This window comes from Equus przewalskii, chromosome 11, assembly GCF_037783145.1.
Source record: "Equus przewalskii isolate Varuska chromosome 11, EquPr2, whole genome shotgun sequence".
NCBI lineage: Eukaryota > Metazoa > Chordata > Mammalia > Perissodactyla > Equidae > Equus > Equus przewalskii.
This window is the reverse complement of record NC_091841.1, coordinates 34108548-34178773: the sequence shown is the minus strand read 5'-3', so window position 1 is coordinate 34178773 and position 70226 is coordinate 34108548. Positions and strand designations below refer to the sequence as shown.

The 70226-nt window shown below is 48.4% G+C and overlaps 4 protein-coding genes across 6 annotated transcripts in view; 1 reads left to right on the top strand and 3 right to left on the bottom strand.

The window, feature by feature from the left end:
* Window positions 1-8321: 8321 nt before the first annotated feature.
* Window positions 8322-9790, bottom strand: LOC139074422 (interferon-induced transmembrane protein 3-like). The gene is made up of 2 exons (XM_070564580.1): window positions 9219-9790; window positions 8322-8661 (listed from the first exon to the last, which is right to left on the bottom strand). The coding sequence occupies exons 1-2, from the start codon at window positions 9465-9467 to the stop codon at window positions 8506-8508; spliced, it is 405 nt and encodes a 134-aa protein (XP_070420681.1). The 5' UTR covers window positions 9468-9790; the 3' UTR covers window positions 8322-8505.
* An 11764-nt stretch (window positions 9791-21554) lies between these two features.
* LOC139074421 (interferon-induced transmembrane protein 1-like) lies at window positions 21555-22743 on the bottom strand. Its single transcript, XM_070564579.1, has 2 exons — window positions 22469-22743; window positions 21555-21890 (listed from the first exon to the last, which is right to left on the bottom strand). The coding sequence occupies exons 1-2, from the start codon at window positions 22652-22654 to the stop codon at window positions 21705-21707; spliced, it is 372 nt and encodes a 123-aa protein (XP_070420680.1). The 5' UTR covers window positions 22655-22743; the 3' UTR covers window positions 21555-21704.
* An 11317-nt stretch (window positions 22744-34060) lies between these two features.
* On the bottom strand, window positions 34061-49959 carry LOC139074420 (interferon-induced transmembrane protein 1-like). Its single transcript, XM_070564578.1, has 3 exons — window positions 49817-49959; window positions 34973-35388; window positions 34061-34396 (listed from the first exon to the last, which is right to left on the bottom strand). Exons 2-3 carry the CDS (start codon window positions 35156-35158, stop codon window positions 34211-34213), a joined length of 372 nt encoding a protein of 123 aa, XP_070420679.1. The 5' UTR covers window positions 35159-35388; window positions 49817-49959; the 3' UTR covers window positions 34061-34210.
* Window positions 49960-68720: 18761 nt separating this feature from the next.
* Window positions 68721-70226, top strand: part of B4GALNT4 (beta-1,4-N-acetyl-galactosaminyltransferase 4) — a 12635-nt gene continuing 11129 nt past the window's right edge. The window contains exon 1 of one of the 3 annotated variants that reach the window (XM_070564552.1): window positions 68721-68997. In XM_070564552.1, the coding sequence (XP_070420653.1) occupies window positions 68847-68997 (151 nt within the window). In that variant the 5' untranslated portion in view covers window positions 68721-68846. The remainder of the gene's footprint in view (window positions 68998-70226) is intronic. The other 2 variants (XM_070564553.1, XM_070564554.1) reach the window with 2 other exon arrangements.

Below are 70226 nucleotides of genomic sequence, written 5' to 3'. Positions count from 1 at the left end.
ATTGTTGGTGTACAACTGTTGATAGTATTCTTATAATTCTCTTATTTCTGAAAATAGGTTGTAATGTAACGTTGACCTAAAACAAATAAAATAGCCAGTTATTTTACCAGCTGAATGGGTTTATTCGGGAACAGCAAAGAATTGCAATTCAGGACGTACAATCTATGAACCACAGGCAGGTCCAGGGAAACAAAGCAGAGGATCTTCTCCTACAGAGAAGGGGAGTGGGAGGCGCTGTCGTACAGGAAGAGTCGCTGGAGGAAGATGGGCGTCGGAAGTGTACTGGCCTTTCATTGGCTGAGTTGTGACAGTCTCTCATTGGCTGAGCTGCGGGGCTTCTCATTGGCTGAGCTGTAGTGTTTCTCATTGGCTGAGCTGGAGGGCTTCTCATTGGCTGAGCTGTGGGGCTTCTCATTGGCTGAGCTGTAGTGTTTCTCATTGGCTGAGCTGGAGGGCTTCTCATTGGCTGAGCTGTGGGGCTTCTCATTGGCTGAGATGTAGTATTTCTCATTGGCTGAGCTGTGGGGCTTCTCATTGGCTGAGATGTAGTATTTCTCATTGGCTGAGCTATATTATTTCTCATTGGCTGAGCTGGAGGGCTTCTCATTGGCTGAGCTGTTGCCTGGTGAGAGGGAAATCTTCCCTCCTCCTACTGGAGTTAGCAAAGTAGTGTCACTTCCGCTTGAGGTGCGAGTTCTCTCTTCCTGTTGGGTCTGGATTGATGGAGTGGTACCTGCCCTCGAGCTCCCCCTTCTGGCTTTCTCGCTCCATTTTAAATGAGGTTTCTGTTTATTAATTTTCAAAGTCCTCACTTTCATTTCTGATTTTAGAAATTAGAATCTTTTCTGTTTTTTCTTAGTCATTATAGCTAAAGTTTTGTCAATTTTATTGATCTTTTCAAAGATCCAATTTTGGTTTCGTTGATTCCCCCTCTTGTTTTTCCATTCTTGTTTCTTTATATCTTCTCTAACCTTTATTATTTCTTTCTTTCTACTAGCTTTAGTTTCAGTTTGCTCTTTTTTCTAGTTTCTTAAGGTGAAAACTTATGTATTGCTTTGACGTCTTTCTTCTTTTTTAGATAGAAGTTTACAACTATGAATTTCCCTCTGAGAACCACTTTCCCTGCATCCTATATGTTATGTTTTCATTTTCATTCATCACAAAGTGTTTTCTAATTTCTCTTGTGATTTCTTATCTGATCTGTTGATTACTCAGGAGTATCTTGTACAATTTAAACATATTGTGAATTTATTTTCCCTCTGTTGCTGAATTCTAATTTTATTTCATTGTGGTTGGATAATGTATTTTGTATGATTTCAATCCTTTTACCTTTATCAAGAATTGTTTTACTGCCTAACATATATCCTACCTGGAGAATATTTTAAGTGCCTTTAAGAATAATGTGTATTTTCATGTTGTCTAGTTGGCTTATGGTTGTTGTATGATCACCCCACAGTATCACTCCCCACCAAGTTTTTTGATTCAGATATTGAATGTGATGATGCCACAAACTCACCAAAAGGATATGAAAAGGCATATTGCTCACATAATGAGGCATTGTGGGGAGAGCAGGGTGGTGCCTGGCAGGTCCAAAATGGCTTAGGAGAGCCGGGCAGGGAGACTGGTTTGAGGTTTTTGTGGTAGGTAGGGATTCGGCCTGGGATGTGACTTTTCAGGTGTAGTTTGAACTTTCTGCAAGCACCTTCTTATCAGCTGGCCTTGATGTAGGGCAGAAAGAGAAGAGGAAGGAGTGAGGCTTAAAGCCATCATCAAATATCAAATGCTTGAATCAGATACTTCATCATAATTTACCCCTGATATTTGACTGGTGGCTGAAATAGGCCTTCCTCATTTAATTTAACTTGAACTTCCTTAAGTAAACCATATGGCTCTCTATGAGGCCTGCAGCTGAGGCTGGTAAAGGAGGTGGAAGTTCCACTGAATGGCTCACTCAAGAGCCCAGCATTGTGCATTCTGAGAAGTGAAATGAGGGCCTTGTTTCTCGTTGGAACTCTGAAGAGGATAAGGAGGATAAGGATTTGTGAGGACTTATATTGTGGCTTTAGCGTGTGTAGAGACACAGGTTACCTTAGTTTATATTGTGAGCATCTGTGAGGCAGAAGATTCCCATGGTTCAGTTTTTTACCCCTATGTCTGTCAAATGGGCAGGTGGGGCCAGTGGCTGGCCATAGTTTTGGGTACCGGGTTGACTGCCTGTTTGCTGTGGCTCCCATCCTTTCCAGGAACGTCCTGATTAAGGGACGACAAGCAGCTGCTCTCCACTGAGGCCATCATGTGTGGGCTGTAAAGTGTACTAACTCTAATTACTGTTCATGATTGTTGTATCTTGCTCATGGATTTATCCTTCTATAATTATAAGACATCCTCTGTTGTATCTAGTAATAATTGTCTTAATCTCTGTGTTGGCTGATATTCACATTACCAGTGCATGCCTCTCCTGGCAACTGTTTTCAGGGAATATATCTTCCCATACTTTTGCTTTCAACCTATTTGTGTAGTTGAATCTAACGGTTGTCTCTTGTAGACTCCATATATTTGGATACAGTTTTTCTTTTTCTAATCCCTTCCACCATTCTGGCATTTGATTATTTTACCCATTCACTTTTAGTATAATTATTGATAAGGTAAATGTATGTCTTCAGTTTGACATTTTTTCTATGTGTATTACATCTTATTTTCTATATTCCTCAATATTTCTATATTCCTTCTTTGTATGAAATAGATCATTTGCATTTTACTTTCCTTTTCATTTCTTTCACTCTATTTTTTGCAAATTGCTTTCTTACTGGTTGCCTTGGGGACTTATATTAACATTTTAACTTATAGTAAAATGGCTTGGATTAATCTCAACTTAATTTCAATAATATACAAATTTTTTATTCCTGTATAGCTCCATTCCCTCATCCATCTTTGGTGCCATTTTCATCACACACGTGACGTGTGTGATGTCACATGTGTGATGAATTATTCACTGTGTATACAGACATCTGGTGTAAATACCAGATCTATAATATTTCTCAATTCAGGAGTCTTAAATCAGATAGGAGAAAGAAAGTTACAAACAAAAATACACTTATACTGTATTTTATATTTCCAAATATACTTACCTCTCCTGGTGCCCTTATTTCTTTGTGTGAATTTGAGTTATTGTCTATATTCTTTCATTTCAGCCTAAATAATTCCTTTAAGTATTTTTGTAGGGCAGTTCTGCTAACCTAGACTTCTCTCCAGTTTTGTTTCTCTGGGAATGTCTGGATTCCCCTTTATTTTGCAAGGCTGGTTTTGCGGGATATAGAATCCTTGATTGACAGTCTTTTTCTTTCAGCACTTTGTACCTGTCATACCACTACCCTCCAGTCTCCTGGCTCTGAGGAGGAGTCAGTTCTGATCTTGTTGAGGACCGTTGTACATGATGAGCTGCTCCTCCCTCGATGCTTTCAAAATGCTTTCTTTGATTTTTCTTTCAACACTTTGGTTCTGTTGTGTACAGGTTGGATCTCTTTGCATTCATCCTTCTTGAAGTTGCTGAACTTCTTGGATGGGTGCTAATGTTTTTCACCACATGTGGGACATTTTCAGCCCTATTTCCTCAAATGTTGCTTCTGTCCCTTTTCTGTCAGTCCTCTCCTCCTGGGCCCCCCATTCTTCATGTGTTAATGAGCTTTATGGAGCCCTACAGGTCTCTGAGGCTGTTAATTTTTCTTTATTCTTTTTGTGTTTTCTTTCCTCAGACTGGATAATCTCAAATGACCTATCTTCAAGTTCACTGATTCTTTCTCTGCTATCTCAAATATGCTGCTGGGCTCCTCTATGAGATTTTTCTCTCTTTTTTTTTGTACTTATCCAGAATTTCTATTTGGCCCTTTTTTGATGATTTCTATCTCTCTGTTTATATTTTCTATTTGGTGAGATGTCATTCTCACACTTTTCTTTAGTTCATTTGACACCATTACCTTTAGTTTCTTTGGACATATTTCGGACAGCTGATTTAGAGTCTTTTTCTGGTAGTGGCCATGTCTGGGCTTCCTCAGAGACAATTTCTACTGACTACCTTTTTTCCTTTGTATGGGCCATAGTTTCTTGTTTATTTGCATTTCTCATAATTCTTAGTTGAAAACTGGGCTTTTAAGATAACATAACATAACAGCTTGGGAAACCAAATTCACCCCTTCCCGGTAGGGTGGGGCGACAGTTTCCCCCTTTTTGTTGTTGTTACTACTGTTTGTTCTGTTCTCTGAAGTAATCTAAGCCTGTTCACTTTGTCCTATGTGACCACACATGTCTCTGATGAAATTCGTGGTGACCTAATATTTGGACAGAGATTTCTTAAACTCCTAAAACCAGTAAGTCTTTTGTCTTTGCCAAAGGGCTCTGGGAAGATGGGGTGCAGACGATGTGCCTGCAATGTTGTCAGGCGGATGAGAAGCATGCTCTAACTTTCCTTTCCAGCCTGCACAGAGGTGGGCATACAGGACTCTGCCAGGTGTTTCCTGAGCATGAGCATAGCCCTATACATGTGCCTGGCTTCTAGAATCTCAAGAATATGTTGGAGCTTTTATTTTTTCTTTCTGTTTTTAAATTGAGGTGAAATTCACATAACATACAATTAACCATTCAAAAGTGTACAGTTCAGTGGCATTTAGTGTATTCACGGTGTTGTGCAAGCACCATCTCTCTCTAGTTTCAAAACTTTTTCATCACCCCAGAAAAACACCCTGTGCACATAAATTAATAACTCTCCACTCCACTGTCCTCCTCTCTCCTGATAACCACTAATCTCCTTTCTGTCCCTGTGGAATTGCTTGTTCCAGATACATCATATAAAAAGAGTCATATAATACGTGACATTTTGTGTCTGTCTTCTTTCACTCAGCACACAGTTTTTGAGTTTCATCTAAGTTGTAGTGTGTGTCAGGACCTTGTTCCTTTTTATGGTTGAATAGTATTCCACTGTGTATATATCATGACTTGTTTCTCTCTCTATTCATTGTTGGACATTTGGGTTGTCTCCACCACTTGGCCATCAGGAGTAATGCTCCCATAACCATTGTGTGTAAGTTTTTGTGTGGACATATGTCTTCACTTTTCTGATAGATACCTACAATGGAGTTTCTGGGTCACATGGTAACTCTATGTTCAGTGTTTAATGGCAGCTGCACCATTTTTCATCCCCACCAGCAGGGCATGAGGGTTGCTGTTTCTCTGCAACTTCTCCAACGCTTGTTGTTTTCAGGGTTTTGTTTGTTTGTTTGTTTGTTTTGGTAACAACCATCCTTATGGGTATGAAGTGGAATCTAACTGTGGTTTTGATTTGCATTTCTTAGTGACCAATGATGTTGAATATATTTTTGTGTGCTCATTGGCCATTTGTATATCTTCTTGAGAGAAATATCCATTCAAGTCCTTTGCCCATTTTAGAATATTATTCTAGCTTTTCAAAGCCCCCTATAGACACCTCATCCCCTAGCTTTTCCCCCTACACTTTCTGGTTAGCTTATTGTTTGTCCCAAATCCTCTCAACTGCCTCATGCAGCTCAGCCAATGAGAAATGACATGTGTCTCATGTCAGCCAATGAGAAACACTACAGCCCAGCCAATGGGAAGGGCTGCAGCTCAGCCAACAATACTACAATGGAAAATACTACAGCCCAGCGGATAAGAAATGCTGCAGCATAGCCAATGAGAAGCTGTTGCTGTGCTCAACTGTTACTTTTCCCGAATGGACTTTCCTTTAGAACAGCCCCTCCCTACTCCCCCTTTTTCCCTATAAAAGCAGCTTTCTCTTTTGTTGGATTTGCTTACAGCTTGCCATAGCATGCACATCTAGAATTACAATTCTTTTGGCTATTCCCAAATAAACTCATTTTGAGATGAAATAACAGGCAAATTTGCTTTTTACGTTGACACCTTCTAGATTCTTCTGGCTGGTCTAAAAATTCAATTGACATGAGACACATTAACTGGAGAAAATCAAATTTAACTTCATGTGTATTGGGGCCTCATAAGAAAAATGGTACTGAAAGATGTAACCAAAGCAGGCAGCTTTTATACCTTTTAGACAAAGAAACAATACATTTGCGAAGAACTAACAAGACAAAGGCTTGTACTGTAGGCTGTACAAAGGCTGTAACAAGACAAAGTACTAATTAATGAAGAAACTAAGCAGAGTTTGTTTTGTGAAAATTAATAAAGGGAAACCTCACTTAAAATACAGTCAGGAGGCCAGAAGGGGGAGGTCCCATGCAGTCCCATTCTTAGTCAATTACAGGAAGGGCAGTCAATTACATGCAGAAATGTCCATCGCATCCCAGACAGAAATCTATGACCCCAGCAACTCAGCCAATGAGAAACCATCACCACCCTGAACTCCTGCTTTTCCCCAATGGATTTTTATTTAAAGTAACTACTCCCAATTTCCTTCAATTTCCCTATAAAATAACGTTCCTCTCCTTTGATTGTTGGATTTGCCTATGGTCTTCGAAAGTGCACATATTCTGAATTCCAATTCTTTGGCTCTTTCTGAATAAACTCATTTTGCTGGTAAAGTAACTGGCTGTTTTATTGTTAAGGTTGACACTCCCACTGGTGGGAAGCCTGCAGGAGATCTGACTCAGGGAGCCCACAGTTCACCTTCGGCGAGAAAGCCCCAGTGGTCCCTGCTCTCCTGGAGGAGGAGAAATCCCTGCTCTGACCTGGAACTCAGCTCCCTTCCCTAGTTCTGTCATGGCCTCCAGACGTGTGAGGACTTGGGGGTGCTCCAGGGTAGACCCTGCCCGCAACCAGCTGGGCAGGTGCAGTGGGAGCTGGGGAGGCCACAGCCCTGCATCCGCCCTGTGCAACGGGACCCCAGCTGTGGATCCTCCACACCCCTCAGCCACACCCCTCAGCCACACCCTGTTATCTGCCCCCAAAAGCAGCACCCTAACTCCAGGAGGTGGCCAGTGGGTTGGGGTCTTCTGGGGGAACATAGGAGTGCACGGGGGACACCCCTTATCCCCAGTAGTCCCAAGCATAGAAGCACAAAGAGGGATGGGCCCAGGGAAGGTAGGTCCTGGGGGAAGGGATGCTGACGGACTCACCCCTCTGGGTCCAGGAAGGACTCACTCCGAGGGTAGCAGGGCCACAGCGCCCCCTGCCAACTGACAGGTGGACCCAGTTGGGATGACCCCGACCCCGGCCCTAGAGGACAGGTGGGGCCCACATTCTCCTGTCAGACAGCCATCAAGAAGGGCGCTCAGCCTCGGGCCTAACCCCATCTGAGCTTCGGTGACTTGGGATGAGGCTCCTGCTGGGGGGTGACCCTGTCGTGCACCCCGCGAACAGCCCCTGATCATGACCTTTGAGAAGCTGTGGGTGGGGCAGGAGGCGCCAGGCAGGTGCAACTGCAGGTCAGCTGGAAGGTCCTGGCCACTGACCGCTGGGCTCGCGAGGGCCCCGCAGCGAGCAGCCTTAGTCCTTGGAGCCACACGGCCAGCTCTGGTTCTGAAGGGGTCCTGTGTCACCTGGGGTTGGGCGGGGCTGAGGGTCGTGGCCATGCTGTGGGCGGGGCGGGGCAGGCCGTGTGGGTGGGGCCGGTGGGTGGGCTGGTCGGACAGGCTCAAGGCCGCAGAGATGAGCCATGTTCCCGGAAGGCTTTTCTAAACCGCACTCGGGAGAGTGTGTTTCTTCTCGCTTTGCCTGGAGTGAGCTTGGAGGAAGACGGCCTGCCGGCCTTCTGAAGATGCCCAGTCCGGGTCTGGTCCTGAGGGGCCGAGGGCAGTGAGGACAGATGCGCTCCTGGGTGGAGGATGGTCCAGCCACTGTGTCTATGGGGGCCAGGGTTGGGGTTACTTGACCTGGGTCTGGCTATCCTTAGGCAGGGGACACCGTGAGCCCCTCATCCCTCAGAGTGAGTCTTTCCCAAGCCCAGAGGGGCTGTCTGCCAGTGTTCCCTCCTCCAGGACCCACCTTCCCTGGTCCTGTCCCCCTTGGTGCCCCCGCACATGGGACCCTCAGGGAGAGGGGCACCCGGTGCACTCCCATGGCCCACCCTGGGGACTTTGCCCACCATCAGTCTACTGGCATTAGGACGCTGATTTTCGGGGCACATAACAGGGTGTGGGGGAGATAAGGAGGGGACCCTGGCAGACCCGCCCCTCTGGGCCCCGGAAGGACTCACTCAGAGCAGGAGAAGGGTCAGTAGTGTTCCCTCCCAGCAACCAGTGCAGAGTTGGGTCACGTGATCCCGACGAGGGCCCCTGTGACAAGTGGGGCCACCTCCCCAGAGGGCAGCCATCATGAATGGTGATAGCACAACACTGTCACAGGCAACTGCACTTTATTGAATCCAGGTGTAGACAGGTGTGTCTGCACAAACTGCTGTATAAAAGGGTATGGGCAGGGAGGCAGGGCCAAAGCCCCAGGATGCTGGGCCAGCAGGCTATGGTGGGGACGGGGCCGGGGCAATGGGCAGGTAGAAGTAGCCTCTGCCCTCCTGCAGGCCCTTTATTGTCCCATGAAAATTATCAGGCAGACAACCCCCACGATGAATCCGATGCTCAGAAAGAGGCCCAAGACCAGGGCCCAGATGTTCAGGCACTTGGCGGTGGACGCATAGCTCTGGGCCCCAGTCACGTCGCCCACCATCTTCCGGTCCCTAGACTGGGGGAGAAGACACAGTGAGAGGGACCTGGAGCGGGTGTGGGAGAGCCAGGTGAGGCGACTCAGGTCCTTCCCTGCCTGGTCCCTGCCCAGAGCAGCCTGCACCTGCCCTTCACCCAGATGGGGCCACCCCGTCCCATCCCCTGGAGCCTGAGCAGCACAGTGCCCCGTGGGCCCTCCCAGCTGGGCCTCCATCTCCTTCCTCACAGACTCAGCCTCTCCAGGAGGCCTCAGGCTCCTCCTCCCTCTGCTCTGGCCTCTTCACTGGCTGCTCGCCCCGCAATGGGGCAGCGTTCCCTGTGAGTCCCTTTGTTCCTTCCGAGAGATCCTTGGAGCCCCATCCTGAGTCTGAGGGATGTAATTTCTGGTTTGGTCAGTAGAGGAATTCCCTGGAGTCCTGGGGACAAAGTCAGACCCTGGCCATGGCCGTGCACCTCATGCAGCCCCATTGTGATCTACACACTCAGACACAAGGCCTCCCCACAACCCAGGTGCCATCTGGGTGGGGAACCTAGCAGGTTGACACACTTTCTGGAGATGCGCCATGCACCACCCACCTTCACAGAGTAGGCGAAAGCCACGAAGCCCAGGCAGCACCAGTTCATGAAGATGCTATTGAACAGGGACCAGACGATGTGGTCGGGCACGGAGGTGTCACTGCGGATGTTGATCACGGTGGTCGTCACGGGACCTGAGCTCCGGGGTGCCCCCAGCACGGACACCTCATGCTCCTCCTTGATCATCTCATAGGTTGGGGGGACACCAGTGTGGACGCCACTGACAGAGGTCTGGAAAGTGTGGTTCATGGTGCCGGGATGGAGCGAGCTGTGGTCTGGACAGCTGGATGGTGCTCAGTGGGTCTTCTCTTTCCCCAGTAGTTTCGGTTTCTCTGAAGTTTCCTTTTCCTGGCTTTGGGGTATTGAGAATTGGCTGGACACCAGGAGGGCGGAACAAATGACTGAGTGTCAAATTACACTATGGCAGGGTTGGAGGAAGGGCTGTGATCTAAGGGTGGCTTCCTGTCCCAGTCAGTCAGGTCAGGTCCTGTCTCTGCTGACCCACCTCCTCCTTTAGGGCTGTGGATTGGCCCTGGGGACGTTTCCCCAGCCTGACAGTCACCCATCCTCTCCCCCAGCCCAGCCCCAAGCCTGCTGCAGAACCTCACTGTCCCCAGGCAGGGCCCCCACCAGGCCCTCACTGGGACTCCACACTCCAGGCCCCGAGGGAGTCCCTCCACCCCCACCCCCAGAGCCCACACCTGGGCAGTCCCACGCCTCCTCTCTGAAGTCTCTTGTTCTTTCCTCCTTCTGCCTCCAGGCCGCAGGTGGGGTCTGGGTGTTGCTGTGACACGCTCTTACTTGATACCATCCCTGCTATCAGTTCCCCTACAGTGACCCCAGCAAGTATGAGGTTAAAACTAAAAGCACACATTCCCAGGTCCCTGGGTCTTTAGTTATACTCATGTGTAAACGTCTGTCTCTTTAACCTGTGACTCCCTGGGCTTTACCAACAAATAGAAGTTGCACATTGTTCAAGCCCCGGTGGGCTCGCCCTGGGCTCCCACTAAAGCTGCGGCTCATCACAGGCCCCGGAGCTTCTTTTACAGAGAAACTGACGTCCAGAGAACATCAGGAAACTGAAACCTCCCGGGCCCAACTCCTCAGCTTCCTGACGCCAGAGTGTACCCTCCACCACGGAGACAAACAGCCAGGGACACTCAGCTGAGAAATCCTTTGTCTCCTCTGCTGGGAGCAGCCCCAGACACAGGCCGATGGGAGATGCTGACCAAGAAGACCACCGCCGCCTCCCCTACCTAAAACCCCAAATAAAAACCCCCACCTGTTTCTTAACAGGGAGCTAGCAACTTTTGAGGCACTGGCCCTTGCTGTGCTCCCTCTGCCTGGCAAAGAAAGAAAAGCCTTTCCTTTTTCACTCAAGACCGTGTTCTCGTTATTTGGGTTGGCATTGGGTTAAGAGACTGAACTTTCAGTTACATTTCATGGTTGCAGATCAGGACCCAGCAGTCAGCGTTGCCTGCCCTGAAGGAGCCTTCCCTGCCCTCTCCCCAGGGTCCCCCAGGAACAGGAACACTGGGCGCTCCGTGATGTGAGGAGGCGGCTGTGGTGGGAGACAGGATGACTCCAGGGCATTTGGCAGCAGCTTTAGAGCACGGGGCCAGCATACTAGTGCAGCCCCACCCCCCCTCCTCCCTCTGGTCCCCATCATTTCATGTAGGTGTCATTGGGGTGGTTACAGGATGAAGCTCCAGTGTTGTCAGGATGGCTCCTCGGCTGGCGATCCTGTGCCCCCTTCCCAGGGAGAGGCTCAGGTCAGCTTAGCAGCCAGGACACGGCTCTTTTTAAGACTGAAGGATCCATGTGTTCTCATCGTCTGCAGTCCTTACCTGACAGGACGAGGGTGTGGGCAGCCGATGGCCAAGCCTGCACTGTCCTGTTAGGAGCTGTCGTCTTTGCCTGGAGGCCCAGTTGGGTCAAGGCTCCCAGACCAGCCTCCCTGCGCGCCCCGGGCTCCCACACCAACCAGAAGTCTAAGTCTGCTGCCCTGGGCCTGCTCCAGGTTTCCAGGGTCTGATCATTTCAGTCCCTTCCCTGGAGTCCCCTCAACTGTGTGTGTGGGATCAGAATTTACTACCCCAAAATGTGTCTCTTTGCCTTGATTTTTTTTAAGAACAAAAGATTCTGAAAGAAATGTTGACCTTCCCCCTAACTGCCTAAAAGAATTTAAGATAGAAAAGCTGGTTCCAGGAAGGAGCTAATGCCATGAGACAACTATGGTAAAATGTAAGATGGGTGTAGAAAGGCACCAGCAAGCCCATTTTAACAAAGTTCTGTCTCTCAGGTCACGTTGTCCATCGATGGCCCAGCAAACACGTGCTTAAGAAACATTTGCATTTCCATCTCCATGTAAATTGTCCTCCTCCCCTCTGCAGTTCCAAATTACTACCCCAAACATCCTCCTCGGTCTTTCTGCAGTAGGTACTCTGTACAGCACACACAATCCCCAACCCCACGGCACCTCCCAACTAGGTTTGAATCTGGCTGCAAGGGACCCAAAACTCAGCTAAAGCTGTTAATGTGCATACAAGATGAGGTTTTATCTTTTGTCCTGTTCTGTGTCTTGAGAGCTTGGCTCTGTGACTTTTCTGGTCTCTGCCATCTGGAGGATGCTAGCACCAGAGTGCAGCTTGGCAGGCAGTGCTATAGACTGAGGTTCTGAGATGCACTTTCTTTGTCCAGCTGTGTCAGCTCTCAGGGAGTTTCTCATAAGGGGTCCCAGTTGCCATCATTAGCGATCTTTGCCATCTCAACCTTCGTCTCTTGTTGATGCTGGCACTTACCGTCTGTGCAATGAAGGCCTTTGCTTTCTTAGACTATTTTTGGGAGTGAACTTTCTGGATCTTGTGAGGGCTGCTTTTGTAGTCTCTTTTGGGGGTGGCTTATGCATCCACGGTAAGCCATAAAAAAGCCTTATTGGTTTGAGTTGCTATTAAGATCCTACTTGTCACTGCAGCCAGACGATGGATCATTTAAAATGGAAAAAACTTCTACATAGGAAAAAAATTTGGAGAGCTCTTGTCGTAACTGTTCTATTTGTACCTCTGAAAAGACAAAATTAAAAAGGAACTACACAAAAATGACCAGCCTTAAGACCCTGACTCAAGCTACAATTAAATTGAGAAAATGTAAAACTATAAGTGTTGATAAGATTATAAAAGTTGCAATGTTTGAGCTAATTTCATATAAAGACGTTATATCAACTTGGCCTGAGCATGTTTGGAAAACGTCTGGCTGGAAGCTTCCCCTATCCGATATTATAAGGCCAAGACCTATTGATAAAGTCCTGACAAAAGCTATGATTAGGGTATAAGAGTCGATGGAATTAAGTGATTATATCTCCTGTATGTGGTTGTGTTATAGATGTTTTGTGGGGATCGACACTGTGTCTCACTGGGGACTGTTTCCCTTGTCTGATTGTAAGACAGTGTACAAACCTGCCCTTCAGACAAGGCTAATGAAACATACTAAAGGGAAGTCAATAGGGTTGCCTGAGCCCACACAGCATGAGATAAAAACTAAAGGCTAATAAAGATAGTAAAAGCCCATCCCCCACCAAGGTAAATTGGTCTAGGGTTGAACTGTACACTTGGAAAGAGGGTCTTTGTCAGATCCTTAGTGTAGACTTTTAAAGGTGTGATACACTGTGTTAAACATTTAAAACAATAGCTGCGGAGCCTTTGTGTACGTGTGTCTATATGCACATTATATACGTGTGATGTTTTACCTCTGGATGGTATGGCCAAAAGTAAGAGCTCTGTTTAATTGGCTTCAAGTAAGAGCTTACATCAATTACTTCTAAATATAATGGAAACTAACCCAAATGTCGTTCAAGTGAACGTGATATAACATAATCTTTGGTAAGTGAAAGCTTGCTTTAATTTGTTGGTTTGATTACAATAGACACGTCTTCAAACTTATCAACATTGGAGGTGATGCAGACGTGCAGCCTGGGTTTACTAGTCAAATAAGCTCATGTCCATGTTACAAATTTGCCGGCAAAATAATAACTTAAAGTGATAAGCTGATTTTGTCCAATGTCTCATGAAGGTTTTGTAGGGAATCTAAACATAATTATTGGACACAAGTAAACTAAATAGATGTAAGTAAGATAAAAGCTTTTGGGTGAACTTTTTAACAATAATTATGTATTATGGGGTATATACTTAACAACCTTGTGGTAACCTGAAACTTTGAAGTTTTGCTAGGTTTAATTGAATGATTGAAAATTTATTGAATATCTAGATCATTTCCAAATAAGATAAAATCTTAGACATTAATTACTAAATGTAGGTATGTCTACTTTTGGCTTCTTATTACAGAGAAACCAAAAGATATTTGGGTCTATTAGTAAACATGTCTTGTGCTTCATTAAAAAGATGGTACTATGAAGTAGGATGTCACTAGACATTAGAAAAGCTATCTATAAATTTTCCAGGTCAAGAATGCAAATGTAAAATACGCTTTATAATTGTTTCTTAGTTTTCACCAAAAATTAAAGTTTCTAAGGGTTAAAAATTCTAATTAATATATGTGATTAAAGCTACTAAAATTAATAGAGGAAATATCTTTGTATTCAAGGAAAGTAAGCTGTATGTTTTCAGTAAAGAAGTTATAAGAAATAAAGATATTTTGGTTTGTTCAAAAAGGTTATAGGAGGTTTATGGAAGAGAAACTCTGAGAAAGGAATTTTGTACGTGGTCAACTTGGCTAAGATTAAAATGAATCCGATTAAGTGAATGAATTTTAAGATCAAAAGCAAGCTGATGCAAAAATAGAATTTCTTTTTTCTCTCTCACTTAAAAGGATCATTTTCTTAAACGTTTAGTCTGCTCTTGATAAAGACATTATGAAGATTTTTCTTTGAGTAACCTACCAGGAGGGCACAGATTTTATGTTTTATAAAAATAAATTTCTAGTCTTTAATAAATAAATATAAATATAAATAAATGAATAATAAATATCAGGTCTTTAATCACAGGACAGCCATTTAATTTTCTGCCTGAAAATCTTTAATTTTCACCAAGGTAAATGGATAGCTAAGCATTGTTTCATAGGGACCTACCATATTGTGTGGGTAAATGTTATGGATATAAGTGGTTTAAACATTATATAACATTCCTAAAATTCTGATCTGCCCTGGTTGTCAGTCATAATTCTAGTCCTACTTTTGCAAATAGATTTCATCTTCAGAGAGATTCATATAAAGGACTCTGACACTCTGGAATACAAGTTTCTGATAAACTTTCAAATCACAAAACTGAATGAGGTAAGAAATTACAGAAATCTAACAGAAAAACTGATAACTTCATGAAATTGCTAACAGAAAATCAAGAGTTTATCAGATGGGACTAAATGAAGTGATGAAGATGATTATAATTCTTATAACATTTTGTTTGAAATATTGCTCATTTTTAATGTTTTGTTCTTTCAGATTTAAGGATACCTTTTTCTCTTTCCTCTTAAGCTAACTATAACTTATAACAATTTGGTAAATTATACTTTCATAAGCAGAATTTAAGCATTTATCTTTTTCTCCCTATCTGATCCTTCCAAAATTTGAAAACTCTTGGTGTGTAAATCTTCTTATTTTAATGTCAATATAGGTGTTGATATAAGTTCAATAAGAATCTGTTCTACTTATAACAACACTATTGAAAATATTGGTTATATTACCAAAGCTTTGACTGGAATGTCATATTTGAGAGACGTAGTCATGAACTCTGATATGACTGACCAATAAGAAACAAAGTTTGGGGGTTGGTCAGTAGCATAGTGGTTGGGTTCATGTGCTCTGCTTTGGCAGCCCGGGGTTCATGGGTTTGGATCCCAGGTGTGGACCTACACACTGCTCATCAAACCACATTGTGGTAGCATCCCACATACAGAAAATAGAGGAAGACCAGCACAAATGTAAGGAGAGCAACCATCTCCCTCAGGCAAAAAGGAAAGATTTGCAACAGATGTTAGCTCAGGGTCAATCTTCCTTGCCAAGAAAAGAAGAAAGAAAGAAGGAAGGAAGGGAGGGAGGGATGAATGCAGGAAGAAAAAGAAGGAAAGAAAGAAAGAGAGAAAGAAAGAAAGAAAGAAAGAAAGAAAGAAAGAAAGAAAGGAAGGAAGGAAGGAAGGAAGGAAGGAAGGAAGGAAGGAAGGAAGGAAGAAATAAAGAAGGGAAGAAGGAAGCAAGGAAGGAAGGAAGGACAAAGATTGGAATTTATGGAATAAAGCCACCTGGAAATCTTGGCCTGGCACCTTGCTTGCAGGGTTTGAGGCAAGCTTACCAGGTGAGTAAAGAAGGACACTTCTCTGGCAGGCACAAGGAACCTCAGGATATTTTGGGGAACCTCAACAGAAGAAAGGAATTCACTCAAATCTATAGGTATTGCAAGCAGAGTCTGATAACAAGTCCTTGGCTCGGTTTTCCTGGCCTTGAGAGGTCTATAAAGTTCTATCTGAGATTCCTGATACAACGTTGCAGCAAAAGAGGCTTAAAAGAGCCTCTATGATCAACTGGTTTGAGAAGATTAGGTATTAAATCTTCTTTGAATGTTTGGTAGAAGTCTGCTGAGAAGCCATCTGGTCCTGGGTGGTTGCGCTTTGGGAGGTTTTCTTTATTGCTGTATCCATCTCTTTATTTGCGATTGGTCTTTTCAAATTCTCTATTTCATCTTGGTTCAGTTTTGGGAGGTTGTAAGAGTTTAAGAATCTATCCATTTCTTCTAGATTGTCCAAATCACTGGCATATAGTTTTCCATAGTATTCTCTTATAATCCTTTGTATCTCTGTGGTATCCATTGTAATTTCTCCTCTTTCGTTTCTAATTTTATTTATTTGAGGCTTCTCTCTTTGTTTCTCAGTGAGTCTGGCTAAAGGTTTGTCAATTTTGTTTATCTTCTCAAAGAACTGGCTCTTAGTTTCATTGAGCCTTTCTACTATTTGTTTGGTTTCTATTTCATTTATCTCTGCTCTAATTTTTATTATTTCCTTCCTTATGCTGACTTTGGGCTCTGTTTGTTCTGCTTTTTCTAGTTCTGTTAGGTGTAGTTTAAGATTGCTTATGTGAGATTTTTCTTGTTGCTAAGGTGGGCCTGTATTGCTATGAATTTCCCTCTTAGGACCGCTTTTGCTGCCTCCCATATGAGTTGGCATGGTGTATTTTCACTTTCATTTGTCTCCAGATATTGTTTGATTTCCCCTTTAATTTCTTCAAGGATGCGTTGGCTGTTCAGTAGCATGTTGTTTAGTCTCCACATACTTGTCACTTTCCCAGCTTTGTTCTTGTAGTTGATTTCTAGTTTCACAGTATAATGGTCGTAAAAGATGCTTGATATGATTTCGATCTTCTTAAGTTTATTGAGGCTTGCCTTGTTTCCCACCATATGGTCTATCTTTGAGAACGTTCTACGTGCACTTGACAAGAATGTATAATCTGCTGTTTTGGGATGGAATGTTCCATATATATCTATGAAGTCCATCTGGTCTAGTTTTTTGCTTAATTCCGCTAGTTCCCTGTTGACTTTCTGTCCATGTGATCTATCCATTGATGTAAGTGGGATGTTAAGGTCCCCTTCTATTATTGTGCTGCTGTTAATATCTCCTTTTCGGCCTATTAATGGTTGCTTTATGTACTTTGGTGCTCCTGCGTTAGGTGTATATATATTTATGTGCTATGTCGTCTTGGTGGAATGTCCCTTTTATCACTATATACTGTGCCTCTTTGACTCTCATTGCCTTTTTCATCTTGAAGTCTACTTTCTCTGATATAAGTACAGTAACATCTCCTTTCTTGTTTTTGCCATTAGTATAGAGTATCATCTTCCTTCTCTTTACCCTGAGCCTGTGTTTGTCTGTAAAGCTGAGATGTGTTGCCTGGAGGCAGCATATTGTTGGGTCTTCTTTTTTAATCCATCTTGTCACTCTGAGCCTTTTGATTGGAGACTTCAATCCATCTACATTTAGAGTGATTATTGATATATGAGAGCTAATACTGCCATTTTATCACTTGTTTGCTGGTTGTTCTGTATTTCCCTTGTTTCTCAGCCCATGCATTTCAGACTGCCAATCCAGTTTGGAAGTTGTCTATGATGGTTTTCTCAGTATTTATCATTTGTGTGTCTGTTCTGATTTTTTGTTTAGTGGTTACTGTGAGGTTTTTATAAAAGATCTTATAGATGAGATAGTCCATTTTCTGATACCCTCTCATTCCCTTAGCCTAAGTAGTTTCCATCTCTTTCCTCTTCCCCATCTAGGTTATTATTGTCAAGACTTATTCTGTTTTCTGTGGTGACTTTGAAGTTATTATAGTTATTCTTGATGTTGTCCTTCCATTTATCTTTTATGTTTTAATTAAGTGTTTGCTAACCTGTTATCATAGACAGTCTACACCCAGTCTTGATTTGGTTGGCCCCTTTCAGGTATTGGTTCCCTTTTTTCAATCCAGATTGCAATTCCTATTTCTGTTACTCCTTAGAATTCTTGTATTATTTGTAATATTCAAACCAGTCACTGTTTTCTCTACTCAGTGTTGTGAAACCGGCATACAGGCTGGAGCAAAGAGTGCTCAGCAACTTGAGGGGGTCGATCGATCTTACCAGCCTGGATGAATTTCCTTTTCTGAGAAAGACCATGCCTAAGAACTCACTTTAAAAACGACTCTTTTCAAATATTGAATGCTCATCATTGTTATTGTACCCGTTCTATAATTTTAAACAATGTGAGAATGAAGATTCCTGTAAAAACACAGGTGCAATGTTTGTGTGACAATCTAAAATTACTTGAAAAATTATATTGCCTATGAAATGCTTCCTCCATTAATATGTATACCTCTATGCTTGCCCACGATATCCAACTATTTCCCCCCACCGTGGACAACTGGGCAAATCAACAATATAAAAGCCTACCACTGCCGGACATGACAGACCTGGGGCAGGCAGCACCCACCCTGGCACGAAAGACAATGTTTTGATCATCAATGCCTTCTTGGAACGATTAGAGATCAAAAGGGGTGAAATGATGAATGAATGACAAGCGAAAGGATATATTAGACTATATAAAGGAGCCATTTGGTTTAAAACTAATTTGGCCTGATGTGGCCTGTTGAGCAGACATTGTACATCTGCTTTAAACATTCACAGTGCCCCCAAAGACAGGAACAATGTCCTTAAAGGTAGGGCTATATCTTCGCCCCATATTGCCATTTCCTTGAGGATAAGCATCTCTTCTTGGGAACTAAGGATTAATTACTGACGTGTAGCACTTGCCTTGTGTTGACTGACCTGCTGTGCTAGCTCAGCAATCTCGTGACTGTTGTAAAACGGACCTTGCTATCATGTGATCGCTGCTCTTTGTTCCAAGATGGTGTATAACGGCCCTGTACACCCCATTTCTTTAGGTGTCCTTCCTTCCTTGGGGACAGAAGGTCTCATACTATAGTCCTCAGACCTGGCTCTTAACAACCTTATGCCAAATTTTGATTTATAGATTGATAATGGATTATTTGCATTGATGTGTGCAACGTCAGCTCAGGCAGGTGGGAGAGCCTTCTGGGTCAGTGTGGGTGCAGAAGGAACACAGAACCACACCAGGTATTTCCACAGGGAGGTTCGGACCTAGGAACACGTGACAGGGAGCCCTTATTTAGGGGCAGCCCAGGGGTGGTAACTGCAGGAAGCGGCTGACACCCTTGAGGGGAACCAAGGGAAGGGGCTGAAGTGATCAGAACCTGGAAACCTGGAGGAGGCCCCAGGGCAAGAGACCCAGACCTCTGGGTGGTGTGCGAGCCAGTTGGGGCACCGGGAGGCTGGTCTGGGACCCTCAACCCCAGTGGATCTCTCTCTCTCTCTACCCATGACCTTGTTGCATGGCCCTGGGTGTGCCTTGTAGACTCCAGGACTTGTAAGTAATAAACTGTTTTTTTCTTCCACATGTTTCCTGAGGCTTATTGCTGAAGGGCCTCTTGCAATCATAGTAAGAACCACAAGGGCAGGTCCAGCTGTAAGACTGGTTTAGAAAGGGGAGATTGACCCAATGTGAGGATGTGCCAACTACCATTTATTTCTACTCCAGTTCCCATTCAGGGAGTGGGGAATGCCTGCTGCGAGGGGGCAAGGCCCCCCCTGAGAGTTTGATTGTGCCTGGGGCCCCCGATTCCTTGGCCCCCATGTGCCCCACGTGAAAGAGGGGCCAGGATGATGCTTTGCCTGTCGAGATGATGACCTGGGCCCTGAGTCCAACACTCCTACCATGTCTTGATGCCCTTCTCCTCAGGGTCCATCACCAAGGACCAGCCATGTGCTCCTCTGAGGGCAGCCCGAGGGATGGGCCTTTGCACACAGCCGTGATGTGACAGCGTCCTTCCCCCTGAGGGCTCTACCCTCATTCAGTTGTGGGGTCAGGTCTGAAGACCAGTTCACCACAGAGGCCCAGGGTAACAAGTTGTATTGAGCTCTTGCATCAGTTTCCTGGTCTGCCATCCTTGCTTCCTCGGCTGGGGGAGGCTGAGGGGCATCCTGTTGTCTGTCCTTCTATTTCACCCCCAGGGACACAGTCTATGAATGTCTCTAGGACCCTCTGCTGGTCAGGTCCTGTGGCTGCCACTCTCACGTTCTGGGAGGAGATCACTGATCCCCTGGCCTCCAGGCTCCACTGGCACTGCCCTGCTTCCCTGTGGGCATCTCCCAGAATCAGTCCTGGGGCAGAGGAGGCCACCATTTCCTGCACGGAGTGATGGCCCTCACCCTCCACCTGGCGAGTGGGGTGTCCCCAGCCCTCCTGCCGGGCAGCATTACATGCTCTAGCCTGGAAGTCGGGATGGAAGCCCAGGCAGGACAGTGAGAGATGAGGCACTCGCCCTGAGGAGGCGCCAGGAAACGTGGGAAAGCGAGGCCCCACTAGGTGAGGAGGACACAGGAGATGTGCTGCCAGGTGGTGGAGGTGGGACCGAGAGGCTCAGGGTGTGGACGTGCTGACAGAGGGTTTGTCAGATGCGGGAAGGTCTGACTGGCCCTGTCTGCCGGGCCTGGGTCGGGGTCGCCTGAGTGGGGTCTTGGCTGTCCGTCGGCAGGAGACCCCCCCCAGGTCCCTCCCCACTCAGAGTAAGTCCCTCTCAGACCCAGAGGGGTGGGTCTGGCAGTGTTTCCTCCCCCAGGCCCTACCGTCCCTTGGCTGTCCCCCTTCCTGCTCCCACACAGAGGGCGATGGGGAAAGGGGGTGTGCCTCGTGCACACTCACGTCCCACCCCGAGGACCCCAACCTGCCAGCTACCTCCTGGAGCTGGGGTGCTGCTTTTTTTTTTTTTTTTTTTTTTTAAGATTTTATTTTTTCCTTTTTCTCCCCAAAGCCCCCCGGTACATAGTTGTATATTCTTTGTTGTGGGTCCTTCTAGTTGTGGCATGTGGGACGCTGCCTCAGCGTGGTTTGATGAGCAGTGTCATGTCCTCGCCCAGGATTCCAACCAACGAAACACTGGGCCGCCTGCAGCGGAGCACGCGAACCCAACCACTCGGCCACGGGGCCAACCCCAACTGGGGTACTGCTTTTGGAGTCAGATAACAGGATGTGGCTGAGGGGTGTGGAGGATCCACAGCTGGGGTCCCGGTGCACAAGGAGGATGAGGGGCTGTGGCCTCCCCAGCCCTCACTGCACCTGCCCAGCTGGTTGTGGGCAAGGTCTGCCCTGGGGCATCCCCAAGAGCCCACACATCCAGGGGCCATCGTGGAACCAGGTAAGGGAGCAGATCTCCTGGTCAGGGCACGGTTTTGTTCAGGTAGTTGGCCAGGACTAGAAAGGGCTTAACGCTGAGGATGGCTGCTCCTCACTTCTCCAGCTGGCCCCTGTCCCTCCTGAGGACACTGGTGACCCCACCCCTCACCTGCAGAGGAGCAAGGACACCAGGACAGAGCCTGGTGGGCTGGACGAGGCAACAGCAGGATGCAGCAGCTGCTGGATCGCCCAGGGTGGGCTGGGAGGGCTGCGGCTCCATCAGCCTCGCCCACAGATACAAAACCCATGACTTCCCACAGGGTCTGAGTGCCCGCATTGACACAGCACCGCTGCTCCCAGTCAGCTGAGAGGGCAGGTGGGAGTGGGGACTTGCATCAGTGTGCTCTTGCATCAGGGTGCAGACATTGGGGAAGGAGGGACCCCCGTCCTAGGAGCCTGATGTACCCGTGGCTCCCAGCAGGAGGCCAGAAACCCAGAAAACCTGAGGACATACCCCGCCCCCCAGAGAAGCACAGCAGGTGGGCAGGGAGGAGGTGGCTCCGTCTCAGGGGCAGCTGGGGACTCTCCACAGGCCCCCCCAGGGACATCACTGCACCATCACATGCCAGTGAACTTTATTGAATCCAGGTGTAGACAGGTATGTCTGTACATGGTGCTGTGGAAAGGCGTGGGGTGAGGGGTCAGGGCCAACAGCCCAGGATGCTGGGCCAGCAGTGTGAGGTGGGGAAGGGCTTGGGCCATGGATAGCTAGGAGTAGCCTCTCTGTTGACTCTTAATCTGGAAGAAAATGAAACCAATGGTACTGGCATAAACAGCGATGACAACGATGGTCAGAACCACGCCCAAGACCAGGGCAGCGATGTTCAGGCTCCTGGCAGTGGACGCGTAGCTCCGGGCCCCAGTCATGTCACCCACCATCTTCCGGTCCCTAGACTGGGGGAGAAGACACAGTGAGAGGGACCTGGAGGGGGTCTGGGAGAGCCAGGTGAGGTGACTCACGTCCTTCCCTGCCTGGTCCCTGCCCAGAGCAGCCTGCACCTGCTGTTCACCCAGATGGGGGCCACCCCGTCCCGTCCCCTGGAGCCTGAGCAGCACAGTGCCCCGTGGGCCCTCCCAGCTGGGCCTCCATCTCCTTCCTCACAGACTCAGCCTCTCCAGGAGGCCTCAGGCTCCTCCTCCCTCTGCTCTGGCCTCTTCACTGGCTGCTCGCCCCGCAATGGGGCAGCGTTCCCTGTGAGTCCCTTTGTTCCTTCTGAGAGATCCTCGGAGCCCCATCCTGAGTCTGAGGGATGTAATTTCTCGTTTGATCAGTAGGGGAATTCTCTGGAGTCCTGGGGACAAAGCCAGACCGTGGCCATGGCTGTGCACCTCATGCAGCCTCATTGTGATCTATGCGCGCACCCCCCCCCACACACACACACACAAGGCCTCCGATACCCCAGGTGCCATCTGGGTAGGGACCTAGCCGGCAGACACACACTTTCTGGGGAATCCCCCACGCACGCACCCACCTTCACGGAGAAGGCAAATGCCACGAAGCCCAGGCAGCACCAGTTCATGAAGAGCGTGTTGAACAGGGACCAGATGACATGGTCGCGCATGGGGGGCTCGCTGTGGATGTTGATCACGGTGGTTGTCATGGGAGCTGAGCCTTGGGGTGCCCCCATCATAACCACCCCTTTCTCGTCCCCGGACATGTCTTATGTTATGGGACACTGATCTGGAAGCCAGTGAAGAAGGGCTGGAAAGTGTGGTCACGATGTGGAGCTATGATCATTTGTGCAGTGAGGACCGGATGCAGGAGGATGGTCCTTGGTGTAGCTCAGCCCCCATCTCGGGGTCCCCTTTCCACATCTCAACTCAGTAGTTCTGCTTTCTCAGAAGCTTCTATTTCATGGTCTTTCGTAAATTGGTGAATTGGCTGGAACTAGGAAGGTGGAACAAATGACTGAGTCTCAAGTTACTCTCAGGCAGGGTTGGAGGAAGGGCTGTGGTCTAAGGGGGGCTTCCTGTCCCAGGCAGTCAGGTCAGGTCCTGTCTCTGCGGACCCACCTCTTCCTTTAGGGCTGTGGATTGGCCCTGGGGACGTTTCCCCAGCCTGACAGTCACCCATCCTCTCCCCCAGCCCAGCCCCAAGCCTGCTGCAGAACCTCACTGTCCCCAGGCAGGGCCCCCACCAGGCCCTCATTGGGACTCCACACTCCAGGCCCCGAGGGAGTCCCTCCGCCCCCACTCCCAGAGCCCAAACCTGGGCAGTCCCACGCCTCCTCTCTGAAGTCTCTTGTTCTTTCCTCCTTCTGCCTCCAGGCCGCAGGTGGGGTCAGGGTGTTGCTGTGACACGCTCTTACTTGATACCATCCCTGCTATCAGTTCCCCTACAGTGACCCCAGCATGCATGGGGTTAAAACTAAAAGCACACATTCCCAGGTCGCTGGGTCTTTAGTTATACTCATGTGTAAATGTCTGTCTCTTTAACCTGTGACTCCCTGGGCTTTACCAACAAATAGAAGTTGCACATTGTTCAAGCCCCGGTGGGCTCGCCCTGGGCTCCCACTAAAGCTGCGGCTCATCACAGGCCTTCGAGGTTCTTTTACAGAGAAACTGACGTCCAGAGAACATCAGGAAACTGAAACCTCCCGGGCCCAACTCCTCAGCTTCCTGATGCCTGAGTGTACCCTCCACCACGGAGACAAACAGCCAGGGACACTCAGCTGAGAAATCCCTTGTCTGCTCTGTTGGGAGCAGCCCCAGAAACAGGCTGCAGGTGGCCCAGGGTGTCGTTGGTTCGAATCCTGGGCGGGGACATGACACTGCTCGTTGAACCACGCTGAGTCGGCGTCCCACATACCACAACTAGAAGGACCCATAATGAAGAATATACAACTATGTACTGGGGGGCTTTGGGGAGAAAAAGGCCAAAATAAAATCTTTTAAAAAAAAAAAAGGAAAATGTACAAGGCAAATGAAAACAGGATTGAAACAAAAAAACAACCCACTAACTGGGAAAAAATATTTGCAAGTCATATATCTGACAAAGGCTTAATATCCTTAATATATAAAGAACTCTCACAACTCAATCACAAAACATCAAACAACCCAATCAAAAAATGGGCTGGAGACATGAACAGACATTTCTCCAAAGAAGATATACGGATGGCCAATAGGCACATGAAAAGATGCTCATCATCGCTGATCATCAGGGAAATGCAAATCAAAACTACACTAAGATATCACCTTACACCCGTTAGAATGACAAAAATATCTAAAACTAATAGCAACAAATGTTGGAGAGGTTGCGGAGAAAAAGGAACCCTCATACACTGCTGGTGGGAATGCAAACTGGTGCAGCCACTATGGAAAACAGTATGGAGATTCCTCAAAAAACTAAAAATAGAACTACCATACAATCCAGCCATCCCACTACTGGGTATCTATCCAAAGAGCCTGAAGTCAGCAATCCCAAAAGTCCTGTGCACCCCAATGTTTATTGCAGCACTGTTTACAATAGCCAAGACGTGGAAGCAACCTACGTGCCCATCAACAGACGAATGGATAAAGAAGATGTGGTACATATATACAATGGAATACTACTCAGCTGCAAAACAGAACAAAATTATTCCATTTGCAATAACATGGATGGACCTTGAGAGAATTATGTTAAGTGAAATAAGCCAGCAAGAGAAAGATAATCTGTGTATGACTCCACTCATATGAGGAATTTAAATCTATGGACCAAGAACAGTTTAGTGGATACCAGGGGAAAGGTGGGGTGGGGGGTGGGCACAAAGGGTGAAGTGGTGCACCTACAACATGACTGACAAACATTAATGTACAATTGAAATTTCACAAGATTGTAACCTATCAATAACTCAATAAAAAAAAAAGGAAAATGTAAAACTATAAGGGTTGATATGATTATAAAAGTTGCAATGTTTGAGCTAATTTCATATAAAGACGTTATATCAACTTGGCCTGAGCATGTTTGGAAAACGTCTGGCTGGAAGCTTCCCCTATCCGATATTATAAGGCCAAGACCTATTGATAAAGTCCTGACAAAAGCTATGATTAGGGTATAAGAGTCGATGGAATTAAGTGATTATATCTCCTGTATGTGGTTGTGTTATAGATGTTTTGTGGGGATCGACACTGTGTCTCACTGGGGACTGTTTCCCTTGTCTGATTGTAAGACAGTGTACAAACCTGCCCTTCAGACAAGGCTAATGAAACATACTAAAGGGAAGTCAATAGGGTTGCCTGAGCCCACACAGCATGAGATAAAAACTAAAGGCTAATAAAGATAGTAAAAGCCCATCCCCCACCAAGGTAAATTGGTCTAGGGTTGAACTGTACACTTGGAAAGAGGGTCTTTGTCAGATCCTTAGTGTAGACTTTTAAAGGTGTGATACACTGTGTTAAACATTTAAAACAATAGCTGCGGAGCCTTTGTGTACGTGTGTCTATATGCACATTATATACGTGTGATGTTTTACCTCTGGATGGTATGGCCAAAAGTAAGAGCTCTGTTTAATTGGCTTCAAGTAAGAGCTTACATCAATTACTTCTAAATATAATGGAAACTAACCCAAATGTCGTTCAAGTGAACGTGATATAACATAATCTTTGGTAAGTGAAAGCTTGCTTTAATTTGTTGGTTTGATTACAATAGACACGTCTTCAAACTTATCAACATTGGAGGTGATGCAGACGTGCAGCCTGGGTTTACTAGTCAAATAAGCTCATGTCCATGTTACAAATTTGCCGGCAAAATAATAACTTAAAGTGATAAGCTGATTTTGTCCAATGTCTCATGAAGGTTTTGTAGGGAATCTAAACATAATTATTGGACACAAGTAAACTAAATAGATGTAAGTAAGATAAAAGCTTTTGGGTGAACTTTTTAACAATAATTATGTATTATGGGGTATATACTTAACAACCTTGTGGTAACCTGAAACTTTGAAGTTTTGCTAGGTTTAATTGAATGATTGAAAATTTATTGAATATCTAGATCATTTCCAAATAAGATAAAATCTTAGACATTAATTACTAAATGTAGGTATGTCTACTTTTGGCTTCTTATTACAGAGAAACCAAAAGATATTTGGGTCTATTAGTAAACATGTCTTGTGCTTCATTAAAAAGATGGTACTATGAAGTAGGATGTCACTAGACATTAGAAAAGCTATCTATAAATTTTCCAGGTCAAGAATGCAAATGTAAAATACGCTTTATAATTGTTTCTTAGTTTTCACCAAAAATTAAAGTTTCTAAGGGTTAAAAATTCTAATTAATATATGTGATTAAAGCTACTAAAATTAATAGAGGAAATATCTTTGTATTCAAGGAAAGTAAGCTGTATGTTTTCAGTAAAGAAGTTATAAGAAATAAAGATATTTTGGTTTGTTCAAAAAGGTTATAGGAGGTTTATGGAAGAGAAACTCTGAGAAAGGAATTTTGTACGTGGTCAACTTGGCTAAGATTAAAATGAATCCGATTAAGTGAATGAATTTTAAGATCAAAAGCAAGCTGATGCAAAAATAGAATTTCTTTTTTCTCTCTCACTTAAAAGGATCATTTTCTTAAACGTTTAGTCTGCTCTTGATAAAGACATTATGAAGATTTTTCTTTGAGTAACCTACCAGGAGGGCACAGATTTTATGTTTTATAAAAATAAATTTCTAGTCTTTAATAAATAAATATAAATATAAATAAATGAATAATAAATATCAGGTCTTTAATCACAGGACAGCCATTTAATTTTCTGCCTGAAAATCTTTAATTTTCACCAAGGTAAATGGATAGCTAAGCATTGTTTCATAGGGACCTACCATATTGTGTGGGTAAATGTTATGGATATAAGTGGTTTAAACATTATATAACATTCCTAAAATTCTGATCTGCCCTGGTTGTCAGTCATAATTCTAGTCCTACTTTTGCAAATAGATTTCATCTTCAGAGAGATTCATATAAAGGACTCTGACACTCTGGAATACAAGTTTCTGATAAACTTTCAAATCACAAAACTGAATGAGGTAAGAAATTACAGAAATCTAACAGAAAAACTGATAACTTCATGAAATTGCTAACAGAAAATCAAGAGTTTATCAGATGGGACTAAATGAAGTGATGAAGATGATTATAATTCTTATAACATTTTGTTTGAAATATTGCTCATTTTTAATGTTTTGTTCTTTCAGATTTAAGGATACCTTTTTCTCTTTCCTCTTAAGCTAACTATAACTTATAACAATTTGGTAAATTATACTTTCATAAGCAGAATTTAAGCATTTATCTTTTTCTCCCTATCTGATCCTTCCAAAATTTGAAAACTCTTGGTGTGTAAATCTTCTTATTTTAATGTCAATATAGGTGTTGATATAAGTTCAATAAGAATCTGTTCTACTTATAACAACACTATTGAAAATATTGGTTATATTACCAAAGCTTTGACTGGAATGTCATATTTGAGAGACGTAGTCATGAACTCTGATATGACTGACCAATAAGAAACAAAGTTTGGGGGTTGGTCAGTAGCATAGTGGTTGGGTTCATGTGCTCTGCTTTGGCAGCCCGGGGTTCATGGGTTTGGATCCCAGGTGTGGACCTACACACTGCTCATCAAACCACATTGTGGTAGCATCCCACATACAGAAAATAGAGGAAGACCAGCACAAATGTAAGGAGAGCAACCATCTCCCTCAGGCAAAAAGGAAAGATTTGCAACAGATGTTAGCTCAGGGTCAATCTTCCTTGCCAAGAAAAGAAGAAAGAAAGAAGGAAGGAAGGGAGGGAGGGATGAATGCAGGAAGAAAAAGAAGGAAAGAAAGAGAGAGAGAAAGAAAGAAAGAAAGAAAGAAAGAAAGAAAGAAAGAAAGAAAGAAAGAAAGGAAGGAAGGAAGGAAGGAAGGAAGGAAGGAAGGAAGGAAGGAAGGAAGGAAGGAAGGAAGAAATAAAGAAGGGAAGAAGGAAGCAAGGAAGGAAGGAAGGACAAAGATTGGAATTTATGGAATAAAGCCACCTGGAAATCTTGGCCTGGCACCTTGCTTGCAGGGTTTGAGGCAAGCTTACCAGGTGAGTAAAGAAGGACACTTCTCTGGCAGGCACAAGGAACCTCAGGATATTTTGGGGAACCTCAACAGAAGAAAGGAATTCACTCAAATCTATAGGTATTGCAAGCAGAGTCTGATAACAAGTCCTTGGCTCGGTTTTCCTGGCCTTGAGAGGTCTATAAAGTTCTATCTGAGATTCCTGATACAACGTTGCAGCAAAAGAGGCTTAAAAGAGCCTCTATGATCAACTGGTTTGAGAAGATTAGGTATTAAATCTTCTTTGAATGTTTGGTAGAAGTCTGCTGAGAAGCCATCTGGTCCTGGGTGGTTGCGCTTTGGGAGGTTTTCTTTATTGCTGTATCCATCTCTTTATTTGCGATTGGTCTTTTCAAATTCTCTATTTCATCTTGGTTCAGTTTTGGGAGGTTGTAAGAGTTTAAGAATCTATCCATTTCTTCTAGATTGTCCAAATCACTGGCATATAGTTTTCCATAGTATTCTCTTATAATCCTTTGTATCTCTGTGGTATCCATTGTAATTTCTCCTCTTTCGTTTCTAATTTTATTTATTTGAGGCTTCTCTCTTTGTTTCTCAGTGAGTCTGGCTAAAGGTTTGTCAATTTTGTTTATCTTCTCAAAGAACTGGCTCTTAGTTTCATTGAGCCTTTCTACTATTTGTTTGGTTTCTATTTCATTTATCTCTGCTCTAATTTTTATTATTTCCTTCCTTATGCTGACTTTGGGCTCTGTTTGTTCTGCTTTTTCTAGTTCTGTTAGGTGTAGTTTAAGATTGCTTATGTGAGATTTTTCTTGTTGCTAAGGTGGGCCTGTATTGCTATGAATTTCCCTCTTAGGACCGCTTTTGCTGCCTCCCATATGAGTTGGCATGGTGTATTTTCACTTTCATTTGTCTCCAGATATTGTTTGATTTCCCCTTTAATTTCTTCAAGGATGCGTTGGCTGTTCAGTAGCATGTTGTTTAGTCTCCACATACTTGTCACTTTCCCAGCTTTGTTCTTGTAGTTGATTTCTAGTTTCACAGTATAATGGTCGTAAAAGATGCTTGATATGATTTCGATCTTCTTAAGTTTATTGAGGCTTGCCTTGTTTCCCACCATATGGTCTATCTTTGAGAACGTTCTACGTGCACTTGACAAGAATGTATAATCTGCTGTTTTGGGATGGAATGTTCCATATATATCTATGAAGTCCATCTGGTCTAGTTTTTTGCTTAATTCCGCTAGTTCCCTGTTGACTTTCTGTCCATGTGATCTATCCATTGATGTAAGTGGGATGTTAAGGTCCCCTTCTATTATTGTGCTGCTGTTAATATCTCCTTTTCGGCCTATTAATGGTTGCTTTATGTACTTTGGTGCTCCTGCGTTAGGTGTATATATATTTATGTGCTATGTCATCTTGGTGGAATGTCCCTTTTATCACTATATACTGTGCCTCTTTGACTCTCATTGCCTTTTTCATCTTGAAGTCTACTTTCTCTGATATAAGTACAGTAACATCTCCTTTCTTGTTTTTGCCATTAGTATAGAGTATCATCTTCCTTCTCTTTACCCTGAGCCTGTGTTTGTCTGTAAAGCTGAGATGTGTTGCCTGGAGGCAGCATATTGTTGGGTCTTCTTTTTTAATCCATCTTGTCACTCTGAGCCTTTTGATTGGAGACTTCAATCCATCTACATTTAGAGTGATTATTGATATATGAGAGCTAATACTGCCATTTTATCACTTGTTTGCTGGTTGTTCTGTATTTCCCTTGTTTCTCAGCCCATGCATTTCAGACTGCCAATCCAGTTTGGAAGTTGTCTATGATGGTTTTCTCAGTATTTATCATTTGTGTGTCTGTTCTGATTTTTTGTTTAGTGGTTACTGTGAGGTTTTTATAAAAGATCTTATAGATGAGATAGTCCATTTTCTGATACCCTCTCATTCCCTTAGCCTAAGTAGTTTCCATCTCTTTCCTCTTCCCCATCTAGGTTATTATTGTCAAGACTTATTCTGTTTTCTGTGGTGACTTTGAAGTTATTATAGTTATTCTTGATGTTGTCCTTCCATTTATCTTTTATGTTTTAATTAAGTGTTTGCTAACCTGTTATCATAGACAGTCTACACCCAGTCTTGATTTGGTTGGCCCCTTTCAGGTATTGGTTCCCTTTTTTCAATCCAGATTGCAATTCCTATTTCTGTTACTCCTTAGAATTCTTGTATTATTTGTAATATTCAAACCAGTCACTGTTTTCTCTACTCAGTGTTGTGAAACCGGCATACAGGCTGGAGCAAAGAGTGCTCAGCAACTTGAGGGGGTCGATCGATCTTACCAGCCTGGATGAATTTCCTTTTCTGAGAAAGACTATGCCTAAGAACTCACTTTAAAAACGACTCTTTTCAAATATTGAATGCTCATCATTGTTATTGTACCCGTTCTATAATTTTAAACAATGTGAGAATGAAGATTCCTGTAAAAACACAGGTGCAATGTTTGTGTGACAATCTAAAATTACTTGAAAAATTATATTGCCTATGAAATGCTTCCTCCATTAATATGTATACCTCTATGCTTGCCCACGATATCCAACTATTTCCCCCCACCGTGGACAACTGGGCAAATCAACAATATAAAAGCCTACCACTGCCGGACATGACAGACCTGGGGCAGGCAGCACCCACCCTGGCACGAAAGACAATGTTTTGATCATCAATGCCTTCTTGGAACGATTAGAGATCAAAAGGGGTGAAATGATGAATGAATGACAAGCGAAAGGATATATTAGATTATATAAAGGAGCCACTTGGTTTAAAACTAATTGGGCCTGATGTGGCCTGTTGAGCAGACATTGTACATCTGCTTTAAACATTCACAGTGCCCCCAAAGACAGGAACAATGTCCTTAAAGGCAGGGCTATATCTTCACCCCATATTGCCATTTCCTTGAGGATAAGCATCTCTTCTTGGGAACTAAGGATTAATTACTGACGTGTAGCACTTGCCTTGTGTTGACTGACCTGCTGTGCTAGCTCAGCAATCTCGTGACTGTTGTAAAACGGACCTTGCTATCATGTGATCGCTGCTCTTTGTTCCAAGATGGTGTATAACGGCCCTGTACACCCCATTTCTTTAGGTGTCCTTCCTTCCTTGGGGACAGAAGGTCTCATACTATAGTCCTCAGACCTGGCTCTTAACAACCTTATGCCAAATTTTGATTTATAGATTGATAATGGATTATTTGCATTGATGTGTGCAACGTCAGCTCAGGCAGGTGGGAGAGCCTTCTGGGTCAGTGTGGGTGCAGAAGGAACACAGAACCACACCAGGTATTTCCACAGGGAGGTTCGGACCTAGGAACACGTGACAGGGAGCCCTTATTTAGGGGCAGCCCAGGGGTGGTAACTGCAGGAAGCGGCTGACACCCTTGAGGGGAACCAAGGGAAGGGGCTGAAGTCATCAGAACCTGGAAACCTGGAGGAGGCCCCAGGGCAAGAGACCCAGACCTCTGGGTGGTGTGCGAGCCAGTTGGGGCACCGGGAGGCTGGTCTGGGACCCTCAACCCCAGTGGATCTCTCTCTCTCTCTACCCATGACCTTGTTGCATGGCCCTGGGTGTGCCTTGTAGACTCCAGGACTTGTAAGTAATAAACTGTTTTTTTCTTCCACATGTTTCCTGAGGCTTATTGCTGAAGGGCCTCTTGCAATCATAGTAAGAACCACAAGGGCAGGTCCAGCTGTAAGACTGGTTTAGAAAGGGGAGATTGACCCAATGTGAGGATGTGCCAACTACCATTTATTTCTACTCCAGTTCCCATTCAGGGAGTGGGGAATGCCTGCTGCGAGGGGGCAAGGCCCCCCCTGAGAGTTTGATTGTGCCTGGGGCCCCCGATTCCTTGGCCCCCATGTGCCCCACGTGAAAGAGGGGCCAGGATGATGCTTTGCCTGTCGAGATGATGACCTGGGCCCTGAGTCCAACACTCCTACCATGTCTTGATGCCCTTCTCCTCAGGGTCCATCACCAAGGACCAGCCATGTGCTCCTCTGAGGGCAGCCCGAGGGATGGGCCTTTGCACACAGCCGTGATGTGACAGCGTCCTTCCCCCTGAGGGCTCTACCCTCATTCAGTTGTGGGGTCAGGTCTGAAGACCAGTTCACCACAGAGGCCCAGGGTAACAAGTTGTATTGAGCTCTTGCATCAGTTTCCTGGTCTGCCATCCTTGCTTCCTCGGCTGGGGGAGGCTGAGGGGCATCCTGTTGTCTGTCCTTCTATTTCACCCCCAGGGACACAGTCTATGAATGTCTCTAGGACCCTCTGCTGGTCAGGTCCTGTGGCTGCCACTCTCACGTGCTGGGAGGAGATCATTGATCCCCTGGCCTCCAGGCTCCACTGGCACTGCCCTGCTTCCCTGTGGGCGTCTCCCAGAATCAGTCCTGGGGCAGAGGAGGCCACCATTTCCTGCACGGAGTGATGGCCCTCACCCTCCACCTGGCGAGTGGGGTGTCCCCAGCCCTCCTGCCGGGCAGCATTACATGCTCTAGCCTGGAAGTCGGGATGGAAGCCCAGGCAGGACAGTGAGAGATGAGGCACTCGCCCTGAGGAGGCGCCAGGAAACGTGGGAAAGCGAGGCCCCACTAGGTGAGGAGGACACAGGAGATGTGCTGCCAGGTGGTGGAGGTGGGACCGAGAGGCTCAGGGTGTGGACGTGCTGACAGAGGGTTTGTCAGATGCGGGAAGGTCTGACTGGCCCTGTCTGCCGGGCCTGGGTCGGGGTCGCCTGAGTGGGGTCTTGGCTGTCCGTCGGCAGGAGACCCCCCCAGGTCCCTCCCCACTCAGAGTAAGTCCCTCTCAGACCCAGAGGGGTGGGTCTGGCAGTGTTTCCTCCCCCAGGCCCTACCGTCCCTTGGCTGTCCCCCTTCCTGCTCCCACACAGAGGGCGATGGGGAAAGGGGGTGTGCCTCGTGCACACTCACGTCCCACCCCGAGGACCCCAACCTGCCAGCTACCTCCTGGAGCTGGGGTGCTGCTTTTTTTTTTTTTTTTTTTTTTAAGATTTTATTTTTTCCTTTTTCTCCCCAAAGCCCCCCGGTACATAGTTGTATATTCTTTGTTGTGGGTCCTTCTACTTGTGGCATGTGGGACGCTGCCTCAGCGTGGTTTGATGAGCAGTGTCATGTCCGCGCCCAGGATTCCAACCAACGAAACACTGGGCCGCCTGCAGCGGAGCGCGCGAACCCAACCACTCGGCCACGGGGCCAACCCCAACTGGGGTACTGCTTTTGGAGTCAGATAACAGGATGTGGCTGAGGGGTGTGGAGGATCCACAGCTGGGGTCCCGGTGCACAGGGAGGATGAGGGGCTGTGGCCTCCCCAGCCCTCACTGCACCTGTCCAGCTGGTTGTGGGCAAGGTCTGCCCTGGGGCATCCCCAAGTACCCACACATCCAGGGGCCATCGTGGAACCAGGTAAGGGAGCAGATCTCCTGGTCAGGGCACGGTTTTGTTCAGGTAGTTGGCCAGGACGAGAAAGGGCTTAACGCTGAGGATGGCTGCTCCTCACTTCTCCAGCTGGCCCCTGTCCCTCCTGAGGACACTGGTGACCCCACCCCTCACCTGCAGAGGAGCAAGGACACCAGGACAGAGCCTGGTGGGCTGGACGAGGCAACAGCAGGATGCAGCAGCTGCTGGATCGCCCAGGGTGGGCTGGGAGGGCTGCGGCTCCATCAGCCTCGCCCACAGATACAAAACCCATGACTTCCCACAGGGTCTGAGTGCCCGCATTGACACAGCACCGCTGCTCCCAGTCAGCTGAGAGGGCAGGTGGGAGTGGGGACTTGCATCAGTGTGCTCTTGCATCAGGGTGCAGACATTGGGGAAGGAGGGACCCCCGTCCTAGGAGCCTGATGTACCCGTGGCTCCCAGCAGGAGGCCAGAAACCCAGAAAACCTGAGGACATACCCCGCCCCCCAGAGAAGCACAGCAGGTGGGCAGGGAGGAGGTGGCTCCGTCTCAGGGGCAGCTGGGGACTCTCCACAGGCCCCCCCAGGGACATCACTGCACCATCACATGCCAGTGAACTTTATTGAATCCAGGTGTAGACAGGTATGTCTGTACATGGTGCTGTGGAAAGGCGTGGGGTGAGGGGTCAGGGCCAACAGCCCAGGATGCTGGGCCAGCAGTGTGAGGTGGGGAAGGGCTTGGGCCATGGATAGCTAGGAGTAGCCTCTCTGTTGACTCTTAATCTGGAAGAAAATGAAACCAATGGTACTGGCATAAACAGCGATGACAACGATGGTCAGAACCACGCCCAAGACCAGGGCAGCGATGTTCAGGCTCCTGGCAGTGGACGCGTAGCTCCGGGCCCCAGTCATGTCACCCACCATCTTCCGGTCCCTAGACTGGGGGAGAAGACACAGTGAGAGGGACCTGGAGGGGGTCTGGGAGAGCCAGGTGAGGTGACTCACGTCCTTCCCTGCCTGGTCCCTGCCCAGAGCAGCCTGCACCTGCTGTTCACCCAGATGGGGGCCACCCCGTCCCGTCCCCTGGAGCCTGAGCAGCACAGTGCCCCGTGGGCCCTCCCAGCTGGGCCTCCATCTCCTTCCTCACAGACTCAGCCTCTCCAGGAGGCCTCAGGCTCCTCCTCCCTCTGCTCTGGCCTCTTCACTGGCTGCTCGCCCCGCAATGGGGCAGCGTTCCCTGTGAGTCCCTTTGTTCCTTCTGAGAGATCCTCGGAGCCCCATCCTGAGTCTGAGGGATGCAATTTCTCGTTTGTTCAGTAGGGGAATTCCCTGGAGTCCTGGGGACAAAGTCAGACCGTGGCCATGGCTGTGCACCTCATGCAGCCTCATTGTGATCTATGCGCGCATCCCCCCCCACACACACACACAAGGCCTCCGATACCCCAGGTGCCATCTGGGTAGGGACCTAGCCGGCAGACACACACTTTCTGGGGAATCCCCCACGCACGCACCCACCTTCACGGAGAAGGCAAATGCCATGAAGCCCAGGCAGCACCAGTTCATGAAGAGCGTGTTGAACAGGGACCAGATGACATGGTCGCGCATGGGGGGCTCGCTGTGGATGTTGATCACGGTGGTTGTCATGGGAGCTGAGCCTTGGGGTGCCCCCATCATAACCACCCCTTTCTCGTCCCCGGACATGTCTTATGTTATGGGACACTGATCTGGAAGCCAGTGAAGAAGGGCCAGAAAGTGTGGTCACGATGTGGAGCTATGACCATTTGTGCAGTGAGGACCGGATGCAGGAGGATGGTCCTTGGTGTAGCTCAGCCCCCATCTCGGGGTCCCCTTTCCACATCTCAACTCAGTAGTTCTGCTTTCTCAGAAGCTTCTATTTCATGGTCTTTCGTAAATTGGTGAATTGGCTGGAACTAGGAAGGTGGAACAAATGACTGAGTCTCAAGTTACTCTCAGGCAGGTTTGGAGGAAGGGCTGTGGTCTAAGGGGGGCTTCCTGTCCCAGGCAGTCAGGTCAGGTCCTGTCTCTGCTGACCCACCTCCTCCTTTAGGGCTGTGGATTGGCCCTGGGGACGTTTCCCCAGCCTGACAGTCACCCATCCTCTCCCCCAGCCCAGCCCCAAGCCTGCTGCAGAACCTCACTGTCCCCAGGCAGGGCCCCCACCAGGCCCTCACTGGGACTCCACACTCCAGGCCCCGAGGGAGTCCCTCCACCCCCACCCCCAGAGCCCACACCTGGGCAGTCCCACGCCTCCTCTCTGAAGTCTCTTGTTCTTTCCTCCTTCTGCCTCCAGGCCGCAGGTGGGGTCTGGGTGTTGCTGTGACACGCTCTTACTTGATACCATCCCTGCTATCAGTTCCCCTACAGTGACCCCAGCAAGTATGAGGTTAAAACTAAAAGCACACATTCCCAGGTCGCTGGGTCTTTAGTTATACTCATGTGTAAATGTCTGTCTCTTTAACCTGTGACTCCCTGGGCTTTACCAACAAATAGAAGTTGCACATTGTTCAAGCCCCGGTGGGCTCGCCCTGGGCTCCCACTAAAGCTGCGGCTCATCACAGGCCCCGGAGCTTCTTTTACAGAGAAACTGACGTCCAGAGAACATCAGGAAACTGAAACCTCCCGGGCCCAGCTCCTCAGCTTCCTGACGCCAGAGTGTACCCTCCACCACGGAGACAAACAGCCAGGGACACTCAGCTGAGAAATCCTTTGTCTCCTCTGCTGGGAGCAGCCCCAGACACAGGCCGATGGGAGATGCTGACCAAGAAGACCACCGCCCCCTCCCCTACCTAAAAGCCCAAATAAAAACCCCCACCCGTTTCTTAACAGGGAGCTAGCAACTTTTGAGGCACTGGCCCTTGCTGTGCTCCCTCTGCCTGGCAAAGAAAGAAAAGCCTTTCCTTTTTCACTCAAGACCGTGTTCTCCTTATTTGGGTTGGCATTGGGTTAAGAGACTGAACTTTCAGTTACATTTCATGGTTGCAGATCAGGACCCAGCAGTCTGCGTTGCCTGCCCCCAAGGAGCCTTCCAGGCCCTCTCCCCAGGGTCCCCCAGGAACAGGAACACTGGGCGCTCTGTGATGTGAGGAGGTGGCTGTGGTGGGAGACAGGAGGACTCCAGGGCATTTGGCAGCAGCTCTGGAGCACGGGGCCAGCATACTTGTGCAGCCCCACCCCCCCTCCATCCCCCATCATTTTATATAAGGGCCAAGGAGCTTGAGAGGAAGGATCCAGGGGTACCCAGAAAGCAGATCGCTCAGAGGAGCCTTGGGAGGAGGCAGTACCCCCCATTGGCCAGGGCCTTCCTGAAATTACATGCTTTCCTTCCTGCCTCCGTCCACCCCACGGAAAGATGAGGACATCAGAGCAGAGAGAGGTGGTACCTGTGGTCAGGTAGTTCCTGTGATTTAGCTGCAATGACCACTGCACTGTTCCCCTAACAGAACAGAGACATCGGGCGTCCTACGCCAGCCCCTGCACCACAGCCCCTCTGTAGCCCCTTCCACGTGGATCATCCCCTCTGGCTCCTTCTCGTCCCTCCCGCTCTGCTCTCTGAGAGCCCTCCCAGGTCAGGGTTCCCTCCTAGCTCTCTCCTGGAGCTTCTGAGGCCCCCAGTGCCCTCCTCCCTGTCTTGTCGTGGGAGTTAGCATTTCAAAGAAGAAGGAAGTCTCGACAGGGTCCCTTACTGGCCAAGATGGAGGAGGGTACAAACAGAATTTTGCTTTACATAGAAATAAGGGTGGAAAGTCTTCTTCTGTGAGTTTCAGGGGGAGGCTGGGTTCTCGTCCACACCCACTTATCCAATACGTGGAGCCTAGGGGTGCTGGAGGTACCCTCCTGGCTCCTGGCCGCCTCCTGCAGGTCGTCTCCCACTGTCCTCTGTAAACCCGCCAGTTCCCTGAACTCATCCACTTGACTCTGCAATAGTTATTTGTGCTGTTCACCAGGACACCTGCTCTCCTCTTCCTGCGCAAGTGCAAGGAAGGCACTTCCCCGCCACCTTGAAGTCAGACGTGATTGGGGGCTCGCTGCGACAAGAGACTTGCCACACTTCCTGTGGCAACCATGGAAGCCCATGTTAGGGGAGTCCGCCTGGGGCCCCTGGGCGAGGGCCTTACTTGGACCCACACTGAGCGCTCGCAGGAGCAGGAAATAAAGCTTGCCTTGAAGTCGCTGAGAGTCAGGCTCGTTTACCACCCCAGCACAGTCTGGCTCGCGCTGACCGACACAGCGAAGCACCACCACAAGTGCAGACGTGGAACACGTGGCCTTGGCCCAGAGCCAGCTGCCAGGCAGCGGGGGCTCTGCTCGAGGCCGGAGAGAGCGACCCGGGTAAGGAAAGTTACCGGGGCCGCAGGGCCCAGACTTTGGGCCAAACAGGACTCTGGGCACCTCTCCGAGAGTTTGCTGGATGAGATTAACGTGTGAGCCATGGACTGAGTGAGGCAGACCGTCCTCCCGGGTGCGGTGGCCCTCGTCCATTCCTTAGGAGGCCTGAATAGAATAGGAGTGAGGGAGAATGCGCTCTCTCCGCCCGACTGCCTGTGAGCTGGGACATCCGTCCTTTCCTGCCTTCAGACTCAGACCCGAGCCAGAGCTACGCCATGGACTCCATGGGCCTGCAGCTCGCTGACAGCAGATCATGGGCCCCATAACCACGCGAGCCAGTTCCTAGTAATAGCTCTCTTTCTGTATACCCCCTGGTTCTGTTCCTCTGGAGAGCCCAGCCTAATACAAGCAGTGAGGAAATTGGTGGTTAAATGGCTCCCTGTGATATTTGGGATTCAGTTTTTGATCTGCCCTAGAATAAGATGTTGGACAGCAAACCGTCATCATGCTGTTCGCTGTCGGCTGTGTATTTGGGCTTCGTGAGCTCAGGAGAGAATCGCCTGGTGGGTGAGCAAGAATGAAAGGATGTGGAGAAAATCCAGAGTGGAGCCTTGCAGCCTCAGAAGAGATGACAGCTTTCCAACTGCAGCCAGTAAAAGATAAAATTACAGGCTCCCGAGGTGTAAAACTCAGCAATGCTGAAGGAGGGGAATCGCGGGTGTGGCTCGCGCATCAAGCCCGACAAGTCCCAGCCCCTGCCTTCAAGTCCGGAGCTGGGCTGAGAACCGAGCGGTACCCTAGAACTGTGGGGGAAAAGGAGCTATGGGTGTAACGATGGGCACAGGAACCTGCCTGAAGTTAAATCAAATTTTTAAAAGCTGATTCAATATATGAAGGAGTTGTAGTGCCCACTCTCCCAAAACAGCCTAGACCCAAAGAGACTGTGACCCCAACTCTTCGTGGGTGAGACGGGACTGGGAAAGCTGCTCAGTTCTCCAGTGCCTGCCGGACGTCGCTGCCTGATCCAGGACGCTGCATCCACTTTGATCTTCACGAGACTGGAGGAGAGGGTGGGATGGCTGTGGGGGGAGGGGGTATTTTGCATACAGGAAGGAGAGTCCCCAAGTTCTTTGTGACCAGGCGTCTGAAGGTGGCCATCATTGGCACTCGTCACCAGATGCTTGGCTCTCTGGAGCAGCTGCTGGGCTTGCATCTCCCCCCACCTTCAAATCTGGGCAAATCCAGGGTGTGACCCACCGAGTGTCCTTCCTTCTGCTGCAGTGGGTGTGGAGGCGCAGGTCAAGGTGGAAGCTGGTCCCCGCACGACTGTGGGAAGCAGAGTCCCTACCTGACACTTACTGGGGGAGTAGCAAGAACAGGATGTGTATTTGGGGTTGTTTGTTACACAGCCTGGCCCAGCCCACCCTGACTGGTGCACTGTTCCTTGTGGCAGCCACCTCTAGGCTCAGCTTAGTCTCTCATCCATTGAGATTCTAGCCTTGGCTCCACGTGTTCTCCAAACCTTTTCCCGGCAGGATTTTGGTGACTTCAGAAACACAATTACCGAGGAGTCCGTTTTCCTAACATTTCCATCGGCCATTGCCTGATATATTCAAAGTCTGTGTTATTGGGTGAGAATAATTTAAACCTTTCCTTATTGTGAAATTTAGCAAACATACAGCCAAGGGCATAAAACATAAAGAGCACTGCCTAATGAATTGCTAAAATGCAAACACGTATGAAAATACCACCCAAGTCAAAGACCAATACATTGCCAATATCCTGGAGGGCAGCTGCCCAGCCTTTCCTGCACCGAGCCTCCCTTCCCATGAAGGTCACCCCTCTCTGGACTTCTGTGGTGAGCACACTCCTGCGTTTCATCCAAGTTTTAACCCCTAAGTGTGGGTTAAACCAAACCTGATTGTGTGTAAGAGAAACTTGAACACTATGGTTTAATGTTGCTTGTTTGGAACTGCTGTAAATGGAGCCATACTGTGTGTTTTCTTCGATGCCTCCATTCCTTCACTCAACATTGCATCTGTGAGCCTCACCCGGGTTGCTAAAGATCCTTTATCCTAATTTCTGTCTTGTTTTCCATTATATAAACATACCACAGCTCATCTGTTCCACTGTGGATGTTCTGCGTTGCTTGCAGCTTGTGGCTCCTGGGAACAATGCTGCTTCAGGCCCCTGTGTGCACGCGCCTCTCCTACGTTGAATTTGCGTTTCTGTCAAATGTGTAGTGGGTCGTGGGATATGTGTGTCTCCCATCAGGGGACCGGGCCAGATTGCTTTCCACAGTGGTTTTTGCAACGCACCCCCCACAACAGGCCCTGAGGGGCCCCCGTCTCGACGGGCAGCCACTCTGGGAGTTGTGTAGTGCCATCTCCTTTTGGTTTTAATTTTCATGTCCCCAGTGATGAATTAGGTTGCAGCAATTATCTGTTGCCACAATAAAGTTGCATAATAAACACCCACAAAACCTCAGTGGTACAAACCAATAAATGCTTGTTTTTGCTCAAGAGCATGAAATCTCTAGGAGTTTCAGCTGACCTGGTCCAGCTGACCGGGGATCTCTCATCCTCCAAGAAGTTACCCCAGGGTGTCCTTACAGCCATGGCAGGGTCCCCAGAGAGAGTAGAAGCACGCAGGGACTCCTGAGGTCCAGTCTTGGAACTGGCCCACGTCACACTCTCACCACAGTCACTAACTGGAGCAAGTGTGGATTACTGAAAACTGGCCGCAGTGACTCCCAGCCCCACATCCAGGCCCTTGTTGGGGGGAGTGGAGATGCAGGGCCGCTTTGGCAGTCAACCTACCCGAGAAGTCCGGCCCCTTCCTTACGTTTGATGACCATTGGCCGGCGACAGAAATCAACCAACGTTTGTAACAGGAGCTTTGCATGCAGCAACCTCGCAGACTGTCCTGCTGATACTGACAACATCTCCACATTGTCTGATGTTTGTTACTTGATGATTTCATCCAAGAGCTTGAATATTCCACTCTTTTCCTGTTATTTTAGTGCTTACCCTATAAATTACGACATAACTCTGGTTTCTCAGCATTGGAGACCCTAGGGTGCCTTTCCCTGCTCAATGACGGGGGGGCCTCGGAGCCCCTTGATGCCATGGCCCCCCTCCTGATCATGCCACTTAGCTGTGCTCTTCAATTTTCATGTCCTAATGCATCGAGATGTTGCCATCATCGCCGGGTGCAACTAATTCTTGTTTATACCGACCACGTACACACAGGTTTCTTTGCTCTTCGTCCCTCCCTCTGGCTCATTCTTGTCCAGACCGTTTTCCTTTGGTGTGATGAGCTCCCTTCAGCCTTCAGTGGGCTGAATGGCCGGAGTCCTCGGTCTTTGTTTCCCTGAAAATATCTGTATTTCACCTCCATTCTCGCAGTTTCACTTGGTGTAGAAGTGGAGGCTGGCGCTGAAGATACCATCCCACTGTCTTCTGCTTCAGCTGTTTCTGTGAGGTCAGCCACCGACGTCATCCTTGCCCTTATTAGGAAACCTGTGTTTTTATCAGGCTGTCTATGATTTTGTTTATAACTGTGTTTTTCTGCAATTTTACTACGATGTGTTGAGGTGTGCATTCATTTTTATTTATTCTGGGAGAGACTTCTCCGGTTTCTTAAATCTGCGTGTCAATGTCTGCCGAGGGTTTTGGAAAATTTTCATCATTATAGTTTCAGATATTGATTTTCCCCCTTCTCCATCCCCCCTCCTTCTGGAACTCCAACTAACCATACATTAAAAGTTGTCACTCCGTCTTCAGGATCTCTTACACTCTTGTCTGCTTCTCACACTGCCTCTGTGCTTCTGTCTGAACGCTGCCATCTCGTCCGTCTTCTTCTCAGAGGGAAGCCTTTGAGCTGGCAGCATCCCCCTCCCCTGGAAGCAGCCTGGGAACAAGATCCGGGGACCCAGGTGTATGTCCTCTCCAGCCGTGTTCCATGTGCTGCTGGCCCATCCACTGAGCCCTTAAGTTTGGTTACTCTATCTTGCAGTCCTAGAATTTCTATTTAGGTCCTTTTCAGATCTGCAGTGTCACTTTTTATGGTTTCCCATCCCATGCTAAAATGTTCAAGTTTACCTTTTACCTCCAAGATCATCGTCGACACAGCTGGGTTATTACCTGGAAATTCCAGTATCCAGAGTTTCTATTGTCTGTTTTTCCTGCTGATCCTCAACCATGTTATCTTGTCTGTTGACCTTTGGGTGCTGGGCGCAGAGCTGATTCCAGGTCTGGGATCATAACTCACCCAGGAGGCTCCTGATGATTCTGGAAGCGCCTGGAATCCCAAACCCAATTTCAGAGACTGAGATTTCTCCATGTTTCTGGATCTTTTCTTAAGTTGTATCTCTTGTTGGATGTCTGTCTTTTAATTCATATGTTGTAACAATAGGACTTATTTCTGTTGCATTTTTTATATTTACGATTTGCTCCCCTTTTTCTTTTGTCTTTCTTATTGCTTTTCACGGGACAGGTTACATTTTATTTTATAACTTTTATAAGAAATTACACTCATTCACTTATTCAACACATACTTATTGAGTGCCTACTTTGTGCCAAGACATGTTGTGGGTGGTGGACACAGCATGGTCTGGGTGTGTTTTGTGATGGTTGTTCTCAGGACCTGCTCTGAGCACAAGACCCCCGGCCACGGGCTCCTCGGCATTTCCTCTTGCGTCCCTTTCATCCCCTCCCCCCACACCGGTTTCACCTAGAATTTTATTGGGGTTTGTACAGCTGCATTTCCTTCACCTGCGTCCTTTTCGTTGGTGGTGGTTTGGTCCTGAGACAGGGACAGACTCTGCAAAGGCATTTGCCCGCTCATTTCCTCGGCAGCTCACAGCTTTTCCTGGGTTAGTTTTTCTTTTCTGGTTTCTCCTCCGAGAATGGTTTCAGTGCAGGTGTCTGGGAGGGACACATTCTGAGGATTGCTGGAAATGTCTTTATTATGCTCATATTTGAAAGACAATTTGGCTGGATAGGAAATTCTAGATTTCTTTTTCTCTCCATACTTTAAAATACCACCATATAGTCTTCTCACCTGGTGCGTGAGAAATCTGGTGTCATTGCGATTCTTGTTCCACATAGGTGACCTGTTTTTCTCTGTGGAACTTTCCCTCTCCGGAAACTTTTCTTTGAGACTCGTAAACTTCACTGCTGTGCATCAAAGTGTGGGTTATTTCTCATCTTGCCTCTTCGTGGTCTTCCAGTCGGAGGCCCTCCATCTTTCTTTAACTCTGGGAAGTCTGTCTTCACTCTTTCTTCACTGTTTCAAGTCTTCCCCTCCATCTCCTTTTTCCTCCTGTTCCAGGACACATGTGCACTTCTGCCTCTTGCCCCTGCATCTCTCAGCTTTATCTTGCACTTCCCATCTCTTCACTCCTCCACGTCACCTCTGGGGACAGCTCTCGAAGGGCCTTCCAATACACTAACCTGCCCTCAGTTGGGCCAGTTTACACTGCTGGTCATCTTAAGAGTGATATATGCTGCCACTTCCAGGGTACTGAGTCTGCACCAAGCACTGCTCTCAATGTGGTACATATATCAATAGATTGAATCCTCACAACAACCTGATGAGAGGGCTGCTGTTATTTTCCTTATTTTAGAAGAGGAAACGGAGGCACAGAGATGTTAGGTAACCTGCCCAAGGTCACACAGCTGGAAAGCAGCTATTTATTTCAACGTGCCTAACATTGATTTTTGTCTAGCTTTGTGGTTTGAAGCAATTTAAGACATACGGGAAAATTGCAAGAATAGTTCAGAGAGCTGCTGTTCCTCCCTCACAGATTCCCTGCTGACAACATCTCACCCGTGGTTCCCGATCACAGCAGGAGCCAACACTGGCGCCATACTGTCAGCTAAGCCGAGGACCTCATTCGTGCTTCACCAGTTTTTCCCAAATGTCCTTTTACTGTTCCAGGATCCCACGCTGCATTTAGTTGTTATTTCTCTCAGCCTCCGCCAGCCCGTAAAACCCCTTCAATCTCTCCTTCTCATTCATGATCTTAATACACTTGAAAAGTACCATCGGCTGTTTTGCAGAGCGTCCCTCGATTTGTGTGTTCGGGGGGCTCTCACTTTTGCAGTGAGGTTATGTGTTTTTGGCAACAACACTGCGGAAATGCTGTTGAGACCCTCTCGGCGTCACGTCACGGAGCTCGCGATGCTGATGTGTTACTACTGGTGACATTGACCTTGATCACTGGGTAGGTGGTGTCTACAGGGTGTCTCCACATAAAATTACTGTTTTCTTTGTAGATAATTAATATAGTGGGATAATATATTGTAGATAATTAATAATCAGTGTATTTAAGACTATGCAAACTGCATTTCCCTTCAAGCTTTCCCCTATGAATTCCGTGTCCCCTGGTGGATCCTGTCCACAGCATGTCCACTGCAGAGTCTGCCCGAGGGTGGTTTCATTTTCCTCTCTCCGTCCACGTTGATTCGCTGGAATTCTGCAGTCGGGAGGAGCTGTCCCTCACCCTCCACTTGTTTATTTAACCATTGTCTTGCTTAGATCAGGAAGGACATACAGATACTCACATTATTCTCTGGCCCACAATCCAGCGCTTTCCACGTTGTTGCTGAAACAGCTCCAGGGTTTGCTGTTCGGAGCTCCTCCGGGTTGCCTCCTGCGCTCTTTCACAGCCTTTCTCTGGTTTTGTTTGTGATTTTGAGCACTGCCTTACGTTCTAGCGCACAAGACGGTCCAGGCCCACCTTGGGCATCTCCTTCCCTGGGCCTGAACTGGCCATTTCTCCAGAGGACCCTGGTTCCTTCACTGGAGGACGGTCTGAGGAGCCCGGATCTGGGTGCAGATGTGCTCCTTGCTGCGGGCATTGTGGCTGCTGGGCCCTCTCCACAGAGATGGGAAATGCATGCACGCATACTACTCCACACACACAGACATCTGTTGGTCCCTGTGTTTCTGGATACAGACTAAAAGCTGCGAGTTCATGCTGACCCCTGAGACTCCCATATGACTCTGTGGGGCTCGTGCAAGGCCTCCCCTTCCTACTCCTGACGTCGTTCTGCAACAGAGAGAATCCAGCTCTTTTTTACAAAGATTGACATATTTGTTCAGTCCCCAACGGCAGGTAAAAGAGGTTCAGAATTTCTAGAGCATCGCCCTGAGGATACCCCATTGCTAACTACAACATGCGCCGGCAGCTCCTTGGTCTCCAGCCCACATCCCCTCCCGCTGCCGTCTCCACGGCGACAGTGGTGCCCTTCCCCTCCTCTGCCTCCCCGCGTGCAGGCCAGGTTGTGACGTTGGATTCATCTCTTAGGTGTGGATTCCATCTCAAATTTTCCCCAGTCCTGAGAGGTTTAAGTTTCTTGTTTGTTTTCGGGTATGTGAAGCATTACTTTGGTTCCAGCTGTTGAATTTCTATAAAAAGAGAGACCCAGAGACGTCTGCCCCCTCCCACCCTGGTAGGCAACCACTCTCTTCACCTGTGGTTTCTCCTTCCTGTACTGCATTTTCACAAGTGAGCGCACACACATGTGTTTTCTCCTATCACTTTCCTTCTCAGATTAAAGGCTGTGCGCTCAGATGAGCTTTTGTGCTTTGCTTTCTCACTTGAGACGTGGCCTGGGAACCATGCATCAGTTTATAGCCATCTGCCCCATTCTTTTTCCCAGCTGCTTAGTACTCTACTGTGTGCACCAACCACGATTTATTCAACCATCTTTTACGAGCAGACATTTAGTTTCTTCCAATGTTTTGCAAGTACAAAAGCGTTGCAATGGACACCTGTACAGAGTTCATTGACCTTCTCGCCTTCCAAGGACGCTGGGCCTGGTCCCTACACGAAGGAACGTGTCTGGGCTCGGGGCCAAAGACGGCCACTTCGGCCTTGACTCTAAGGCACAAGTTACAAAGAATATGTCCTGCATCATGTTCCTTGTCTGGGCTGGCCACCCCGACGGGCACCTGACTGGAGTGTAGAAACATCCCATTCATGGGAACAAGAAGAAATAACTCAAAATATCCAAATGTCTACAACCTTGAGTCAAAACCTAGAGAAACCTTAGGATAAAAGGGAGTCACAGACATAGAACAGTTGGGAGTCTCGCTGAGGAGAGGACGCTTTGCCTCAGACCCAGACAATCGGTGCTCCTGGCTGCCGTACAAACTATGGGGAGTTCCCCGGCTGATTGCGGTGCGGATGTTGTAAGTGCCGATTTGTTGTTCCCCTTTATCCCTGCTCCTTGTTCTGTTTCCCTTTAGCGATAAACTTTGATTGCTTAAACAACCAAGTAGCCTTGGCGGTACCTGTCATTCCTTGCCCTTTGCGGCTGCAGACAACACGCCCTTGTGCATGTGTACTTCCACATTGTTGGAGACGTATGGTGAGGCAGATTCCTAAAATGGGATTGCTTGGTGTAAGGTGAGTGCACGTGTATTTTTGCTAGGTAGGAGCAAATTTCCTCCAGAATTGTACCGTTTGCATCCCCCAGAGATGCAGGAGTGGGCTGGCTTCCCAGCAGCTTCACCAACAGAGTGTGTCACATTTTAAAATTTTTGCCAGTTTGACAGGTGAGAAGTGAAATCTCAGTCAATTTAATTTGTATTTTTCTAATGATGAGTGAGTTTAATATTTTTTCCATATATTTGAGGGTCACTTTTTTTTAATGTAGATTGTCTGTTCATGTCTTTTCTCCATTTTTCTTATTCAGCTTTTGGTCCTTTGTCCTTCAAGGTTTCAGATTTCTTGACCTACGAGGGATATTAGCCCTCTGTCTGTGGTGTGTGTTCCGAATATGTTCTCCTGGTTTCTCAGTGATCTTTTTCCTTTGTTTACAGTGTTTTTTGTCATGCAGATTTAAACAACTGTTTACGTAGTCAAATTCATTCACCTTTCTTTTGCTGCATCTGCATTTTCAGTCTTAGAAAGCCTTTCTTTGGTGCCTGTATGGTTTCAAATCTGCATGCAGATCCCAGCCTGTTTCTCTACAAGTCCACCGTGACTGCGCTGGGCTCCGTCGGCATTCGGGCGGCCCTGGACTTCCTGTTCCGTTCCTGGGCCGTGTCTGTTCTGGCCCCACACACGGAGTTAACGTGGAGGGCGTGCCCAGGACTGAAACTTGGCTGTTACTCCTGCTCAGGGTTTGCGTCTTTAACTGTGTGAATAGGGCTTTTGAGAGCTGAGGGTCCATCTGGTGTGATGCTTCAGTGCCCACACTCCGTCCCTCAACTGTGTGTTTTTCTTTAAAGTCTCCCTGTGCTCCAGGTACAGGGGAGCTGCTCCGTTTCCTGGGGCTCCCTGACATGAGGGCGTTGGAGTGAGGGTGCAGGGCAGGCCTCCTCGGCGCCAAAGCGAGCGAGGGGCCCAGGCAGAGGTGTCCGGGTCCTGCCTGGCATCCATCCTCTCCACCTGGGGTTCTGGCTGAGGCAGCAGGGCTGTGAGCTGTGTTACCATCTGAACCATCAGGGGGTTTCCATCTCTGTCTCTCCTTTCTCCCTTGGATGCCCCCAGTCTCCACTCCTGGGGAGCCCTGGGCTTTCTTCTGGAAGATCTCTGAGAAGTGGGGACATGCATTTTCTAAGTTTTGTGGGTGTGGGCCTGGTGATGTGAACATCACAGTCATCCTAGTGACTCTCTGGCTTTTTTAAAGGAGAGAGACTCTGGGTGTTGTTGGTCTAACCCTGGAGACAGGGAGAGGAGGGCGGAGGCACAGAAGACCCTGAGAAAGATTCAAAACCAAACAATCTTTTTGGATCCTTAAAGCAAAACCTCAAACTGTGGGTTTCATGTCAAACTTACTGCCAGGAAGCAGCAAAACACAGAGGCTGGCTCCCAGTACGTGCCTGGGCGGGTCTGCGGGTGGGATGGTCCACCTTCCCGCCTGGGATCCACCCGCTGCCGCAGGGGGAGCAGGAGCCGGGAAATCACGTGGCTGCTAATGGGAAGCAGAGCCAGGGACTTTGTTTTCATGACTACGGTCTGTTTTTCCCCGTGTTTGGGATTGTTTTCCTTCCTAGGACTTGAACATTTTTGGACTTGAATTTAGGAATTTCAGTTCAATTTCTCTGAGGCTTAGCTTACTGAGGGAAAGGATTAATTACCGTCTTGTGATGTTTTCCTGGAATACCGGATATTGGGAAAGGGTTGGTGTTCAGATCTGGGCATTTTGAATGCTGCTGTCACAGCCTCAGGGCCTCTCTACGCTGCTGTTGGATCTGAAAGTGTAACTTCTGTTACCCTGAACTGGGGAAAGTGCTGAGGGAAGACCTGGGCTGGAAAACAGGACGGAAGCCAACTGGGGCCCAGAATACAACGTGGGCTTGTCCATGTCAGGGTGTTAAGGAAGCAAAAGCTGCCCCCACTCCCACCGCCAAGCTCCCGCCTGGCAGCCCCGGGAGGACACCCCCAGGGCTGATTTTGTGGGGGAGGTGTCCAGGAGAGGAAAACTGTCCCCTACCCATCTTGAGTTCTTGTGGCAGGACTAATAATAAAATTAACATATGTCGAACTAACAGGAGAAATACCAATTTAATACATATGCACGGGAGATCATTAAAATAATGCTCAGAGAGTGACCGAAAAGCAGGCAGCTTTTGTATCTTTTTATGTAAAGAAAGAATAAATTTGTGAGGATTTGACAGGACAAAAAAACTTAGGTTTGGGTGCTTAATTAGTAAAGAATTTAATCGGAGTTTGGTTTGGGGTAGTAAATTAGTAAAAACAGGAACAATGCTTGTTTATGTAGACTTAGCCCTGAATTGCCTCACTCTCGTGACAAAGTTGTCTCTCTTGGCTTCCAGGTGCAGGGAAGGGAAAGAGCAGTGTAGAGGTGTCCTTCTTGCACTGGCTGCTTTTCAGGTAACTTGAACCCAAAGTAATCAATATGCCACTGAGGCAGGTCTTGGGCCCTGGGCCCCAGCACAGGCCTGGCCCCGTCCTGATGGATGGCGCTCCCGAGCCAGGGTCAGCTTGCTTGGCCACTGGCTTAGCATCAGATCAAGTTCATCAGGACAAAGGCTGGGCCTGGGGGAAGGAGTGGCTGTTGGGGACTGCAGCAAACACCTCTGGAGGAAGGACCCTGAGCTATGCTTTGGACAATGTAGGGGGTTCTTCCGTGAAGCACTGAAGGGTCTGAGATTTCACCTACTTTGCAAGCTGAGAAGTGAGCCTGCCGCAGTTTCAGAAGACAAGCCCAGGGTCCGGGACAGACAGTCGACACCTCACAGCAGGAGCAGTAAGGACACATCACCCAGGGGCTCTGCCAGGGCCAGCCCACACCTGCCTGCATGGTTCATGGAGAGGAGGGCTGGGGGGAGGGGACCAGGCACTTCTGTGCTGAGCATGACCTTTGCCCCAGGGAAACACTATGGTAATTAAACTGGACAGGAGACAAACTTGCTCTCTGCTCCAGGGGGTGACACTGTTTCCATCTTCTAAGGCGGTTCACGAGGAAAACGTCCTCAAAAGAACAGTCGGGAAACAAGGGGCGAGCCGCAGGCAGCGTCCCCCAGCTCTTCCCTCCAGCTGGCCCCTGGTCTACGGGGTGCGGGTCCCCGAACTCTCACCCCGCAAGCAGGTCTGCCGCCGCCTCTGCCCGCCAGGCAGGCTCATGGGGTAGAAGTCTTCAGGGCAAGGTGGAGGGAGCTGCCTTCCAACTGAGGGGGCTGGGGGCAGCCTCGCCAGGGCCCAGAGCGCAAGGGTAATGTCGGGGGCCACCTGTGCCCGCTTTTCTGAGTCGGGCTCTCTGTCCCAGCAGAGGTCACGGGTCACAGGCCGAGGACACATTCTCTATCTCTGCCTCCCCTTCTTTCTCAGCAGGGTCTCAGCGCAGAGTAGGGGGGGCACCCCCAAAGCAGCCCCCGCATGACCAAACCAACTGGCTGGGTCCCTTGCGCTCATGCTCTGATTCTGTCATGCAAATCTCCGCTGACCTTTTAGGGCCCGTGGGCCCCGAGCCAGCGCCCCGCCCACTTCCGGCCGCAGCCCGGGCCTCCGGGAGGCCCCCCCCAACTCACCTCGCACACCAGGGCAGGAGCCCACGCATAACTTCGGGGAAACGGAGGGGCGGGGAGTTTCGGATGTGGCAACGACGCCCTCGTCCCCGAGGCCGTCCTGCCCCGCCCCCACTCCCCGAGAGCCCCGATCCAACTCCCCGCATGTCCCCACCCCAGTCCTCGCGTGCCTCGACCAGTCCTCGCATGCCTCGACCCCAGTCCTCGCGTGTCTCGACCCCAGTCCCCAAGAACCCCGACCCCACTCCCCGCGTGCCCCCACCCCAGTCCCCGCGTGTCTTCACCCCAGTCCCCGCGCTCCCCTTGCCCCCGTTCCCTTTGATCCCCGCCCCTGCCTGAGGCCTGGACGGGTCTGGGCCCACCCTATATGTGGGTCTTCCCCGGGTCCCTCTCAACAACCACACCCCAGCCGGCGGTCGCCGGGGACACAGGGTGTTTCGTCGCTAGCACCGTGCACCCGGACCCTGGGCCACGCCAGGAAACGTGTCGCCCCCTCCCAACACACCATCCCAGCCGTTCGGACCGCTCAGCCCTTCGGCGCCGCCCGCCGGTGCAGACCCTGACCCCAGGCACTGCAGCCACCCGCCCACCTGCTCCTGGAAAGACGAGCCCGGGTCGCGCGGCGCGGCCCCCTCCAGCCTCGCATGGGCTTGCCACGCCACCTGGTGGCCGCTCGCGCAAAATGCGCCCGCAGGGAGTGGGTAACGTGGGGGTCGGTTAGGGAGCAATAGGGAGGAGGGGGGAAGAGAGGAGGGGCACGAAGGAGGGTAAGGGGGCTCTCTCCCAGAGGAGTTGAGCCTCCCGTCCCAAAATCCCAAAGATAGGGAGGGGGTCAGACCCGGCTCAACCCCAACTCACATCCTGATGGGTCCCCACCGCACTTCTGATCAGACTGAAGCCTAAGCTAGGGGCCGGCCGGGAGAGGAGTGTCTGGACCCAAACGTAAGGGTTCCTGTTGTAACTCGAGCGGTCCTTGTTGGCCCAGAACAGATGGAGAGGGACAGCAGAGATGGCGGGAGGAGCGGGTGTCAGGACCAGTGTCTGTAGGAAGGGACCTCAGTTTCCCCAGGGAGCTGTCGCCCCCATTCTCTGACAGCCAGCAGAGAGCAGAGCCGGGTGCAGAGGGCACTGGGGGGCACCTAGGCGGTTTGGGCTCTGGTTTGGGCAGCCCTGGCTAAAGCCCACTACCCCCAGGAGGAGGAGGTTGGATAAATCCCTCCCAAGAGATGGGGACACACCTGGAGGGAAGACGGACGGGCCCCTTCCCTCATAGAGCTTAAAGTTCAGCAGAGATGTGGCACACATGTAAACAAAGAAGTAAGCAGGGTCACTTCAGAGTTTGGGAAGGGCTGGGAAGCACATGAAGCAGTGTGGTGTATAAAATGTGATGACGGGAGGGAGTGCCAAGGAATCTCCCAGGAAGAGAGGTCAGTGAAAGCCAAGGATGAAAGGCCTCTAGGGAAGAGCCTAGGAGACAACCATGCAAAGGCCCTGGGGCAAGATGGGGCTTGTGCCTTCCTCAAGTGGAGGGAACCCAGAGGGGAAGTGGTCAGAGGCCAGGTCTGGATGCAGGGGGGCAGCAGCTCGGGAGGACCACCACAGAACAGTGACATGGCCTGCATTATGCTGGTCTGGTGCTGGGTGAATGTCTGACCTCCCACGCGGGAGCTGAGCTGCTCATAGTCCGAGCAGAACTGCAGCCTCATAGGGGATGCTGGGTGTAAACTGCATGCCACTCCGAAGGCTGTAAGAGCCAGCACAACGCAGGGTCACAGCACACGAGACCCACACAGCAGCAGCAGGTCCCTGCCCCCAGGTCCCAGGGCAATGCACAGTGGCTCATATCACAGCTGCAGGACCTGGGGCCCTGGGACAAGAAGCATAGCTGCCAGTCCCTCCCCAGGATTAGTCAGTCAGTGGTGGTCACCTCTGGTCCCCTTGACTCGCCCACGGGCTCAGCAAGTTCATGTTGGCAACAGACAGCACTCAGTGTCGGACAGCTGGCCCTGCAGTCTGGCCATTCAGCAAGGACACACAGGATGCACAGGTCCCACAGCTTGCAGCCTCTCTCAACAACTTCACCCTCAGCTGAACTCAAATTGTCACAGATTGAGCCACCCTGTAACAGGTCAGACTCCCTGACAAGGGCTGGGACCACATCACTCACTTTGTTCCGCACATGCTGAGTCCACTTGCAAGGTGGGGTGACCCACAGTACTGACTTCTGCCATCCTCCCAGGATCCTGACTCAGATCCTCATCATGCTTAATGGTGAGGAACCAGATGCTTTCCCTCTGAGATCAGGAAAAGGCAAGGATGTCCCCTCTCACCACTCCTTTGCAACATCCACTGCAAATCCAGGAAAATGAACTAAGACAAGAAAAGTAAATTACATATGTGCAGATTGGGAAAGAAAAAATGAAACTATCCTTGTTCACAGATGACATGACTGTTTAGTAGGAAACCCAAAGAATTAACAACAACAAAAACTCCTGGAACTAATAAGCGATTATAACAAAGTTGTAGGGTACAAAGTGAATTGCTTTCCTATATTTGACGCTTACATTTAAAACGTGATACCATTTATTTACATTTGCATATAAAAATGAAATACTTAGGTATAAATCTAACAAAATATGTACAGGATCTACATGAGGAAAACTCCTAAACCTTGTTCAAGGAAATCAAAGATCTAAATAAATGGAGAGATATTCTATGTTCGTTAATAGGAACTCAATATTGTTACAATGTCAGTTCTTCCCAACTTAACCTATAGATTGAATGCAATTCCAATTTAAATCCCAGCGAGTTATTTCGTAGATGCTGCTGACAAGCTGATTCTAAAGTTTATATGAAAAGGCAAAACCCCAGAATGACCAACACCGGACTGAAAAGAATAACAAAGTTGGAGGGCTGACACAATAGGACTTACTATGAAGCTACACTGACTGGGACAGTGTGGTGTAGGCAAAAGCCTAGACAAATAGATCAATGGAACAGAATAGAGAGCACAGATACAGACCCATACAAATGCAGTCAACTCCTCTTTGACAAGGGTGCAAAGGCAATTCAGTGGGGAAAGATAGTCTTTTCAACAAATTGTGGTGGAACATTAGGATGTCCATAAGCAAAAAATCAGTCCAGACACAGACTTTATGCCTTTCACAAAAATTGAATAAAAATTGCTCATAGATCTAAATGTAAACTGCAAAACCAGAAAACTTCTGGAAGATCACATAGAAGAAAATCTAGATGAGCTTAGACTTGGTGACAATTTTTTAGAAACAACATCAAAAGCACAATCCCTGAAAGAAAAAAATTAAGTTGGACTTTATTAAAATTTAAAAATTCTGCTCTACTAAATAAACTTTAAGACAATGAAAAGAGAAGCCACAGAATCGGAGAAAATATTTCCAAAACACATATCCCATATAGGATTGTATCCAAAATATACAAGGAACTCTTAAAATTGAACAGTAAAAAACAAACAACTCAATTTTAAAACTGGCAAAAGATCTGAACAGACACCTCACCAAAGAAGATATACAGACAGTAAACAGCATTTGAAAAGATGCCCAACATCGTATGTCATTAGGGAATTGCAAATTAAAATAACAGTAAGATACCAATAGAATGGTTAAAATCCGAAAATCTGACAATACCAAGTACTGGCAAGGATGGGAAGCAACCAAAATTCTCATTCATTGCTGGAAAGAATGCCAAATGGCACAGTCACTTTGAAAGACATTTGGCAGTTTTTTACAAAGCTAAATATTGTCTTACCATACAATCCAGTAATTGTTCTGTGAGGTATTTATCCAACTGAGTTGAAAACTTCTGTCCACACAAAAACCTGCACACAAAGTTTACAGCAGTTTTATTCATAATTGCAAAAACTGGAAGCAACCAAGATGCCCTTCAGTCGGTAAATGGATAAACTGTGTGGTACGTCGGACAATGGAATATTATTCAGTGATACAAAGAAAACTGCTATCAATCCACAAAAAGACATAGACGAACCATAAATGCCTGTTTCTAAGTGAAAGAAGCCAGATTGAAAAGGCTACATACTGTCTGCTTCCAACTATATGATGTTGTGGAAAAGGGAAAACTAAGGAGATAAGAAAAAGACCAGTGCTTGCCAGAGGCACAGAGGGAGGAGGGAGGGGAACAGGTGGAGCACAGGGGTGTTTTAGGTTGATAATGTTCTGTGTGATGCTGTCACAGTAGATACATGACTCCAGGCGTTTATCAATATCCACAGAACCTGGCAACACAGAGTAAACCCAACATGTGCAGGTTTTAAAAAGTTATTTAGGAGGTCGGGGACCCCAGCAGGAGTGTAGACTGTGACAAGAGAATGTAACCGTGTTACAGACGTGTGCAGCCACCTCACCAAGGGGGCTGATGCAGGGGCCGCCCTCGGTCACTTTGGAAGTGAGTGGAGTGTGTAGACTAAAGGCAGGGAGCTGAACACAAGCACTGTGCTCGGGGCGATGACGTCGGGCTCCAGGTTCATGAGTGTGTTACTGCCATACCTGAGTGCTGGGACTGGACAATTGAGTGGGCGGATGCAGGGGCCGGGAGTCTCCCTGCTGGAGTGGGAGGTTACAGGTAAGTGAGGGGAGGCCGATCCATGGGAAGTAGATGGTAGTGGAGACACCAGTGAGAACTCATGTTTAGCTTAATGTAGATGCAGATGGTTACACACAGAAATATTTACAGTACACGCGCATGTGCACAGTCAGTACACAGGCATACGTTTTGTTGCTCTGTTGGCTAAGGGCCCAGAAGCCATGACGCCCCATGGCAAGGAGCACACCTGCGCCCAGATCTTGGTTCTAAGACTATTCTCTAATAAAAGGAAGGACTGGGGTCTTTGGGGGAAACAACTGACTCTAGGATTGGGACAAGAAATATACAGAATGAGCCTCGAACATCTTGTGCCAGAAAGTAAGGAGGTCCTCAAAAAAACAAAGAAAACAAAAACCACAAAGAAGAGGGCAAGTCAAAGGGACACAGGAGCCAACTGGCAGAGCTCCCAGTGGCCATAACTGGGAAAATCTGAGCTACCAAATAAATAAAGCAGTATTGCATTATAACCCAAAGTCAAAATAGATATCCATGTGATCATACTGATATAAACAAATGACTGGGTACATTAATAAATGGGGGAGAAGAGATGCCCCCCATGCAGAAGCATTCCAAATGTATTGTGTAGACATTCCATCCTAAGGGAGGGGAGCTCCACTCGCCTCCCCTCGAGTGAGGCCATGTGGAGCGACCTCCCTCCAAAGAGCATGGGGGGTTCGGGGGGAGTGATGGACAGCAGAAACCTGACTAGCACCTCAGCCAGGTGACAAAGGTCAGCATCAACAGTCACAAACTACGCTCATAGTATGCACCTTTGATATGATGCAAGGAAAATGGTCCTTTGCCTCTGTGGTCATCCTCCCCAGACCCCATAACCCCAGTCTAATCATGAAAAAGAGCAGACAAGTTCCAGCAGAGGGGCACCCTGCAACACGCCTGCAAGGCTCTCTTCAAAACTGTCAAGGTTGCCCCAAACAAGGAGACTCCGTGGAGCTGTCTGAGGAGCCCAAGGCAGCAGGACGACTAGATGCCGTGTGGGATCCTGGAATAGGAAAAGGACAGTAGGGAAAACCGAGGAAATCTGAATAAAGTATGAACTTTAGTTAACGCTGATGGATCGATATTGGTTGATTAATTGTGACAAATGTGCCACACTAATGCATGGTGTTAACAATAGGGGAAACTGAGGTGTGAGGGCAAACGGGAACTCTGCTGTCTGCTCAGTATTTCTGTAGTACTGGACAGGCCAGATTGGTCCTCACTCACCTCCTTCCTAACTGTATCCCTTGGGGGTCCTGAGGAACTTCCCCCTTGACCAAGGGTCTGAGAAATGCCTGGGTGAGGGGAGCCCATCCTCGAGGAGTCTGAGGACCAGGAATGACAGTGGGAAGTGCTGCCACTGAATGAGGTTTCTGAGGGTCCTGACACGGCCAGGCCAAGGGTGGCCCTGAACACCGGAGACAGGCGTGTGGTTACTGGGGGCCAAGCATAACCGGAATGGATTGATCTGCAGAAATCATAGCCTCCCCAGGACTAAAATCTCGGGCCACATGCTAGAGTCTCACTTGATTTTGCAAAAGCGGAAAAGCTCTATGTATGATGGCTACAAGTGCCCTCGTCTGCTGGGGCTGCCAGAACAGAATACCCGAGACTGGGGCCTACACAGCAGAACGTTGTTTCCTTGCAGTTCTGGAGGCTGGAGGTCTGAGGTCAGTGTGATCGAGTTCTGGGGCAGACTTGTAGGCAGCCACCCACCTCAGCGTGCACACGCGGCCTTTCCTTGGTGTGTGCGCACAGAGAGAGTGCCAGCAAGTGAGTGAGGGCTGTTACGGTGGGAAAGGCCAAGTGGAAGCCACTAGAAGTGCCTCCACCCTGGGAAATGGCAAACCCAGAGCGACACTGCATCCCAGGAGGGACTAGAGATTGCTGCCACTGTCAAGGACTTGAAGGATGAGGGAGCTGACTCCCACCACATCCCCATCCACCTCGCCTGCTTGGCCTGCAGTGAAGACAAGTGGATCTTGGAGAATGATAATCCGTTGCTGTAGACCTAACCAGGCAGTGCCCACCATTGCAGCTGCTGTGCCTGACATGGTTTCATCGCTGGAGCAAGTCAGCACAGCCCCTGTGCCACACAGGCAGCTGTTGAGCAGGTGTGTTTCTCCTCCACACAGTTTGGTAAAGACCATTGGAAGAGTTTGCTCAACAGGCAAGGTCAGCAATACACCTGCACTGTCCTCCTTTAGAGGTGTGCCAGCCCCACGTCACAGCAAGCCCACGGGGACCTGGATCACCTTTCCCTCCCACAGGACATCACACGGTCCGTTACATGGATGCTGTCGTGTTGATCAAGCTTGATGAGCAGAAAGTAGTAACTATTCCGAATGCCTTAGCAGGACGCACATATGCCAGAGAGTGGGAAATAAATTCCAGAAAGTCTGGGGCCCTGAAGTGTCTAGGGCTCCTGGGATCCAGTGCGTGTCTAGATATCCCTCCCCAAGTGGAAAGCAGGTGGCTACATCCAGTCCCTTCTCCACAAAGAAGGAGGCATAATGCCTGTGTGTCTTCTTATTGGGGAGCGACCTTTGCCTCGTGTGGGGTGTCCTTCCAATCCCTTCCCTGAGGTTCTGGGTCCAGGCTGCCACACAAGCTGCTCTGCCATCTGGGTCAATGACTCAGTGGATCCAAGCACTTGAGTGTATGGAGCCCTTGGCCGGCCCTGTGGTGAGTCACAGCCCTGGCCTCTAACAGGGCTCTGCCATATTTTGAAGAGAACCCCTCTGGCTTGCTGCCAGGCTCTAGATGCTAAGCAGGTGGCCATAGGCCACCGTCATGATACAGCCTGAGCTGCCATCATGAACTGGTTGGTCTCTGACCAAGTGAATCATGCGAGGAGGTCATGAACAGCACCACAGGCAGCTCTGCCCCCATTGCCTCCACCCACTCAACGGTCCTGGATGGCGCCAGGGGGAGTTCTGTCTGACCAGTTGACTGAGAAAGGTTCTGTGTAACAGGCTGGCCTCAGCCAGAAGCGGATGGCTGCAGCTCTACAGCCCCATCTGGTGGGAGTGTAACAGCTTGATCTCAAGTTAGCATAAGGGAAGCCATCCTAGGGAAAGGAAGCAACATTGTAACTACGACCCTGACTCCCTAGTCTCTGTAAATACATTCTAGCCTGCATGTAGCCTAGATGATTAAGCAGCTGCCACTTTTACAAAATACGCACCTCTGGCTTTTACAAAATACGCACCTCTGGCTTTTACAAAATACGCACCTCTGGCTTTTACAAAATATGCACCTCTGGCTTTTACAAAATATGTGGTCTGCTAGTTCTATGAATCTTGCTTACCTATATCTCCCAGCTTTGATAAGACAGCTTTGTTCTCTGAGTTCCCAGGAACACAATGACCTCCAGGAAGAAAAAGCCTGTGTTGGTACCTGTCACGAATGGCAGAAGAAAGAGATAATGTGGCACCTTGAAGTTTGTCACACCGAATGGTCGACATCCCTAACCCGCTCCTTCCCTGTCCCTTTCCCCTATGTAACTGCCTCAAGACTCTGTATGACTTTAAGATGGTTCTTCAGGACACGAGTCTGCCATCTTATGATTATGCTGGCTAATCGTATAAACCTTCCTTTCTCAACCACCCATATGTCTACAATAAATTGGTACCAGATTGCCATGAGCAGAACGAGCCCCTTTTTGCTTGGTTACAAATTTCTGGTGACCCAGATGAGACGTGCCTCTGCCGGTGGCTGGTCGACTCCAAGAGAAATCTCGGGACTCTCCCAGTGGCTGCTGGGATGTTCTTTCTCCCTGGGACTGTTCCCTGAGTTCTCCCGATTGTTGACTGCCTTCAGCGCTTCCCGGTGGCTGAAGAAATGAAACAGGCTCTAGATTTGTTTTTTTTTGTTTGTTTTTGCTTCTGATGAGTCAACAGGCTCAATCTGGAGTAGGATAAGTCGCCTTGGCCAGGCCTGCTTTGGGACCCCTGTCTCTCGAAGGGGAAATCCTGGAGAGATAGCCCTGTCTAAGTCTGGGTGCTGACTAACGAGAGACATAGTGTAGGACTACCTGGAATCTGTTGAGTGTGCACCTGTCTGTTCTGTGTGGGGTCCCGTCTGTGTCCGAGTGTCTATGTGTTTGTAATTCTGAAATGGGGGAACTCCCTCTGTCCCCAAGAAAAGCCCTCTGGACTGCCTCTTGGCTAAATGGTCTGACTTCAGCTATGAGCCCATGTCTAAGAAGAAGATGGTTTTCCTTTGTGACACCACATGGCCTCAATACTCTTTAGACTCCAGAGAGAAAATGGCCAAAATGGACAATTTCAGTTTACCTAAACTGGTGTATTTGCATATGCAACTGGAAAGTGTTGGCTATAAAATTAAACAACCAATGTGAAGCCTATTTTAATCTAAATGAAATCAGGAACACTTTACTGCCTCTTTAAAAGAAAATAATTAAACACGCTAGTAAAACGAAACCAAGTCTCCTCTCACTAAGCTTGCCCACTTCAACTCCCCCAAAATTCCTGATCTAAAATTAAGCAAGTGAAAATAAGTAAACTTTTGAGATAATTTGGAATTACATTGGTCATTCTGGGGAAACTTTGTTTCAGACGAGGCCAGCTTAAGGGGTCATCCTTAAAAGAGAGGATTCAGAGGTCAGCCCAGGGGCATAATGGTGGGGTTTGTGTGCTCCACTTCAACGTCCCAGGGTTTGAGAGTTTGGATCCCTGGTGCGGACCTGTGCACTGCTCATTGGGCCATGCTGTGGCAGTGTCCCACATAGAAAGTAAAGGAAGACTGGCACAGTTGTTAGCTCAGGTACCATCTTCCTCAGGCAAAGAGAGGAAGATTGGTAACAGATGTTAGCTCAGGGCCAATCTTCTTCACAAAAAAAAAGAGAGAGAGGATTCCAAACCTCTTACGATGGTATGCAATCTTTAATTAATATACAGAAACTTCTAAAAGACAAAGTTATTTCAAAAACAGCTGTAAAAAGGATCCTTACAGAAAAAAGAGAAGACTCTTAAATAAATATTTTTGTCCATCTGAGCAGGTCTACCTGCCAGAAAAACAGTTCAGACCCAACTGTTCTTTTGTTTTGTATCTGAGACCTGGTTAAAATTTTGAAGATCTCTCTTTGTGTCTATGTGTATGTGAGTCTCTCTATGTATATTTGTCTGCGTCCAGATGGCAAAATTTCTAAAGGATATCTATTTAATTGGCTTGAAGTAAGTGCTTGTATAAATTATTTCTAAATGTAATAGAAACTAACCCAAATGTCTTTCAAGTTAACATGATACAAAATGATCTTTGGTAAATGAAAGCATGTTTGTTGGTTGGTTTAATTGAAATAAATATGTTTTCAGAGTTATTAACATTGGATATGGTGCAGACATTATCTCTATTACAAAATTTGTCAGCAAAAATAGTAACAGAAGAATAGCTGATTTTGTCTCATGTCTCAGGAAGTTTTTGTAGGCAAACTAAATATAATTATTGGGAACAACTAAACTAAATAAATGTGAAAAAGGTAGATTTTTGGAGGAACTTTTTAACAATAATTATGTTATGGTATGTGTACTTAAAACAACTCAAGAGGATAGCTAACTGCTTTAATGTTACATGAAGTTTTTGTGAGCAATCTAAATAGTTGTTGGGAACAAGACAAAATATTAGAAATTGATTACTAAACATAGATTTGTCTGTTTTTGGTTTCTTATCTCAAAGAAACTTAAAGATGCCTAGGTTTATTGATAAACACGTTTTGTATATGCTGAGAAGTTTTCTATGAGAAAGCACATATATCTATAAAGTCTGTACATAAGGAAAGTAAAATGTATGTTTTCAGTAAAGAAGGCACAAAGAATAGAGATATTTTTTGTTTTGTTAAGAAAGATAAATTTGTCCTAAAGTACTAGGAAAGAAAAAAAAAGGAAAGAAGGCATGGGACAAATTCTGAAAGTAAAAAGTAAGTGACAGAAGGTTTGTGGAAGTAAAACCCTGAGGAGTTTTGTGCATGGTCAAGTTGTCTAAGGTAAGCTGGTAGAAAGTCAGAATTTGGCTTTCTCTCTCATAAAAAGATAATTCTCTTGAACTTTTTGTCTGCTCTTGATAAGGAGGTTATGAAAGGTTTTCTTTATATTTTAGTAAGTCTCCCTAAAAGACAGAAAATCTGTGTTTTGTTAAAATAACCTCCTATGTTCAAAAGGACTGAGGTCTCTCTATTAAGGGTTTTTAGACTGATTTAACTTTGTTTGCCTTTAACTGTTTCTGTTGTCATCTGGATTGAATGGGTAACTAAGAATCATTTCCTATTTGACCAAGTGTTTTAAAACCTTTTGATATTTTTGATGAACTTCTGCCAAAACTAAAGTCTTTCTTTTGACTTAAGAAAAAGAAACTTTAAGAACTTCTGGGCCAGCCCTGTGGTCAAGTGGTTAAGTTTGTGTGCTCTGCTTCAGCAGCCCAGGGTTTCACCTGTTCAGATCCTGGGCACAGACATGGCACTTCTCACAAGGCCATGTTGAGGCAGCGTCCCACATGCCACAACTAGAAGGACCCACAACTAAAATATACAACTATGTACTGGGGGGATTTGGGGAGAAAAACCAAAAAAAAAAAAAAAAAGATGGGCAAGAGTTGTTAGCTCAGGTGCCAATCTTTACAAAAAGAAAAAAAAAAAGAACTTCTGATCAGCACTAGGACTTCTCAAAGAATTTGTTCTCTCTTCCCATAAAGAGGAAGATATTAAACTAATTAGACTTGTTTGGTATGTGAAATTACATGGGAAACATTATAAAATAGGTGATAATAAACCCTCTTAGGTTATATTGTGAGGGTGAATGTTATTAATACGTGTTATTTTTAAAAATTATATAACATTCCAAAAATTCTGATCTGTCCTGGTTGTCAGTCATAATTCTAGTTATTATTTCAAAGTGTTGTATGTTACAGAAATAGCCAAGTGTCTTTGGCAATTGTCATTTTTGAATGTTTTATTATTTACAGACAGTTATTTTATTCTGATGTTTTTAAAAATATGATTCATCTTTAGAGATTCATGGAAAAGACTCTGACTCTTTCTCTAGAATACAGGTTTCTGATAAACTTTCAGATTATGAAATTGAGCTGCGTAAGAAATTACAGAACTGTAACTAAAAAACTGATGGCCTCATGAAACTACCAATAGAAGATCAAGAGTTGGTTACATGAAACTAAATGAACTGATAAGGATGATTGTAATTTTTATGAATTTTCATTTGAAATATTGCTTTTTTTTTAATGTTTTGCTTTTTCAGGTTTAAGGAAAACTTTTTCTCTTTTCTCTTAAGCTAACTATAACTTATAATAATTTGGTAAATTATATTTTTGTAAACAGAATTTAATCACTTATATTTTTCTCCCTATCTGATCCCTCCAGAATTTAAAAACTCTTGATGAGTGAGTATTCATATATTCATGGCAATATAATTATTTGCATAAATTCAATAAGAATCTGTTCTCCATAAGGCAGGAGACAATTGAAAACACTGGTTACATTACCAAGGCTTTGACTGGAATGTCATATTTGAGAAAAACATGCATAAACTCACATGTGACCAGACAGCTTTGAGAAACAAAGATTGGACTGTAAAGAATAAAGCCACTTGGAAATGCTGGCCTGGTGCTTTGCTTACAGGGCCCCCAGCAACCTTACCAGGTCAGTAAGGAAGGTCACTACCCTGGCAGGTGAGGGAACCCCAAGATATTTTGGGGACCTCGAGAAGACAGGAATTCACCCAAACCCATAGGTATTGCAGGTGGAGTCTGATGACAAGTCCTTGGTCTGGCTTTCCTGGCCTTGAGAGGCCTTTAAAGTTCAATCTGAGGCTCCTTATAAAAATGTCCAGCAAAGCAGATTTAAAAGAGCATATATGATCAATTGCTATTCTTACTGTACTTATGTCAATAATTGGACCAAGTTTTTTCTTTTAACTACACTTATTTTGCAAACCGATGAATCTTAATTTGGCTCTCTTTGGTAAAAATGAGAGTGAACTTAGAAAAATTATGTTTCAATAGAAACTATAATGCACATTTGTGGTGTTGGGTTTTGGCTCTATTAACTGTCCTTGAGGTTCTTGTTTTCTATCTGTAAACTGGAATTGATCCTGAATTCTTCGAGTTCCCTCAAATATCTGGTACAGATCTCCAAATTAACATTTTCCATTTTTTTTGCTGGCCTTTTCATTTGGAATCATTGAAAACTAAAACCACCCAGGTTCCTGAAGCCCAGAAAACTAAAATTGGACAACACTGGTATAAAATCCTATTTGACTTGGGAGCTAGAACTTAGACTGACTCTACAGTACAGGTCGTAGCCACCACTTGGCCAGAAGAGGAATTACCTTTCCTTAATGACGAATTAATGCAGACCCTAAACCAAATTAGTCAAGTATATCATAAAGTACAGATCACAGTAGACAATGGGGGAAAGAAAATTGTCCAGTTGGTCAATGAATATAAATGTCCATGTAAGGATTCATAGGTGGCATGACCTGCTTTTTCTCTGCTCTCTCAACTTCACTATCTACCCCCATTGGAACATTGTCCTGGATGTGCCACCATTTTCCTTTTCTTCTGTTGTTGGAAATGTAGAATGTGTTGTTGCTGGTGTCTCCAATGATGTTGTTGGTCCCCATCAAAAGAATCAGATCAAATAGCCTTAATAAAGGTCAGAATAAAGCCTTAATAAAGCTCAGTTCCAAGAAAGAATTAGGCAATTTATAAGACTTGCTCAGATCCACACTGTCAGTTTTAAGCTTCCAGATTCGTCCCCCTTGCGGGACCCCTCACCAGCAGGAAGTAACCAGAGATGTCAACAGCCTTATTCCTGAGCACTTCCTATGATTATGAAGTTACAGCTGACAGTGGGGAAACTGTAACAGCTAGATCTTAAGTTAACATGAGGGAAGCCATCTCAGGGAAAGGAAGCAACATTGTAACTACGACCTTGACTCGCTAGTCTCTGTGAATACATTCTAGCCTGCATGTAGCCTAGATGATTAAGCACCTCTGGCTTTTACAAAATATGTGACCTGCTAGTTCTATGAGTCTTGCTTACCTATATCTCCCAGCTGTGATAGGACAGCTTTGTTCTCTGAGTTCCCAGGAACACAATGACCTCCAGGAAGAAAAATCCTGCATTGGTACCCATCACAAATGGTGGAAGAAAGAGATAATGTGGTACCTTGAAGTTCGTCACACCGAATGGTTGACATCCCTAACCCTGCTCCTTCCCTGTCCACTTCCCCTATATAACTGCCTCAAGATTCTGTATGACTTTAAGATGGTTCTTCAGGGCACTAGTCCGCCGTCTTCAGATTATGCTAGTTAATCATATGAACTTTCCTTTCTCAACCACAGGCTCGTTTGCAATTGATTAGCACTGGATTGTGATGAGCAGTACGAGCTCCTTTTTGTTCTGTTACAGGAGGGGACATGAGAGAGATGAAGGCAAACCCCCATCGTGGGCAGGTAGCAAGTGTTGTGCCTGGTTATTCCCACAGCCTGGAAGGACAAGGGCAAGAGGCACAGAGCCAGCTGGTTCACAGACAGTGACCAGCTCTTCAGCTGGACGCTCAGGCACTTGGCAGGAGCGTGGTTGGGAAACTGGTGACAAGGCGTCTGGGGAAAGCTGTGTAGATAGACTTGTCTGCATGTGCAGAGTGTGAAGAATTTGTGTCCCATGTGAATACTTACACTAGAGCTGCCTCAGCAGAGGAGGACCTTAATAATCAGGTGCACAAAGAGACCTATCCTGTGGGCATGTCAGCCTCTTGCCCCAGGACCCCTCACCCTTGGCCAGAGGGCTCAAGAGCCAAGTGGGGAGGGAGGTTATGCACAGCCCCAGAACCTGAACTTCCACCCACCAGGCCAATCTGCCTACCGTGGGGTGCTCAACTGCCAACAGCGGAGACCAACACCAGCCCCTCCTACCATCTTGGGGGGCAGCACTTTGTTTCTACTGGAATAGACACTTACTAGGGCATGGATGTACCTTCCTTGCCTGCAATACTTCTGCCAAAACCACCCCACGTGGACTTACAGAATGCTGTACCCACCCTCATGGTGCTCCACACAGCATCGCTTTTGACCAAGGAACTCAGTCCACAGCAAATGAAGTGCAGCAGTGGGTCCATGCTCACGGGATTCACTGGTCCTGTCACATTCCCATCTCCCCAAAGCTGCTGGCCTGACAGAACAGTGGACGGAAGGATGGAAGGGCCTTCGGAAGACGTGATCGTGGTGCCAGCTGGGGGGAACATCGCGGAGCTGCGCTAAAGTCCTCCAGACGCAGAGGATGCTCTGAGTCAGCGATCTACAGCTTCTCCTGCAGCCAGGACTCACAGGCCCAGGTATCAAAAAGTGGAAATGGCCGCGCCCTCCTGTCCCAGACAGTCCACTAGTGGAATGTTTGCTTCTCTCCCTGCCCTCTGGGCTCTGTGGTCCAGAGGTCTTAGCTTCCAAGGGAGGAGTGCTTTAGGATGACCAACTAACCCAGTTCGCCCAGGACTTTCCCAGGTTTAAGACTGAAAGTCCCACAGCCTAGGAATCCCCTCGGTCCCGGCCAAGCCCTAGAGTGTTTCCACCAGGGGACACACCAGAGTGGAAGTTGAGACTGCCCGCTGGCCACTTGGGGCCTCTCACACCAGGGAAGGGACAGAGGGCCACCGTGCTGGCTGGGATGACCAATCCTATAGGGGAGAATCGGGCTCTCGTTACAGACGGGGATAGGAGGAGAAACTCTGGAAGGCAGCAGATGGTCCAGGGTGTCTCTGAGTACCCCTAATTCCTGGAGTAAATGCCAATGGAAGACTAGGACTGCCCAGCCCCTCCAGGAGTGAAGGCTCAGGTCACTCCCCCTGGACAAAGACCAGCTGAGGACAAAGGGAGTGTGGAGCGGGCATGGAGAGAGGCAGGCAGAGGCACCCACTGCCACCATGTGCTTCTCCCTCCTTCCCTTCACCCAAGGCAACCTTGTACTCCTAGGAAGCAACTCCGTCTTTTCTTCTTCCCTCTCCTCCATCCGACAAGACATGTTGATAACAGTCAACCCACATCTCAGTGTTTGTCACTTCACTCTCCAACACTTTCTTTGAGGGTGGTTGCGTGTTCAACACTCCAGCAGAGCATGTTGCTCAGGAGCCGAATTGCCTGGAGGTGGGTAAGATGATATGAAACTTTCGCCCAGTGTCTTCTGGAGAGGATCAGCCGGTTTGGGGTCGGGATAGCCATGTCATATCAAGCAGAAACATGACTGTGCCTTTGTTTTTGTTTGAAAGTTAAACACGGTTTAGAATAGAAGTGTGTGTCCACGCTGAATTGTCCAGAGGGCGACTCCGCTGGGTGGTCTATTGTCGGCTGGGCTGAGAATCCATTTCCCCGATTCCCCTCCCCTGTACACTTCAGGTCAGAGTTGGGTAAAGGAGGAACCGTGTGAGGCTGGGGAGACAGCAGTGGGCAGTAGCCGTTACTCTGACAGGTTGTCATGGTCAGACATGGTCACAGACGGCACAGACGTGTCCGGCAGATCCCAGCCTGTCCTCTCGCTTGCCCTGCCTCTCGCCCTTCATCTCATCTGCTGGTTTCCAGGAGAATCGAGACTGCCTGGACCCCTACAGGCAGCGGGGTCCCAAACACTTCCCTCCTGGTGTCTACTTCCCAAAGATTTTCTGTCTCAGATCAGAGGTCACCTCCCCAAAGAGCGACCACTCTAGCTGAAGAAATCCTCCATGCCATCACTCTCTGTTCCCTTGCTTCATTTTATTTTCTGACCAGTAGCTGAAACTATTATTGTTCACGTGTTTGTCTCTGCTTAGAAAAATATAAGCTCCATAAAAGGAGGGATCTTATCTGTCTGGTTCACGGCTGTGCCCCTTACTCTCTGGCTCATAAAGATAAAGGTCCTAGGTGAGTACCTGCTGGCTGGGTGAGTGTGCACTGGCGGGATGAGACGGAAAGCATCAACACACAGACAGCAACATAGATATATGTAAACAAACAAGGTTTGGAGAAAACTAAGAAACATAATGAGCTGTATAGCACAGTACTATTAAAACGTTTAAAATACACACACTTTGACATCTGTTTTAATGAATGTGCGGATAACAAATATGGAAAGTAGAGAGGCAGGGGCAAGGGACGAGAACGGGAGGTGATGGGTGGGAAAAGCTTGGAAAGGTTGCAGCTGTTGTCTGAAGGACAGACGACAGATGACATAGTGGGATTCAGCCAGCTTGATCCTACGCCCCCCAGTTAAAACAAAAGGCACAGAGGGACGGTGTGGCAGTGTGAAAACACGACTGTGACCTCTTAGACAGTCTTTCCAGGCTGAGGTGGGGTCCATGTCCCTCCTCTAAACCTGGGTGGCCTGTGACAGCACGTGGCAGTCAGTGGGCTGTGACTCACCAGGTGCTTTGCTTTGCTTGCTGGAGCCCAGAGGTCACCACCCCGGAGTAACCATGTCCAGGTGATCTGGTCAACCATCCCACTGACCCAGCTGTCCCCACCAAGGCACCGACACGAGGGAGCAGAAGGCTCCCGATGACGCCAGCCCCGGGCACAGCCCACTGCCCTTGTCTTCCCACCTGAGGCCCGGACAGCACGGGCCAGGAAAAGCCCTCCAGTTCAGCCTGTCTAAATTCCCGACCCACAGAATCCAAGAGCATAACAAGCATTTGTTGCTTTACACATCAATGTCAGGTGGTTTGTCACACAATAGAAAACCAGAACAGGGGCTGCCCTGGGGCTGAGTGGTTAAGCTTGGGCCGCCCAGGGTCTCGCTAGTTCAGATCCTGGGCAAGCACCTAGCACCATGTGTCAGACCATGCTGAGGTAGTGACCCACATAGCAGAGCCGGAAGGACCTACAACCAGAATATACAACTATGGGGAGAAAAAAAAAAAGAGGAAGATTGGCAACAGATGTTAGCTCAAGGCTAATCTTTAAAAAAAAAAAAAAAAGAAAAAACCAAAACAGACAGAGGAAGGGATAAAGGCAGGAGTCAGCCTTGCAGCTGGGCAGAGGGAGGGATGGAAGAGACAGACAGGCTGGGGAGGGGCTGAGGGGCCCAGCAAGAGTGGGAACCAAGGCGGGCAAAGTTGTCATCAACCACACTCTGCACCCGCTCAGCATGAGCCCCACCTCAGACGCACTGCTCAAGTCAGAAATGGAAGAGTTCAGTAGTGCACCCCTTAGACCCCTCTCCATCTTCACTCTGCTCCCAGGGGAGGCCGCCACCTGGCCCCTCAGCTGCCCCCTGTCCACCTGGCAGCCAAGTAAGACCCTGGCCCTGCAGGCTAAGATCCCTTGGCGGCTCCTCATCCTCCTCAGGGTGAAGCCATGTGCTTCCAGACCCTCCTGAGTCTCCCTCCACGGAGTCTGCCGCCCCCACACAGCCCAGCCCCTCACCCTGCATCCTCACCCACCCAGTGTCTCTCCCCCAAACTTCCTTCCTCTTTCCTCCAGCTCCAGCTCCCATTCCTTCTGGTTGCACTGTTTTCAAGAGGCTTGCTCCAACTCCAAGACCGCGCTGCCCCCATTCTTCAGCCTTCCCCCACGTTCCCCAAGCCCCTAGTGTTCCCCATCACCCTGCCCCCAACCCGTTCCCTGTGTCCCCACTGTCCCCCAACTCATAGCGGGCCTCCGCACCCGCCCATACCCCGCACCCTCTGTCCCCGCGTCCCCGGGCCTCCGCACCCGCCTGTACCCCGCACCCCATGTCCCCGCGTCCCCGGCCCTCCGCAGCCCCCCGTACCCCGCAACCCCTGTCCCTGCGCCTCTCGCTCTCCACATTCCTCCTCCCTGTGTCCCCGGTCCTCCGTGTCCCCTGTCCCCGCACATCCCCGTACCCCGCAACCCCTGTCCGCACACCTCTCGCTCCCCACACCCTTCATCCCTGCGTCCCCGGTCCTCCGCACTTCTCCATGCCCCGCACCCCGTGTCCCCGCGCCCCCGCGCCGCGCGGCCCGGCGCGCCCAGGTGGATGCGCGCGCGGCGCGTGGAGACGGGCGGCGGGCACACCCTAACCCGCCGGCCCCGCCCCCCGCGTCGCGGATTGGCTCCCGGTGGGCTGGCCGGGCCCCGATTGGCGGGCGCCGCGCGGCCGCCGGTTCACGGTGGGTAGCACCGCAGCGTGGATGCTGCTCGGTCCCGCCGCGGCCCGGGAGCGTGGAGCCGGAGCGGCCGGGCGGCGGGCGGGGCAGCCGGGAGCTGCGCCGCCGCCCACCGGGCCCGCGGCCAAGGCAGGCTGGGGTCGCGGCCGCTCCCCTGGCCGCGGGCGGCGGACAAAGGGCCATGCGGGGCCGGGGGCTGCGGCGCGGGGCGCGCGGGAGCCGGGGGCCGCAGCGGCGCCGCTGAGCGCGGCCCGGGCGGGGCGGGACCGGCCGCGATGCCGTGGTTCCCGGTGAAGAAGATCCGCAAGCAGATCAAGCTGCTGCTCCTGCTGGTGCTGCTCACCTGCGCCGCGTGGCTCACGTACGTGCACCTGAGCCTGGTGCGCCAGGGCCGCGCGCTGCGCCAGCGGCTGGGCTACGGGCGAGGTACGGGAGGGGCGCCCCCGGGGTGGGGGGCGGGGACGGGGCGGCGAGGGCCCCGAGAGGCGCGGGTCCGGGTCCTCCCACCGCCCCGAGTCTCGGCCAAGGCCAGACCCGCCCGGAGACCACGTCCGCCCTGCCCAGCTCGGCGCTGTCGGGGTGGGGGGCGCGGTTCGGCTCGGCCCGGGCGTCCGATGACGTCAGCAGTGACGTGCGCGACCCCCCTGGGGGGCGTCCCTCGGCCCGAGCGGACTCCGGGATCTGGTCTGGAGCCGGTAGCGACAGGGTTAACGGTGGGCACTTGGAGAGATCTCCTCCCCCAGGCCCTGCCTGCCGGGATTTCCCGGAGGCCAAGTCTGGCTGCGCCTCCACCACTTGCCTGCTTCGCAGAGCCTCAGTTTCCCCGTCTGCTGGGGAAGCGGGCAGGGGCAGAGATCCAGCCTCTGGACCCAGGAGCAGGGTAGAGGGAGCTGACCCGTGCAGTTGGAACTTCCTGGAGGGGGTGCCCTGGGTAAACCTGTGATCAAGCACTGAGATGCTTGTGTGCTGCGGGGAGGAGTGGCGGGGGGCGGGGGGCATCCAGTCTGGGGAGCCCTGAACTGCGAGGGGTGAACTCTCCCGGCTCCTCGAGCTCACGCTCCATGGGGACAGACAAACCAGGTCCTGGTGAGCACTGTGTGAAGGAGCCAGGGGAGGAGCCTTCCGCTTTGGTTAGGGGATCCTGGAGGGCCTCTTGGAGGTGGTGACCTTTGACACACAGCATTTGGGGGGAGAGCATCCTGCAGGCGGAAGGCACTGATGAAGACCTGGGATGGGAAGAGGAGGAGGAGCAGGGTGCCTGGAACCCGAGATGGGGGTGGGAGAGGAAGATGCCCTAGGAGTAACCCCCCACTAAGGCAGGAGCAGAAGCCCCCACTCAGAGCAGGGAAGATCCCAGCCAGGCTGCCTCTGACCCTTCTCAAGGAAGCAGGTGTCCTTAGGATGGGGGGGGGGTGGGGCGTGAGAATCTTGCTTCCCAGAGTCTCAGAACTTTGACTTTGACTCACAGCATCCTGGGCCACTCCCCTGGGGTCTGAACCTCCCTGTTCAGTCCCACTCCTGCCTCCCACTCGCCGAAGCCCTGCTGCCTCCCCTCCATGTACCTGGACACCTGGCTCCACAGACTGCCCCAGCCAGGGCTCTGGGGTTTGTCTCAACCCCCCAGAGTCCATGCACCTCACAGCGGCCACACCCCT

Bases quoted from the DNA above. Each gene is read 5' to 3' on its own strand.
- LOC139074422 (XM_070564580.1), bottom strand. From the start codon at position 9,467: ATGAACCACACTTTCCAGACCTCTGTCAGTGGCGTCCACACTGGTGTC. The intron at 8,662-9,218 runs GTGGGTGGTGCA...CTTCTCCCCCAG, and splicing joins CTTTCGCCTACTCTGTGAAG to TCTAGGGACCGGAAGATGGT.
- LOC139074420 (XM_070564578.1), bottom strand. From the start codon at position 35,158: ATGTCCGGGGACGAGAAAGGGGTGGTTATGATGGGGGCACCCCAAGGC. The intron at 34,397-34,972 runs GTGGGTGCGTGC...CTTCTCCCCCAG, and splicing joins CATTTGCCTTCTCCGTGAAG to TCTAGGGACCGGAAGATGGT.
- LOC139074421 (XM_070564579.1), bottom strand. From the start codon at position 22,654: ATGTCCGGGGACGAGAAAGGGGTGGTTATGATGGGGGCACCCCAAGGC. The intron at 21,891-22,468 runs GTGGGTGCGTGC...CTTCTCCCCCAG, and splicing joins CATTTGCCTTCTCCGTGAAG to TCTAGGGACCGGAAGATGGT.